This window comes from Rhinopithecus roxellana, chromosome 19 (assembly GCF_007565055.1).
Source record: "Rhinopithecus roxellana isolate Shanxi Qingling chromosome 19, ASM756505v1, whole genome shotgun sequence".
In the NCBI taxonomy this organism is placed as follows: domain Eukaryota; kingdom Metazoa; phylum Chordata; class Mammalia; order Primates; family Cercopithecidae; genus Rhinopithecus; species Rhinopithecus roxellana.
In genome coordinates this window covers 27,561,827-27,633,915 of record NC_044567.1, presented here as the reverse complement: position 1 = coordinate 27,633,915, position 72,089 = coordinate 27,561,827, and the positions used below count along the sequence as shown (strand labels likewise).

General features: G+C 41.5%; 2 protein-coding genes and 1 non-coding gene across 7 annotated transcripts in view; 2 read left to right on the top strand and 1 right to left on the bottom strand.

The window, feature by feature from the left end:
• C19H17orf67 (chromosome 19 C17orf67 homolog) overlaps window positions 1-14,695 on the bottom strand; it is a 25,630-nt gene extending 10,935 nt beyond the window's left edge. The window contains exons 1-2 of the mRNA XM_010380649.2: window positions 14,559-14,695; window positions 13,688-13,788 (exon numbers count right to left, since the gene is read on the bottom strand). Coding sequence (XP_010378951.1) covers window positions 13,688-13,788; window positions 14,559-14,613 — 156 coding nt within the window. The 5' untranslated portion in view covers window positions 14,614-14,695. The remainder of the gene's footprint in view (window positions 1-13,687; window positions 13,789-14,558) is intronic.
• Window positions 14,696-33,740: 19,045 nt separating this feature from the next.
• On the top strand, window positions 33,741-64,448 carry DGKE (diacylglycerol kinase epsilon). 5 transcript variants are annotated; one of them, XM_030923880.1, is made up of 13 exons: window positions 33,995-34,141; window positions 34,420-34,901; window positions 44,062-44,221; window positions 46,041-46,160; window positions 48,309-48,452; window positions 49,063-49,220; window positions 49,547-49,598; window positions 56,467-56,580; window positions 58,567-58,638; window positions 61,561-61,688; window positions 61,907-62,018; window positions 62,379-62,606; window positions 62,755-64,448. In XM_030923880.1, exons 1-12 carry the CDS (start codon window positions 34,088-34,090, stop codon window positions 62,556-62,558), a joined length of 1,776 nt encoding a protein of 591 aa, XP_030779740.1. In that variant the 5' UTR covers window positions 33,995-34,087; the 3' UTR covers window positions 62,559-62,606; window positions 62,755-64,448. The 5 variants fall into 5 exon arrangements, 4 of the variants coding, with proteins under 4 accessions (XP_030779741.1, XP_030779742.1, XP_030779740.1 ...); XM_030923881.1 differs by lacking the exon at window positions 33,995-34,141 and adding an exon at window positions 33,741-33,898 and having other exon boundaries at window positions 62,379-64,448; XM_030923879.1 differs by having other exon boundaries at window positions 62,379-64,448.
• A 6,945-nt stretch (window positions 64,449-71,393) lies between these two features.
• Window positions 71,394-71,500, top strand: LOC115895096. Its single transcript, XR_004055287.1, has one exon. It is a non-coding gene; the product is annotated as a U6 spliceosomal RNA (small nuclear RNA).
• Window positions 71,501-72,089: the final 589 nt, after the last annotated feature.

Sequence of the window (72,089 nt, the reverse complement as noted above, 5' to 3'; positions counted from 1 at the left end):
CCCTGGCTGCTTTCTGAACATGTTTGCAGATTTGGGGCTGAGTTCCTTCCCTATCCAGGGAGTCTTTGGCCAGAAGAATAGTAATTGGGAGGAACAGGAAGGCCATGTGCAGTCTTGTAAATAAGGAACAACAAGTTCCCAGCACATAACTTTACTTGCTCAACTATTCTGTGGAAGCAGCACACTGCAGGAACCCCTGCTGCCTGCTTCTTGCTGGCCTGTTGGCCAGACAGGGAGGCATAGAGGCTAAGAGTCTCAGTCTCCTTCAAACCTGGACTCTGTCATTATTGCTTTACCTCTCCAGCCTCAATTTGTTCATCTGCAAGACGGGGATTGCACTAGCACTTGCTTCCTTAAGTTAGTTAACTTGCTTCCTTGGGTTAGATATTAAATGAAATGGTGCAAATAAAGTTTTGTGCCAAATAGTAGCCTGCATTTGTCCCTCCAGATCCATTCTCTCCCCCTTTTCACCTGGCCATGGGACCCAGATTAATTGTCGCCATAGACTCCCTTGGCCTGTGGCTTCTGGTTGGGTTTCATCAGTAGGATGTACCAGAACAGATTAGAGGGTAGGAGGAGGGAGAGGTCCGAGTATTCAATCCCCTAGTTCCTCCCCAATGAGTCACAACCACACCAAGCATAAATACAATCACAAAAGAAATCATTTAAGGTTGAATGTCATCTTTTTAAAGAATTTCCACAGTTCACCCCAGCAATTGGCTATCCCTCTCCTGAAGGCCACAGCTCCTAGGAGGCTGTCCTCTCCAGCTCTGGGAACCATCTGCCTCCCTTATTCCTTCATGGTCTAGAGACTGTTAACCCTGATCCTTTATCATTTCTTGTTGATTAACCTTAATCCTGCCCATGCCTTTGTAAAAAGTCTCTTTATTAAACACTCTTCAGGTACCCCATCTCCTGCTGGGACCCCAATACTCCAGGGGCTTGGCACACCATTCCTAGAATGTAGTAGGAATGCATTAAACGCTAGCTGTTAACTTTGGTTACTATTAGATAACAAAGATCTGAGTACACACCAAGGTTGTGAAGGAGAGCATCCTTCCCAGGAACTGGTACACAGGAAACTTTCCGTAAAGGCTTGTTGAAGAAAAGACTACAGCATCATTCTTCAAAGCGTGATCTGTGCTCCCCTCAGGGGCCCATAAGGCCAAATTATTTTTAGAATAACACTCAGACATTATTTGTCTTCTTGCTGTATTGGCATTTTCACTGACGTGCCAAGGCAGTGGTAGGTAAAATGACCGGCGCATTAGCAGGAATCCAGGCAGTGGTACCCAATTCTATTAGCGGTCATCGTATCCTTCCCCACCACACACTCACAGTATGAAAATAAAAATAAAACATTCTTAAAATGCCAGTTGCCCTGAAGAATGCCCTGGTGAAACAGTATAGAGCAACCCAAACGGGCATATGCAGGCAGTACTTCTGCTGTATGACAAAGTGCAATGATTTTCACAAGGAAAAGCATGTGTGCAATTGCTGGTGTTGAACTGGCTATGCATGTTTTATGTGCATGTTGGGCAGACATCTTGACAATGAATGAAGTAAGCCTGTCACCTCAAGGAAAACAATTTACAGTATGTATTAAATTGAGCTTCCCAGAGGAAACCGGATTTTTGAAAACTTGCGTCTGCTACAGGAGGCTGGCAACTTCCCAATACTTAAAGACATTTATAATGAGATCACTGGTAATATTAACAAATGTCACTATTGATACACAACACCTTTTATAATTATATACTCATTTGCATCTTTACTCATTTAATCTCTGTCCCTCTCAGCCAAATATCCAACCAGTTTTTTTATGGCAGTGACCAAAGTATATCTGGTCTATGACTTAGTGCTTGGCACACAGTAGGACCACAACAAAGCTCACTGGAAAAATGTATAAAGAAGCAAATGAATAAATAAAATAACTGTTCTTTCCCCATAATCTTGCTAAATCCTCCTTGAAAATTTTCTTGACATCTGTGTCAATCTGCTCATTATAACAGCCTAGGCCAAATGTACATTAAAAGCATCAAAAAGTAATATATATTTCACACTCCTAAACACCAACTGAAATCATCATTGAAGAAAAACAACCAAAACAGACACACATTGAGAACAAGAAAGAAATCAGCACTGGTTTCCATGACATTTCACAATTTACTTAAAATGTTAGGAAAATGAATATGCCACAAAGGCCTAAAAAGCAATCATTAGTCAAATCAAAAGGCAAATTGCAAATCTGCTGAAAACCACAAATTCAACAATTGCACTGGCTGAGTTAGAAATGACCCGACGTTAGGGATAATCTCAAATGTTCCTGGAGCAAGGAAGAAGAGGTATATGGAAAATAAGTTTTAATTTCTTCAGATTCCTTTCTCCAAGTGTGGGGGGGGTATAAATTAAAGCAAAACAAAACCAATATCTGTGTTCCATGTCAAATGCCAACTGTAATGATTTAAGTATTTCTCAGTAACTAGAGCAGAAATTAAAAGTAGTCCTTTATTATGGCTCTGGACTGGTGTGATAACGAACTTGTCTTCTTGCTGTATTGGCGTTTTCACTGACGTGCCAAGGCAGTGGTAGATAAAACGGCGCCTTAGCAGAAATCCAGGCAGTGGTACCCAATTCTATTAGCAGTCATCGTATCCTTCCCCACCACACACTCACAGTATGAAAATAAAAATAAAACATTCTTTTACATGTTTATAAATAAAACATTCTTTAATGCCCACCAGAACTTGACCTATGCTGAGAATCATAAAGTGGACAGTTACTCTACCAAGGCAGGGCCTTTTTCCAAGAAGGCAAAATCCTTCCTGTGACATTTTTGCAGAATTAAAGATCCATCAGCATTTGGAAAAATTATTTTGCTCATTAGTACAAGCAAGGTAATCCCATAGATAGAATGGTGGCTCAGAACTTAACTGCACTGGAACACTGAAGGCTCAGCCCTGAAGGAAGGCAGAACAGTGCTGTGGGCAATTTACACCTCGGTCACTCCAAACTGGCCTTTGAGGTAATGGGGAACAGAAGGGTAATGGAGTTACTACACACATTTGTCAAAGAGCTAAACATGAAAGTATCTTTTACAAAGTCTACTTATAATAAAGCTAATATGATTTATGCTTGCCAAACAAGAACATTCCTTAAAGGATCACAGGCCAAAATGGAACACTTCCTAGGAAAGTGTATTCCCAGGTTTCACAAGCACTTACAAATATAATCACAAAAGAAATAATTTAAGCCTGAATGTCATCTTTTTAAAGAATTTCCACAGGTCAATCGAGAAATTGGCAAACAATCTCTTCCCTAAAATTTGAGTAGATTAAGAGAAATGTAATGAGCCTAAGTGAGGCAATAGAAAGTTTTTTTTGGAATAACCTCCGGGTTTTACAGCAGAGCTATATCCCACAAAATTTCTACCCTGGAGAGAAGCAAAGAAGGGAATGGAAAGAAGTAACAATCATTTAGTAAATGCCAATACTGTACTGTGCTTGGTGGTGGGGACCCAGAAGTAAAACAACTAGTCCATCTCCTCAAGTAATTTAGGCCAGTCTAGTAGAGAGACACTAAAGAGTCAAAAATAGCAACCTTGCGCTGCAAGTGCTATGCTAGCGGGATGTTCTGATTTACTAGGGGGAGGCACCAGGAAGGCCTCTCAAAAACAACATCATTTAAGGTGAGTTTCTGGGGATGAATAAGAGTTAACCAGGTAAACAAGAGCAGAAGATACAACTACAAAAGCAGATGCCATGGGAGGAGAACTTGCAACACACCATCATCCCACATACATTGTTTCTACTCATGGATTTCCAATGCCAATGAATGGCACTAAGTTGCCTATACAAAACCCTACAGGTTATTTTTTATCCCTACTCCTCCCTGCCTGCACCCACTCCTCCTGCCCCAGCAACAGCCCACTGGTCTCCAATTCAAGATACCATAATCATGTTCCCATCATATCTTTACCTTAAAACCTCTACTAGAATACTCTCTCAGAAGATAGTTACATTGAATACTAAACATAACATGAATTGTTTAAAGTCTTTTGGAAAACAATTCAATAATATATACTAAAAGTTTTAAAAAATATTCTGATTCTTAGACCTAGTAATTCATTTTCTGGGAATATACCCATAGAAAATAATTTCAAATATTAAAAGTATGCACAAAAACGTCCTGAGTGTTGTTTATAACAGAAAAATACTGGAAATGATCCAACTATGTAACAAAAGAGGATAATTCAGTAACATTATGGTTACAAATAGCTTATAATAGTACGAGGACATGTGTATGTTAATATCAAGGGAAAAAACAGGATAGAAAATTGTAGATACTTTTTTTTAATATATAGGAAGACTAAAAAGAAGCACATTTTTTACATGCCTGTCTTTGGGGAGAAGGGGCAGGACTACAGTTGATTTTCCTTTTTTTTTTTTTTTTTTTTTTTGAGAGGGAGTCTTGCTCTGTCGCCCAGGCTGGAGTGCAGTGGTGCGATCTCGGTTCACTGCAAGCTCCACCTCCCGGGTTCATGCCATTCTCCTGCCTCAGCCTCCCAAGTAGCTGGGACTACAGGTACCCACCACCACGCCCAGCTAGTTTTTTGTATTTTTAGTAGAGATGGGGTTTCACTGTGTTAGCCGGGATGGTCTCGATCTCCTGACCTCGTGATCTGGCTGCCTCGGTCTCCCAAAGTGCTGGGATTACAGGTGTGAGCCACTACACCCGGCCTGCAATTGATTTTCTTTTATTCTTTTGACTCTTTCTTGGTTTCCAATTTTTCAATAGAACATGTGAAAGGTTTAAATATTTTTAATTATACAAGTAATTACTCTAGTATACAATTCAAACATCAAATCATTACCTTTAATCCTAGTCTCCTAAATGAGATGATACAGTTAAAAGTCAACTGATTACCTCTCTAGACCTTCTTTTAGAAATTTACATGCATATCGATGTATCTATATAAATATTGCATCATATAATATTGTTTTGGGTGTGAGTCCCAGGAAGGCAGAATTTTGCTCTGTTACCCAGGTTGGAGTGCAGCAATCATAGCTCACTTCAGCCTTGAACTCCTGGGCTCGATCGATCTCCCACCTCAGCTTCTCCTGAGTAGCTGGAACTACAGGTGCATGCCACCCCACCTGACCAGGACTGTGAATTTTATTCAGAGTAAGACAGGAAGTCATTGGCAGGTTTTGTGCAGGAGAGGGTCATGATCTTGTTTACACTTTAAGAAATGACTCTGACTGCTCCATTGAGAGCAAGACGGGAAGTAGGGAGACAATGACGAGATTATTGCTTAGTCCACTCTACAGATAATTGTGGTGGAGGTGGCGGTGGAGGGTGAGAAGTAGTCAGGTTCTGGATTTGGAGGTGGTCCCATTAGCCCAATGTGGAACGCTAAGGCAGCAGTCATTATGAGGGTAAAACAGGGAATTTTGTTTGGGGCTGTTAGATCTGAAATGCTTGTTAAATATTCCAGTACAAACAGTGGTATGGAGTGGACAGTCATGTAAATGACCAGGAAGAAGCCAGGCTAGAGATAGAAGTGTGCACCATCAGCAAGGAAGTGAGCTTTAAAGCCACATGGAGGGCAGAGCCCTGGGACCCCCTGACATTCAAACAACTGTCAGAGGCCAAGAATCCAGTAAAGGAAACCTAGCAGCAGGAGCCACCAAGTGGAATGAGAATCTTGGGCGAGGCATGCTGGAAAAGTGGAAACCAAGTGAGCAGAGTGCCCAAAAGGAAGAAAGAGAGATCAATTGTGTCAAAAACTAACATGTACTTGTTCCCAGTCCCAGGACGCCAGGAGCAGAGATGGACCACCTTTGCAGTTCTCCAAGGTGAACAGGGATCACCTGGGGGTTAGCAAGGCACAGATTTGCCTTCAGGAAGTGTGGAGAGGAGCCTGGGTCTGCATGTCTGACGGGATCCCAGATAAGGCCCGTGCAGCCCACCTGGGGATCATATCTTGAACAGCAAGAGTTTAGACTACAATCCTGAAAATCAACATAAGCACATTCATCACTAAGGAAACCTTCAAGGAAAGCTCAGAATATTTTTCCACCTTCTTCCCTCTAAACCCAAACCTAGCCCTTCTTTTCACACAGCCTGATCTTCATCAATTTCTCCCCAAGCAGATGTTTTTTCTCTGTCAGGATCTTGAGCCTTCATTATACCATGAGCTCTCTAACATGATGGGGCCACTTCGTCTAAAGTAGAAAGTCAAGAGGATCGCTTGAGCCCAGGAGGCCGAGACTGCAGTGAGCCATGATCGCACCACTGCTCTCCAGCCTGGGCAACACAGTGAGACCCTGTCTCAAAAATAAATAAATAAATAGTAGCAAGTCAATTCAGCCGAAACCTACGTGCCTCCAAAAGGGATGTCACCAAGCAAATTAGTTCCAGCCTTTGGAGAGTGTTCATTCCATTCCTGTGAAGTCTAGAACCCTACTCTCCAAAATCTCTGAAAATGTGGGGTCAAGTTTATTCTGAATTATTCTCATAACCAATTTCTCTACCCCTGCAACTTCCACATTCTAGACAGTTCCTTGCTCTCATCAGCCCCCACCACCCCATACAATACACCCCTGCCATCCACCATTCCCTCAAGGAACCACTAACACAAAGTTTCTGTGTGTAGCAGACTTGTCCTAAGGTTTGGGGGTAGCAGTGGGTAATAACAGCACAGAGCAGAAAGCAACTTTAGGCCGGGCGCGGTGGCTCAAGCCTGTAATCCCAGCACTTTGGGAGGCCGAGACGGGCGGATCACGAGGTCAGGAGATCAAGACCATCCTGGCTAACATGGTGAAACCCCGTCTCTACTAAAAATACAAAAAACTAGCCGGGCGACCTGGCGGGCGCCTGTAGTCCCAGCTACTCGGGAGGCTGAGGCAGGAGAATGGCGTGAACCCGGGAGGCGGAGCTTGCAGTGAGCTGAGATCCGGCCACTGCACTCCAGCCTGGGCTACAGAGCGAGACTCCGTCTCAAAAAAAAAAAAAAAAAAAAAAAAAGAAAGCAACTTTAAACTCAGTGTCGAGAGTTACCATAAAATAAATATATCAGTTATTCCTGCTGCTGGGAATTTCAGTGGTTTGCCCTCCTTGGGTTCTACCTTCCCACCTTCTACTTCATATGCTACCTCCATTCGCTGCCTCCATGCACTCAAAATCCCTCCTTCTCTCTTACCCAGAGCCATCTGTCTCCCTCTGATCTCCCTCTCCATCCCCTCTGGGCCTTGTCTTCCTCCATCTAGGGTCCCCACAAGGTGTCCGTGCTCCTCTGAATTGAATACTGGCCCTCCCTACAGTACAGGGTTACCCAGCAATCTTCTCAAAAGCACTTTGTCCTTCCCACCACCAAGTCGGAAAAGAACAGCTTGTTGCAGTGAATCAGCAGGATCTATGTCAAACAGTCTAGCCCTTTGTGTGCACGGGCACAGCTTGTCTCAACCTGTTTCCAAAATGCCTATAAATCCACAGAAGCCAACCTCTGCCAATATTTAAGCCAAGTGTTAAGTTTATAAACATGGCTCAGTAGATCTTCATGGGGAGAGACTTCTGCAAATCTTCATACTTGTTTTCATTTTGAATTCTTAACACCTCCCCTAAAGCACCATTTGTTTACCCTCATCAGTGGCCTCTTCCCTCTCTGGAAGTGTTTTCTTTTGCACAGTCCCTTAACACGGAGAAGCAACATAAAATAATCTGACCAGTCATCTCTTGGTAATTTAGAGTGTGGAGGGTTGTGTGTGAGGGTGTGTGGGTCTGTTCTCAAGGGCACATGCATTCTCCAACGATCACTAACTCTACTCATTTGCCCAAATTCACTTGTGTGTCTCCTGGGTACCATGGCAAGAAGGTGCAATAGTGCATCCAAAATGTCACTTCCTATTTCCCAGGTATGACAGCATCTAAAGGCAAGCATTTAAGAGGCTGTGTCCTGAACTTCTAAAGGGCTCCTGGAAACAAGATCTAATCATATCATTCCCCTGCTTGAAATCTCTGCACAGTTCTCCACTGTGTACAGAAACCCAACTCTGCTGTGGCATCCAAGGACCTTCCAACCCAGCCTCACAACACCACCTGGTGATGCCATCTGCCATCACTCCACACAACCGAGGTCCTCAATCCAAGGTGAAAGTAGAAGAGGGGGCTGGAACTCAGACCTTCTGAAAAAATGCTCAGCAAGGCCTTTTCAAAACACACAAACACAAACCCTCACACACCCCTCACACATACACCCTCACACACACCCCTCACACACACCATCACACATACACAGCCTCATACACACCCCTCACACACACCCTTCACACACAATCTCACACACACACTCCTCATACACACCCTCACCCACAGATCCCTCACACACACTCCTCACACACAACCTCACACCCACACCCCTTATACACACCCTCTCCCACAGACCTCTCACACACACCCCTCACACACAACCCTCACACACAACCCTCACACACACACACCCTCACACACAGACCGCTCACACATATACCCTCACATACACCCTTACACACAGACTCCTCACACACACCCCTCATATACACCCTCACACATACACCCTCACACACACCCTTCTACACACATACACCTCACACAGACCCCCACACACTCACACACTCCTTACACATACACCCTCACACTCACATCCCTTACACATACTCTCACACACACCTGCACCCTCACACACCTCTCACACAGACCCCTCACACACACCCCTTACACACACTCTCTCACACACCCTCACACACCCCTCACACATACTCCTCACTCACACCCTCACACACACTCCTTGCACAGACCCCTCACACACACCCCGCAGACATCCCTCATACACCCTTACGCACACATCCTTCACACACCCCTCACACACAACCTCACACTCCTTGCACAGACCCCTCACGCACACCCCTCACACACCCCTACCTCACACACACTCCTTGCACACACACCCTCACACACACCGCCGCACCCCTCACATACATGCTCACACACATGCATCCCTCTCCCACACCCCTCATGCACCCTCCCACACCTTCACATACTCCTGACACACATACCCCTCATACAGTTCTCACATTTGAATACACACACCCTCACACACACACCCCTCACACATCCCTCACACACACAAACCCCTCACACGCACAAACCTCTCACACACACCCCTCACACATATACACACCCCTCACACATCCCTCACACACACCTCTCACACACATTCACACGCACATACACACACACACATAATACTGGCAGCCAAATTCACAGCATGGTGCATCCATCCCACCCTCTTCCCGAGCAAAGGGACATCTGTGTGCAGCTGTTCTTGGCCTACACTCAGAAACAGGGAGGGTGAGGAGGTCTTGGCAAAAGGCAAAGAGCCAGAAGGGCTGGCTCCCAGAAGGCAAAGGCCTGAGCCTCTGAACTCCCTCCTTCCCAGGCTATGAAGATGTGGGCCCGTACGGCAGCTCTAGTGCCAGCCTCTGACCTCCCCTGGCCGGAGGTCCAGCCTCATCGGCTCCTCACCATCCAAGGACAAACCTGAGGCCACTGCCTCTTACGCTCCAACTGGGAGTGCAGGGCCAGGATCATTTTTACAGTCACAGTTAAATGCAGTAAATTACCTCTTTTTACGTGCCAGTGACTGGTATTATTAATTTTGCTTTCAGTAAATCCATAAAAGAAGAAGTCAACAAGGAGACCCAAGAGGCATGAATGGGTCAAATAGTAAGTCGAGGATGTGGAATACTCCCGGCAGCAGGGCCAGCATGAGGTGAGGAGGCCTGTGGTTTCTAGGGACACCCCTCCAGGGGCCTCAAAATAAACTGCCTGACTCCTCACTCGGGTTGGTATCCTGCTGCCTCTGGCTCTTCTGCCACATTGCAGACTGGCACCAAGAAACCTGTGTCAGCCCCAAGGTTCTATCCAGAGCCCTACAATATGAGACCTGAAATTAGACATTCTGGAATCTAGGCCAGATTCCAGCCAAACTCTGCATTTTACAGATGAAAAAACTAGGCTTCCAAAAGAGAAAGTGACTTACCCAAAGTCCACAACTAGTTAGCGGCAGAATATGGCCTGGAAGTGCACTAGGTGGAATGTTCTTCCTGCCTCATCCCTGCCCCCTGCACTGCCTAAGAACTCCTAGTCATCCTTTAAGCCACAGCTGGGGGTCACCTCCTCTGGGAAGGCTTCCCAGCCTCCCCTTTCCTTCCAGTTAGAGCTCGAGACTCTGCTTGCAGAGCCACAGTTCATTGTACCACATAACCTCGTTAGTGAGCCTAAATCAGGCTGGAGCACACTGGCTCCACCTCCACACAGTGGGCACCTTGCATAAGGAAGAATGTCTGGTTTATCTTGCATCCTCAGTCCCTGGTGCTTAGTAGGGCACAGTCAATATAAAATCTAATTAAGTGCACATCTTGATCAGCACCCACCACTTGACCCTCTCACTCTCTCTTTTTGTCTAAACAACTAAGATACTCTCCATACCGCTCCCTTCAACTTTAACAGCTTTCTAAATGCTTTTACGTTCCCAACTAGACCACAGGAGCTGGTACGCACGTGGCCAATTTCTCCCAGATGGCCTAGCCCAGTGGTTCTCAGTCTCAACTGCAGGTTGGCATCACTGGGGCTTTGGCCCCATCCCCCATACCTAGGTTCCACCCCAGGCCACCCTTCTGGGAGTGGGACCCAGGCATCAGAATTTAAATTCCCCAGGTGGTTCCAGAATGTAACCAAAGTTAAGAAACACATTTCTAGAAAAAATACGATACCAGAAACTATTTGTTGATTCAGCCAGTTCTGTGTGTGTTCAAGTGAGTGCAATTATAGAGAAAGACAGAGACACACACAACGTGACAGAGAGTAAACAAGAAAAAGTTTACTTGGCAGTGTGTAGACTTGGTTCCTCTCCTTTGGCACTATTGACATTTTGGGCCAGATCATTCCGGGTTGTGGAGGCTGCCCTGTGCCCTGTGTACAGTGTTTAGCAGCATCTTTGGCCTGTACCCACTGGGTGCCAAAAGCAATGCTCCACACAGGTGTAACAACCACAAATGTCTTCAGATATTGTCAAGTGTCCCTGGGGATGAGGAGGCATAATTACCGATGGATGAGAACTACTGGTGTAGACTAGCCACCCAATAATTGACAGCATGTTTGTTTCACATTTCAACTGTAAAACATATGACCACTTTTCCAAACTGGACTGAGTGCCTGAGGATTCTGGATATTGGATCAAGTGTCTCTGGGAGGAACATGGAGGACGGGATGGTGGCTCAGCAACAGGTTCTGCGGCAAGAAGGAGTTACATGGGAAGTAATCAGGTAGGTTCAAGGCAGTTAAAAGGAGCAGGTGGTAGTCAAGCCCATAAAAGATGAGCAAAACAAACCAGAAAAAGTCAGATATTCAGTAAAATTGCAAAGTTGGAAGCAAGCAGAGGGCTGTCAAGGATTAAGGGAGGTGATGACCACAAGTGGGAAAAGGCAAACAGAAAAGGAGCTTTCAGAAGTTTTTGAGCAGGGGAGGGACCACACAAAATAGGGTTTTAGGGCCAGAGTCTAGCCTGGCATGTAGGCTGGCATATGGACAGGATGCAGGAAGGGCAGGGGCAGGGAGCTGGGCTGCAACAGTTCAAACCCACCTGTTCACCCACACCTACAATGCCTCAGTTAGGACAAAGACTGTTATTCCACAGACAGAGTTCAAAAGAGCCAGGTGCAGATGCTGGCATAGAAAATGTCAGGGGGCAGATGTGGGAGTCATTAGAGCTGCCTCTCAAGCACCTTGAGCAGGAGCCACTGCTTTGAGGACCCTTCAACCAGCTGCCCCAGCCCCTGCCAGGTCTCTGAGGAAGAGCTGCAGAATGGCCGCTCCAGGCATCTTGCCAAAGCACAGGGGGCCAGCCAGAGCTCCCCCACAGGATCCCTCCCTCCAGGCATCCTCCTCCCCATCACAGTTGTGTACACGCTACCCCTCCTTCACCCCACTCCCTCCTATGCCTCCCCCACCTTGCTCTGCCACCCCCACTCTCTTGGGTTCTCTATATCTCTGCATTCCTTCTCAGCCCTTTCAGGGTTCCTCTTCCCCTGCCCACCTCTGAGTGTTGGTGACCCCAGACTTTAATTATGGGCCTCTTCTCTCACTGTCTCAAACTCTCTAACACCCAGACCTGTACTTCCCCACTTGAAAAATCCTTCAGTTGTTCTCTACCAGACACAAGATAAAACCGAAGGTACTCAAACCTGTCTCGATCTTGCCCTGCCCACCTCCCAGTCCCCTCCAACCCTGCACTTAAATATTCTGAGCTACCTCTTATCCTACAAAAAAATTTTAAAAAATTATTAAAATTAAAATTAAAAAAAAATTAAAAGTCACATCTATCCCTAACAGCCTGAAGTCATCTGTTCTTAAATCATACTGCATAGCAGCCATTTGCTTACTTCTGTCTCCACCACAGACTTTGAGCAGAAACCTACAGCCCCAGAACCTAGCAGGTACCTGGTACTTAATACTCAGAGGAGTACTTACCATTTGCTGAGCACTTTCTAAGTGCTTTCCTAAGAAGTACTTTGTTTTACCATCATAAAATATTTTACATTATTATTTATAATAATATTATAGTAATATCAGCAATTGTATTTATTATCCCCATTTTACAGATGAGAGTACTGAGTTGCAAAAATATGAAGAAATGTCCCCAAACTTACCCTGTTAGAAAACAGGGAGATTCAAACTCACTCTGACCCCAGAGTCAGCACTCTTCATCACTGTGCAATACTATATCTTAATAAGAGCCTTTAAATGAAATAATCAAATTATGCATGAGATTTTGCAGTGAATGAAGGCAAATGCTACTGCAGCTCTTTCTGAGCCTCAATATGGAGATTCAGGGAAGACAGGATAAGCATCGTGCCCAGATGAAGGGGCCAGGATGGGAGACCAGCCTGACAGACATGGCTTCCCAGACATTCTAACTTTGCTGGGTCACTGCTACTTCCCTTCATTGCGTGGGGCTAAAATGCCACCAAAGTCACTATCATTTTAGCAACAGGAGGAACCAAGTCAGGCCTGAATTGGGTCTGGGGCCAGCTAGCAGGGTCTAGTAACATCTAGTCACAGAGAGCCTGGTTCAGAAAGACTAGGCAGGTGGATATCATGATCCCACAGGGCAGAAGTAAAGCCAGAGACCAAAATCAGAGGGATGAGATCAGAGCAGAACTCCTCGGGCAGCTGGGGCAGAGATTCTCCTTGCCTGGACAGACCATCATTGACCAAGGATGCTGGTCCAGCCTGCCCCGGGGCCTAAGGGAAGAGGCAGGAGACGGGGTTAGCATTGGCTAAAGGGAACAGCTCCCCAGCAAGCAGGACAGGGGTGACATTCAGCAGCCCTCTCCAGATTCTGGAACTCCCACCGTTGGCCCCATTATTTCTATTTTAAGTTACCCTGTTCACAACAGGTGAGTCAGGCTGGCACCTCCAGAGGAAAAAATGCATAAGTAAAAGATTGAGATTGCATGTATCTTATACCTGAAACTCTAACAGAACCTCCAATTAGCAGCCCATGCTGGGACCAACACCTAGTTTCATAATGAATCGCATTCAAATGATCACATTTTCTTTAAAACCGCCAGAGCCAAGCACTCACCCGCATTGGCTCGTCAGGGAATCCAGGTTTGCTTGGTCTATCCTGTCGCCGAGATCTTAGGAGCTGTTTGGCCTGCTTCTCCGTCAAAATCGGGGAGGTCTCTGGAAAAGTTGGGAAGGTGCCTTAAGGACGCTCAGGTTCAGGAGTTCATGAGCCATCTCAGCAGTCCAAGGCAAAAGATTTGCAAGTTCAATTTTGGTTAACACACGAAAGTTCCTTCCCGGGGACCTGTCCCAAAGGACGCAGCATTCCAGAGGGCTCAGGAAGCAATTTTGAATTGTTTCAAACATGGTTAACTCAGAGCAAAAGTTGCACAACCTAAACATATTTACTGATTGGTCCATCTCTTTAAAAGTGAGTTATTATTTTAATGGATCTTCAGTTCACTGGTCTGTGTCTCTTAGGCTTGCTTTCATGGAAGTTTTTTTAATCCTCAATACACTAAATCAAGTTTAAAGTCATTACTGGAAGATGCCCAGTGATAAGAAGATTATGTTAAACTTGGTCATCACAACCCCTCAAAGGAGATAGTACAAAAGTGCTTTGATAATTACTTGCAAATTCTAAAAGACATTATCATAATAAAAATACATCAAATTTTGGTGATCTCACATAAACTCTAAAATAAGCTATCAGAAGCTGAAGATTTATCAGCATTTTTGAGAATTAGTGGTCAAATACATTTCAAGATTTTTTAAAAAATATATAACATAACTTGGAAGCTGGCTCTTGTGGAAAAAAAAGAAAAGAAAAAGCATTGAAATATCTATATGCCCTATATATTATTTAAAATTTTAAAAATTAAATATTAAATACACTATTATTTATCATGTCAGCATAGAAATAGGCTGTTTTTGGAGCCAGTGCTTACCTGAGAAGACAGTCAGTAAGGTAAGAGACAGCACGAGCATAGGCAATGTCTTCATCCTGCCTTGGTTCCTCTGCCTCTTGCTGAGTGAATCCTCCCAGATGGACTCAACCAACTTGAAGGAAGCCCCGCCAGGTTCTGCACTTGTTTATGCTTTGACTAATGGGACTTAACAGTATGATGCTGAATGTATCTGACTCTGAGCGTTTTAGTAATGACCACTGAAATATTTTCCTCTGAATTCCTGTAAATTTTTATCCTGAGGAAGGAAATGGTTACTCTGTAATACGACTTTCAGAGTTTGAATTTGAAAAAGCAACATGTGATATTCACTTCATTTAAACAGACAGATAAGCACCAGACAGACGTTTGTGAGTGTTTCTCTGGAGTTTCCGTTTATACTCCTGTTTCATTGAGAATTCATGATCTATTATACATTTGTATCTTTTATGACATTTTTCCAAAGCCCATTCACCAGTCTAATTTGATCTTCCCAATAATCTCAGAGGTAGGCAGGAAATTAGCAAGGGGCATGATGAGCGGGGGAAAACAAGTTTCAGCTGACTTTGGAGACAGAAAAACAGAGTTCAAATCCTAGCTTCAATTTTTTCTAGCAATGTAACCTTAGGTAAGTGACTTACCCTTTCTGAACTTGTTTCCTCCCCTGTCAAAAGGAGATAAGAGCACCTACCTTGTGGGGTGTGATAAAGGATGAGGGGAAAGCTATGACCTTTGTGGCAGCTAGTACTGTTCATCATCCATTTCCATTTTACAAATAAGAAAAGTGAGATTCAGAGATGTTAAATCAAGTTCAAGTTCACACATTATGGATGCCAAAGTAGAGCCTAAGTCTTCTGTCTTCAAACCTAGCACGTGTGTTCTTCCCAGGAAGCCCCATAACCTCAGGGACAACTCCTCATGTTTTACAGGGCCTCACGCAACATGCTGTTATAAGACTGGAACCAGCTAGATTCAAGGGTATTTTTTAAAAGACAACAAAAGTTTAAGAAGCTGAAGTCATTTCAAATTCAAATCATCTATAAATACCACATGAAGAAAGTTTCTTGTTTTGATTTGCTTTGGTTTGGTTTGGTTTTGAGATAGGGGTCTCACTTTGGGTCTCACTCCAGGCTGGAGTGTAGAGGTTCACTGCAGCTTCTAACTCCCAGACTCAAGCGATCCTCCCACCTCAGCCTCCCGAGTAGGTGGGACTACAGGCACACACCACGACACTCAACTAACTTTTTTATTTTTTTTATTTTGTGGAGACAGAGTCTTACTATGTTGACCAGGTTGGTTTCAAACTCCTAGGCTCAAGTGATCCTCCTGCCTCAGCCTCCCAAAGTGCTGGAATTATAGGCACTGCTCTCAGCCTAAAAAATTAAATACGTGATTAAAATATGTCTGGAAAGCATGTGACATTTATTTGGATAAAATTCGGTATTCAGAGAGATGACCTGATGTTTCTGTGGTCACTTTGCCAGCTAAAAAGAAAACAATACCCTATGTGTATTTCTCCAAATTTATGCTAATGTGTAACTGATACTAAACCTGAATGTGCTGCCCACACAGTTGGCATAAAGATATTTTGAGCAGACTGTAAACAAGAAAAAAAAATTATGCAATGTTAGCAAAGTTGTCTCACATGTTCATTTGCTCAAAAAAAAAATTTTTTTTTTTTCTTTTGAGACAGGGTCTCATTCTATTGCCCAGGCAGAAGTGCGATGATGCATTCACAGCCCACTACAGCCTCAACCTCCTGAGCTCACGATCTCACATCTCTGTCTCCTGAGGAGCTGGGACTACAAGTGTGCATCTCCATGCTCAGCTGATGTTTTTTCTTTTTTGCAGATAGGGGCTCACTATGTTAGCCAGGCTGGTCTCAAACTCGCAGGCTCAAGTGATCCTCCTGCTTCAGTCTCCCAAAGTGCTGGAATTATAGGCAAGAAAGAACTGCACCTGACCCATTTGCTCAAAATTTGATACTTGATTTCATGCACTCTGTTGCTATTAACATCCTTCTGTTTTCACATAATTTTCAATAACTAAGGAATTTTAGAAGCTTTTTTTTTTTTTTTTTTTTTTTTTTTTGAGACAGGGTCTCCCTCTGTCACCTAGGCTGGAGTGCACGAACTTAGCTCAGTACAGCCTCAACCTCCCAGGCTCAAAAGATTTTCCTACCTCAGCCTCACTAGTAGCTGGGACTATAGGCATGTGCCACCATGCCCAGCTAATTTTTGTATATGTTCATAGAGATGAGTTTTGCCATGTTGCCCAGGCTGGTCTCAAACTCTTGAGCTCAAGCGATTCTCCTACCTTGGCCTCCACAAATGCTTGAATTACAGACATGAGCCAACACACGCAGCTAGTAGCATTATTTAAAAAAAAAAAAAAAATTGTCACATTAAACAGCTTAAGTTTTGTATGTGTATATTCAAATTTTTCACTCCTTTTACTCTTTGTGGTTGGATAGAACACTATTTTGTTTTATTATATCAAATAAATATCTTCTGTAGACCAGAAAAAAAATCTATACTTCGCTATAAATTTCTAAGGTATCCAATGTAAATTTACAATATAAGTATTTTTTTGGCCAGGCATAGTGGCTCACACCTGTAATCTTAACACTTTGGGATTCCAAGGCCAGAGGATCACTCGAGCCCAGGAGTTCAAGCTTCCAGTGAGCTATGATTATGCCACTATACTCAAGTCTGGACAACAGAACAAGACCTTGTCTCCAAAAAAAAGTATTTTTTTAAATTTTGCAACTTTTGTCTGTATCAGCACTGGCCAATAAAAACATAAAGAGAGCCACAGATGCAAACAACATATGCAATTTAAATTTTTTCAGTAGCCACTTTTTTTAACTAAAAAGGTTAAATATTTTCATATTATATTTTAACATGATGAAATATCCAAAATATTATTATTTTAACACATAATCAATATAAATAAGTTATCAATGACAGATTCCATATCCTTTTTTTTGTACTAAACCTCCAAGATCTGGTGTAGATTTTACACTTAGACATTTCAAGCGCTCGGTAGCCACATGTGGCTAGTGCTACCATATTAGACAACATGCGTCTAGATCCTTCCGTCTCTGTTGCCACTACCGAAGTCTAGGCCACTGTTTCCCTCACCCAGCTTCTGGCACCAGGCTCCCAAATGGGATTCTAGTTTCCATCCCGGTTCACTTCAATCCATTCTCCAGGCAGCAGCAAGGATGAAATAGAAAGTATCAGTCAGACCTCGTCGCTTCCCTGCATAAGAATCTTTCCTCATCTTCCCACGAAAGTCAGAATAAAATTAAAATCCGTACCAAGCACGACAGGACCCTGTGTTATTTGTGCCTACCGCCTTTTCCAACCTTACTCCAACCACTCCCCTCCTGCTCACTGCCATCTGGCCACACTCACTCACTTTCAGCTTAACAAGCCCACTACCACCTCAGGACCTTTGCATGTGCTTTTTCTCTCTCTTTTAATGACTGGATCCATCTCATCCTTCAGGTTTCAATTTGAAATTTCTCCTACTCAAGAAAGCCTGCCCTTGCCAGCCTTCTTAATAAAAAGTTTCCTGCCCCCACCACCACCACTACTCTCCATCTCACAGCATTCACCATAATGTATACATATTGCATTTATTTGTTTACTTTTTAAAATCTGTCTCCTTCACTGGTAAGCTCTAAGCAAGCTTGTATTATTTTTATAAGTTTTAAAGCATAAGGAAACCTCTGGTGGACTGGGGTGGTGAGACTGGAGAGTCGGGGCCTGTATCACACCCTGGGAGGCTGCTGCAAGGTCTCAGGTGGGGAGGGCCGTTCAGGGGTGATACTGGCAAGGCCATCAAATGCCCTTCAACTTGGCCTCTGGATATTGTCCCAAAAGAAGCGAGAGGGGGAAGAATATAGAAAGATCGAAAGAGCAAAGTGTCTTATTGTTGAGTGTCACTCCAGCGATGAGAATTCTCTTCTAAACCCCATCCCCCACTCAGGAAAGGCCCCAGCGGGATTACTAGGTGAGTCGGCAAGGCTCTCAGTAGAAGACGCAATTCCCAATAAATCCACAAGGTGGCAGAGCAGAGAGTGGAACCAGGGACAACTAAGACGGGGAAAGAGCTCAAGGCCACCAAGGTCATTCAACAAGTTGCCAGAGGTTCCACAGAATCTACTGGAGGTGGAGAGAGAGGGTGCTGCTGCACCTAAAACTATTTCCCTATTTTTATTTTAATTAATGTACTACTTGAAGGCATTCATCAGATGTTGTGGCCTAGGAAAGTGGTACAGTAAATCCTCACATCATTGCTGATAAATTCTTGGAAACTGCGACTTTAAGCCAAATGGTCCAGAATAAACCATTTTTACCATAAGCTAATTGATATGCACAAGAGGTGAGTTCCTATGGCATACTTCTGGTCACAAAACATCACCAAACTTCTAAATAAGGACCCAAAACATTTCTAATATCAAACAATGAAGGCTATACATGTATTTAAGAAAGATTAATAAAAACGAGTAAGATAGTTATTAATATTTACCCACTTATCAAACTCCACACAGTCAGGCCTGAGGCTGGAATTAATTTTTTTTCTCATCAACACTGTAATGAAACAACGTTGAAGGAAACAATGTTATTTGAGGACCTGCTGTATTACCTACTTGACAACATTTAAAAGCCTGTAAAGGAAGAATGCTACCACCCATATTCACAACATGCAAACACAACTTTTTGTTTGGGTGAGTTTCCCTTTTTTTTTTTTTAGAAGGAACTGTCCCATTACACGGATGTTTAAGGGTCATTGACAAATGACAAACCCAACATTCTAGAGTTCTACATGTCATCACACTGAACTAAGGAAACTTTAGAGACAAGAGAACTTTGTTTTGTTTTTGTTTTTTGAGAGAGGATCTCGCTCTGTCGCCCAGGCTAGAGTGCAGTGGCACAAGCATAGCTCACTGCAGCCTCACCCTTCTGGGTTCCAATGATCCTCCTGCCTCAGCTTCTCAAATAGCTGGAACTACAGGTGTACACTACCATGCCCAGCTAATTATTTTGATTTATTTATTTATTTATTTTTGTAGAAACAGGGTCTTGCTATGTTGCCCAGGCTGGTCTTGAACTCCTGGGCTCAAGTAATCCTACCACCTTGGCCTCCCAAAGGAACATTTTTTTAAGTATAGAAAAATGACAAATCCGTGCCCATCAAGAAAATTATAATGTGTCCACATCCTTTAGGCCCAGGGTCAATTAAATAAATTCTAACAGTCCTTTCCATAGTTGCTTTCATCTTTTTTACTGTCTACCTCACATATACATTGTAAAGAATTATATGTACATTGTAAAAATATGGAATTTATAGTCTAGTTGGTAAACTAGACTCCAGTATTTTTTAAATAGCGATAGTAACTTTAAAGCAATGATATAACTCCATAAGCTGTGTGTGGTGCTTATAGGTCTAGATCCTCCCATCTCTATTGTCACCACGCACATCTAGGCCACTGTTATCTCTCACCTAGCACCAGGCTCCCAACTGGCATCTCAGCTTCCCTCCCTGTTCCTTCAATTCATTCTCTATGCAGCAGCAATGATGATCTTCATGAAATAGACATAGAAAATATGTTAGACCTCGTCACTTTGCTTCCCTGTAAACATCTATTTACGGGCTGGGCAGCCGTGGAAGGTTGAATTATTAACATCCACTCTTCACCACCACCCCAAATTTATGCTGTCTGACACGACTTTGCAGCCCGTGCCTTGCCTTTGGACTCAACCAAATGACGTTTTGGGCAGTGGGATGGTGGCAGACATGACACTAACAAGGGTGTGAAATGGTTTGTGCAGTTAAGTGTGCCCTCTGGCATGTCTGCCATTTCTACAAAAAGACCTTCCCAGTTAGCTACCGCCCCTTCAAGCTGAGTCTCAGAATTAGCTTACATGCAAAGTAGCTAAGAAAGGAGCCAAGTTTATGAAGATCTGTAGCTTAAAAGATACCCATTCAACCAGCCCAGCCTAGTTCAGCTGACTTCCAGCTACCACAGCCTGAAGCAGAGCCACATCACCTGCAGATCCCTGAGAATAAATAATGGTTATTTTAAGCCACTGAGAATAGGAGTGGTTTGTTACATAGCATTACTCTGACAATAGCTAACTGATACAGGGGATTCTAGTGGGATGGTTGGTGTGTCCAAATCTGGGTGCTATTGCATCTAAGTCAAAAATAGGGTCCTGCCAGAACATTCATTCAAAAGTGACTGAGAGTCTATGGTGTAGGCAGTGTGGTATAATGGTTATGACTGTGGGCAGCAGAGTCATCAACAGACCTGGCCTTGAATGCTGATTCTCAAACTTATTACCTGTGTTACATTGGAGTTGGGTGACATTGTGGAAATTTCTTAACTTTCCAAATCACTGTTTTCTCACTTATATTAAAAAAAAGAATTATAATAAAATTCACCTCATAAAGTTAATATTTAAAAGAGATATGTGTAAAGTTCATGACACACAGTAAAAGTCTACTACTTGGAAATCATTGTTTTTATTTCTCATCCTTCTCTATGCCAAATCTCTTTGCATATGCACCCTATTTTGTAAAAATGTTTTGAATGACTAAAGATAGATTAATCACACGTATTAAGATACACAACTTTATATATTGTTGAAATAAAAATATATATTTAGGCCGGGCACGGTGGCTCAAGCCTGTAATCCCAGCACTTTGGGAGGCCGAGATGGGCGGATCACGAGGTCAGGAGATCGAGACCATCCTGGCTAACACGGTGAAACCCCGTCTCTACCAAAAATACAAAAAAACTAGCCGGGCGAAGTGGTGGGCGCCTGTAGTCCCAGCTGCTCCGGAGGCTGAGGCAGGAGAATGGCTTAAACCCGGGAGGCGGAGCTTGCAGTGAGCTGAGAACCGGCCACTGCACTCCAGCCTGGGGGACAGAGTGAGACTCTGCCTCAAAAAAAAAAAAAAAAAAAAATATATATATATATATATTTATTTATTAGAAAAGAAAATATGGTTCATTTCTAATGTGAGTTGACTTGCCCCCTGTGCCAACACCACAGGCCCTGGCTTCCCTTTACATATCCTCAGCACTTCTACAGGCAAACACCCCTTCCTGTTTGCAGCAGCAATACAATGGTGAGATGTTTTGGTCTTGGACAGGGCCTTTCCGGCCTGCTGCATGCCTCCACAAGTGGACTATAATTTCTACTCTGGGTCCAGGATGTTGGCCTCAACTATGTCTGCCCAGCAGGTGAGGACAGCCAAGGTCAGCATCATGTTCCCGATGGCCAGTGTCAGGCTTCTCTCCAACCTAAACAGGGACAAAGGAGCATTGGCACAGGCAGAAGAACGTAAGATGGGTACGAATAAACATACTAGGCGAATGAACCATGCACAAAATAATTTATAAAACCACTTCTAAGGCTACTGTCATACGACATTTCATTCAGGAAAAGTGCTAGGCCTCTAATTGGAAGAGAAAAGCTCTAGTTCTGGGGGAAAATACTGAACTGTGTCATTTTTCTTGGGATCTCTGTTGGGATGATTAAGCTTCAGAGATGTTAGGAGACTCTAGCAGTGCTTCTCAGACCATTACGTGCATTAGAATCACCTGAGGTTCAAGAGACATCTAGAAAGCCTCTGACATGAAAGGTAAAGACAAAAAAAGATAAGAGAAAGAGCAACTTGGGGCAATCAGACACCATGCAATTGGAGAAAATAAATAAATAACATAATATCCTCTAAGAGACCAAAGTTTTGCTTGTGTGGAACGTGAACAAGATGCTGTAAAAAAGGAATGTTCAGAAAACAAATTAACCAAAATACTTCTTAGAAATGAAAAACCATAATAGCAGAAATTTAAAACTCAGTAGAGTCAAGAAAAAAGCTAAGGAAATCTTTTAGAAAAACAGAGCAAAAATGAGGAGGAAAGTTTTAAAAAAACAAGAGAGAAAAACATATTTTTAAAAGACAGGACATTTACCCAAATGAGTTGAAAACTCATGTCCACACAAAAACCTGCACACAGATGTTTATAACAGTTTTATTCATAGTTGGCAAAACTTAGAAGCAACCAAGATGTTCTTTTGGAGGTGAATGGATAAATAAACTGTGACACACCCAGACAATGGAATATTATTCAGCACTTAAAAAAAAAAAAAAAAAAGGCCGGGCGCGGTGGCTCAAGCCTGTAATCCCAGCACTTTGGGAGGCCGAGACGGGCGGATCACGAGGTCAGGAGATCGAGACCATCCTGGCTAACACGGTGAAACCCCGTCTCTACTAAAAATACAAAAAACTAGCCGGGCGAGGTGGCGGGCGCCTGTAGTCCCGGCTACTAGGGAGGCTGAGGCAGGAGAATGGCGTAAACCCGGGAGGCAGAGCTTGCAGTGAGCTGAGATCTGGCCACTGCACTCCAGTCCGGGCGATAGAGCGAGACTCCGCCTCAAAAAAAAAAAAAAAAAAAAAGAGCTATCAGGCCATGAAAAGACATGGAGGAAACTTAAATGCATATTACTCAGTGAAAGAAGGCAGTCTAAGGACAGGCTGCCTGTTGAGCCTGATACGGAAGCTTATTTGTACTTTATCTTAATGACTGCTATGATCTGAGTGTCCCTGCCAAAACTCATGTCGAAATTTTATTGCCACTGATGGTATTGGGAGCTGGGGCCTTTAAGAGGTGACTAGGTCATGGGAGCACCACCCTCCTGAATGGATACGGCTGTCATTTGCGGAGTGAGTTTGTTCTCTTGAGAGTGAATTAGTTCTTACAGGAGTGAGTTAGTTCTCCTGAAAGCGGGTTGTTATAAAATTGAGCTTGGCTCACTCTTGTGGTCTCTTTTGCACACACTGGCTTGCCCTTCAGCTTTTTGTTCATGTTATGACACAGAGCAAAAGCCCTCACCAGAGGCTGCCACCATGCCCTTAGACTTCCCAGCCTCCACAGCTATAAGCCAGATGAACCACTTTTCTTTCTAAATGTTCAAATCTCAGGTATTCTGCTATAGCAACAGAAAACAGATTAAGACAAGAACCAGGAGCTGATGGGCTCCCTGTTCTCCCATGTCCCCATTCCCATGCCCCATTGCATGGATTAGCTGAAGATACTCATGTCTCCCTGAGAGGCATTCTTTGTTAATCTTCTTCTGAGAACTCGAGGGAGGTCCTAGTGAGCTGAGCTGCAAAGGTAAAAAGCAGCTTCCTTCCCCTTCAACCATATTTTTGCCAGCTGTTCAAACCATAGCCCTGCTCAGATGCCCTCACTGTGATTAACAATCTTTCCAAGACCTTGCCCACTGACTTCCCCAGGTGGAATCTTCTCAAGGAAGCTGAATCCATACTCTGTCCCAAAGAAATTGCTCAGCTTACCTCCTGCTGGGAACCTTCACATATTAATGATTTACTGCTATTTCCCAAAAGTGCCAGGTTTGGGCTTTTCAGTCTTTCAAACAAAACTGTATCATTCAGGGATATCCTCAGGGATCTATAAAGAAAAGCAAAGAAATGAAGGCCACAAAAGTTACAAGAGTAGTTCCCTCTGATGGGGGAGGAGGTGTATCAAACAAGTGAGCACACAAGAGCTCTCAAATCTTCAATATGTTAACCTGGGTAGTGGATTTTACTATTACTTTTGAAACTGTGTATATGTGTGTTATAAACTCTTCTGCATGTGTGGCACATTTCAAAATATAAACAAAAAACGTTTGAATAAAGAATAACCTAGGGAACTTGTTAAGAAGGTAGATTCCTAGCTCCACTTCATATTCTGACTTCAAAGACCTGGTCAGCACCACAAAATCCATATTTTTAAATGATGCTGATGCAGGTGATTCAAAATCCATACTCTGAGGTACCCTAAATAGTTGAAAAGCATCATAAACTTTGGCATCAGATAAACCTATGTTCAAAGCCCCAACTCGGTTGACTCCCGACTGTATGATATCAAGCAGGTTTTCTTCATCTGTAAAATAAGGATGATAAACTTAGCACAGTGCCTCAGACCTACTAACTCATCAACACAGGTTGGCCACAAATATTATTATTATTGCTTTTAGTGAATTAAGAGTGTATCTCCTCAGGTGTGGTAATTTCTATTAATCTGTCCCTACACAGGTAAATTTTCCAGATAAAAACTTACTTAGCAAAGAGAGACTATTACTCTTAAAAGCTTTCCCATAAGCCTTAAACTTTTCAAATTCTTTAACTAAATGTGAGAATCTAAGGAAATAACCCTAAACAGAGGAATTATTTATAATAGCAAAATATTAGAAATAGCTACAACAAAAGTAAGGCTATACACACTGTACGCTATATTCATAGAATGGAGTATAATGTGGCCATTAAATAAGACTTTTTAATAACATGTAAAAGTTACTTTGTAATGCTAAATAACAGCCACACAGAAACTATATCTATCACGTCATCAAAAGTGTGCATACAAAAAAGTAAATCAGTTTCCACAGAAAATAATGGAATAGACCAAAATGTTCAAACACAGGGTGACTTTGGAGTGAGAGATGGTGATTCTTTTCTTCCTTTTTACTTTCCTTTTTACTTTTTCAAGTACTCTATAATGGGGATGGGGGAAAACCTGTCAGAGTGTGCGTGTGTGTGTGTGTGTGATGGAGTCTCACTCTGTCACCCAGGCTGGAGTGCAGTAGAACAATCTCGGCTCACTGCAACCTCCACCTCCTGGACTCATGCGATTCTCCTGCCTCAGGTTCTCGAGTAGCTGGGATTACAGGCACGCACCACCACGCCCAGCTAATTTTTTATTTTTAATGGAGATGGGGTTTCACCATGTTGGCCAGGCTGGTCTTGAACTCCCGGCCTCAAGGGATCCACCTGCCTCAGTCTCCCAAAGTACTGGGATTGCAGGTGTGAGCCACCGTGCCCAGTCTGTCACTTTTTTAAAGTATATTATTTTGTTATATCTTCAAATCTAAACTAATTTAAGGGTTCTGCATCAGCTAGGATTCATAGAAGACGATACTTTCACACACTGTGCAGGCTACCAAAGCAGAAGTTATACTTTAGAGATCTCATCTAACATGAGTCCAAGGAAGTGAAGTGACAAGCATAAGGGGACACAGATGTCTGAGGTCCAGGTTCTGTTCCCAGGCCTCACAATCCCATCTAACACTCCTCTCACTTCATTACACTGCCCCTCCATTTTCACAATACAGACTCTTAAATACCTCAGCCTCCAAATTCAAAAGTGTGGTCCTGGAACTAGCAGCAACACCTTGGAGCTTCTTAGAAACACAGGTTATTCAGGCTCTTCCCTGAGAAAGGAAATTAGAATCTGCATTTTACCAAGATTCCCAGGGCAAGGTTCTCAGATAAGTAGCAGAATAAGAGAAAGTCTCTCTTTAATGATTTCAGTTGAAGCTGACTTGGTTGACCAAGTTAAAACAATGATCTCAGTCCCACCATTGGCTGTGTGACATGAAGCATGTTTCTCACCCTCTCTGTGCCTGGGTTTTTTCATCTGTAAAATGGGGATGATAAACCTACATGGTGCATAGCAAGTACAGAGATGGAAGCTGGGTGCAGTATCTGTAAACAGTGCCTGTAAATAATGCTTCTTGTTGGGTATGTTTTGACAGGCCTGGCACGCTGCACGAGCTGTGCAATGCTTGGCACATAGTAAGTGCTCAGCCAGTACGTGTTTAATAAATAACCAGCAAGAGCACAGGTTATCATTTATCAATTTTTGACTTGAACTGTCCCATTCTTTAGTATATAACATTCTCAAAACTGCCGGTTTTCTACATCCCAACATTCAAAACTGTGCCAGCTCTCACCAGATGGTGAGAAAGTGGGGAGGCTGAAGGTCATAGATAAGCTTAACTCATACTGTAAATCATTCCTACTGGATTTTTTTTTTTTTTTTTGAGATTTCATTTACAAATTTCTCCCTCTAACTGATCATAAAATTAACCAATCCAGGATGCCCACTGCTGATTGGGTGCAGGCAGAATGATGGGATGTTCTCTGGTGTCTGTTGGGTCTGTGGAATCCATGGTTACTAGGCAGAGCCCTGTGGCAGCACCTTGGAGCTTCTTAGAAATGCAGGTTATCAGGCCTCTTTCCTGAGAAAGGAAATCAGAATCTGAATTTTAACATGATTTCCAGGACAAGGTTCTCAGAGAAGTAACAGAATAAGAGAAAGTCTCTCTTTAATGGTTTAATTTCAGTTGAAGCTGACTTGGTTGACTAAGTTAAAACACAGTGATCTCAGTCCCACCACTGGCTGTGCAGGACTGCAGTGTCATGGAGGGGCTGCAATCCTCTGTGGAGCTGTACTCTGGACTGAACCCTGGGAAGCTGGATGAGGAGATAGATGGTGGGGCTGCCACCCCATGACCCAAGTCCTCAAGTCACTTTCTACAGCCTCCATGGGAAGACACTGCTGTATCCACACCTCACAGGCTGTGATGGGTCTCTTAGTTTTATTTAGACTTAGTCAATGTGCTAGGAATGGATCCGTGTAACGTGGGCATGGAGTACATGACACACCTCAGACTACATTAGCATCATTTAAAAATGTGGATGCTGGGTCGGGCGCGGTGGCTCACGCCTGTAATCCCAGCACTTTGGGAGGCCAAGGCGGGAAGATCGCAAGGTCAGGAGTTATAGATCACCCCGGCCAATACGGTGAAACCCCATCTCTACTAAAAATACAAAAATTAGCTGGGTGTACCTGCACTCCAGCCTAGGAATGGAGCAAGACTCCGTCTCAAAAAATAAAAAAAGCCAGACACAGTGGCTCACGCATCTAATCCCTGCACTTTGGGAGGCCAAGGTGGGCAGATCACCTGAGGTTGGGAGTTCTAGACCAGCCTGACCAACATGGAAAAACCCCATCTCTGCTAAAAATACAAAATTAGCTGGACATGGTAGCGCATGCATGTAATCCCAGCTACTCGGGAGGCTGAGGTAGGAGAATCGCTTGAACCCGGGAGGTGGAGGTTGTGGTGAGCCAAGATCACACCACTGCACTCCAGCCTGGGCCACAAGAGCAAAACTCCATCTCAAAAAAACAAAAAATAAAAATGTGGATTCTGTGGTCCTGACCAGGTCTCTGGAATCAGAATATGAAATGGAGCTAGGAATCTGCCTTCTTAACAAGATCCCTAGGTAATTCTTTATTCAAACTTTTTAATGTTTATATTTTGAAATCTGTCACACATACAGAAGAGTTTGTAAAACATATACACACAGTTTTTAAAACAACAATAAAACAAACACCTGTGTACCCACCACCCATGTTAACATATTGAAGATTGGGAGCTCTGGTGTGCCCAGTTGTTTAGTAAGTACACCTTCTCCCCCATCAGAGGGAACTACTATCCTAACTTTCGTGGCTTTCATTTCCTTAGTCAACCTGTTAGGAATCGACTCCATGTAACATATGAAAAGCAGTATGAAAAGCAGCTTGCAGAAACACTGGATTCACACATTGAGGAGAAACGCCAACTCACAGGCAAGCATGGTGATGCCAAAAAAAAAAAAAAAAAAAACACTGCAGAGATTGAGGGATATTTAGAGGATATTGGGTACAAAAAAGTATTTAAACATCCCCAGTTTTGTAGATGCTTACAAGGTGAACAGCACCAACACAATACTGATACAGAAATGCACATCCTAGCAGGGCAGAGCTGCTCATGCCTGCGATCTCAACAGTTTGGGAGGCCGAGGTGGACAGATCACCTGAGTCAGGAGTTCGAGACTAGACTGGCCAGCATGGTGAAACCCATCTCTACTAAAAATACAAAAATTAGCCAGGCATGGTGGCAGGTGCCTGTAATCCCAGCTACTCAGCAGGCTGAGGCAGGAGAATTGCTTGAACCTAGGAGGTGGAAGTTGCAGTGAGCTGAGATCGCACCATTACACTCCAGCCTGGGCGACAAGGGCAAGACTCCAACTCAAAAAATAAAATAAAATAAAATAAAAATAAAAATAAATCACATCCCTGGTTCAAGAACTGAAAGAAGAGAGGTTTAAAGAAGAAGAAAAGAAAAAAGAAGAGCGATCCAGACTCTCCAAGCAACAAGAAGGGCTGGCAGAGATGTTATCAATGCTGGAGTCCCTGGAAGAGGCCATGGGAGTCACCCCGTTATTAGGAGCTTTTCCACACCAGCCAGGCAGCCTAAGAGCCAAGCCCTGCTGCTCCCTTCCCCAGGAGGGCCTGGGTCTCAGGGCAGCACTGTTCTCCCCCTTCCACTCAGGCCTCCAGAGCTGCCAGGCTAGGTTCTCCCACGTTAACTCCATCCAAGGGTCCGAGGCCAGTGGATCCAGGGGAGTCCCTTCCTGCGTTGAAGTTTCCACCTTCCCCTCCTAACGCTGCAGCCAGCTCCTTCATGGTCAATTCCTCCAAATCTAAACAATACAGGAGATCGTGGAGCACATCAGCAAAGTCTGGATTCTCTCTCATTAGCAGCAAAAGAAATGCCATACTTGAGAGCCTCATCTTTTGCTCAAACTGAAACATCATCAAACTGCATTTCTCAAGACTGCTCTGTAAATATTATTTATTTATTAATCTCCTATGTGAACAATTTCTATTTTATCCTCTACAAAATTATTGTATTATACTTTGAAAATAGATTTCATTTATCAATAAAGACTTTCAGTACTCAACTGCAATATTTTTTCTAGAGTTATAGTCCCAACAGTTTTAATTCATAAGTTAAAGCATCATTTTTTGGCGTATGTATTTGTTGAAATATTTGGCCGGGCATGGTGGCTCACACCGCAAACCCAGCACTTTGGGAGGCCAAGGCGGGCAGATCATGAGGTCAGGTGATCAGGACCATCCTGGCTAACACAGCGAAACCCCGTCTCTACTAAAAATACAAAAAAAAAATCAGCCGGGCGTGGGTGGTGGGCGCCTGTAGTTCCAGCTATTCGGGAGGCTGAGGCAGGAGATTGGCATGAACCTGGGAGGTGGAGCTTGCATTGAGCCGAGACAGTACCACTGCACTCCAGCCTGGGCAACAGAGTGAGACTCTGTCTTGAAAAATAAAAAAAGAAAAATTTTATGCAAAGGGAAATTTATTTTGGGATAAAGTAAAAGGGAATGTTTAAAGAGAAATTTCTATAATATTTAGATTCAAATAGCAGGTATTTTTCAAAAAACAAAATTGATAAATTGCATGGAAATGGTTTTATTTCACTACAAGAGTGATGTAGGGAGAAATTTCTAAGAAGAAATCCCCTTGGACAACATTGGGGAACCCCACATCACTTTTCCCCATCTCCTCTAAAAATCACCAAAAACACTTCTCAGTGGAAAACTGAGGAGGCTGTAAGGGACTTCTCTCTCACAAAATTAAACCAAGGTTCCCACAGTTAATGTACTGAGACACCAGTGATGTCCCCTCATTAGGCAGTGAGCACAGATGGGTGTTATCCTGGTGGAAGGGAAGCAGCAAGACATTCTGAATAACTGTGGTAGAGGGGAAGTCACATAGATCAATGACAGGGACAGCAGCAGCAGACGTGCTTTGGTTCGGCCGGGTGCAGTGGCTCACACCTTTAATCCCAGCACTTTGGGAAGCTGAAGTAGGTGGATCACCTGAGGTCAGCAGTTCAAGAGCAGCATGGCAAACATGGTGAAACCCTGTTTCTACTAAAAATACAAAAATTAGCTCGGTGTGGTGGCAGGCACCTGTAATCCCAGCTACTTGAGAGGCTGAGGCAAGAGAATTGCTTCAACCCCAGCAGCAGAGGTTTCAGTGAGCCTAGATCGTGCCACTGCACTCCAGCCTGGTAGACAAAGCGAGACTCCATCTCAAAAAACAAACAAACAAAAAAACAAGTGCTTTGGTTGGAGATAGCAATGAAGATTAGAAAGTCCCTGTCTTCATGTTGCTCTCGTTTAAGGAAGGCAGATATAATTAAACAATATAATTAAACACACAACACAGCATGTAAGGAGGTGCCAGTTTTATAGAGAAAAATCAAGAGGGCAGGGAGGGGAGTGACACGTGGGAGGGTGGAGGCCTCTGTCAGGAGGCAGCACCTGAAGAATGAAGACATGGAAAACTTTGTAGGAAAAGGGGGTGGAACTGACAATAGCCCTGAAGGGGGCATGAGTCTGGTGGGCGTGGGGACCATGCAGAGGCCAGAGTGGCCTGAACTCAGTGAATGATGGCCAGAGTGGGAAGTGAGTAAAAGGTACCAGGGGTCTGAGGATGGAGGGTTTCTCCCCACAGTAAGAGTTTCATTTCAATATAAAAGTTCAGAGGCAGCCTGCAGGGAACATGGTAAAGCAGGGAGACAAGCTGGGAGGCTGTGACAGTGATTCGAGGGTGAGAATGGTGACAGTTGGACCAGGGGAGTAGCGGAGGTGGGGATGGAGAGATGCGCTCAAGTCCAGGACCTGTGCTGCAGCCAGAGACCGAGAGACTCACTGAGGCCTGTGAGTGCCAAAGAAAAGGGGAGTCAGGATGAGGACAAGGAGTCCACTGTGAGGATCTACCTGAGGGGTAGTGTTCTTTGCTGGAACAAAGAGGGATGGCAAAGGAGGGGCATCTGGATGATCAATTGGAATAAATGTTTAGGAGGAGACTTGGGACCAGGACCTTCTTACACTAGAGTAGAAATACCAAGTGCTCAGATGGACATAGGTAGAGAACTTGGAGGAGCAATCACAGCATCAGCAAGGAACATGGAGGATCACTGTGGGGTGAAGTTACTATTATACGGAAGTCCAAGGCCTGAGCAGATTCCAAGGGGTGAATGAAATGAGTCTGCTAGTGGCCAGAACCCTCCTCAGGTCTCCCAGTTGCCACAATACCACAAAAAGCCTCAAGAGTGACCTCCCCAAGTCTGTTCCCATTAGGGGACTTGAGTTGTGCAGAATCCTCGTAAGACAGCCTCCACCATACATATGTGTCTATGCATGTCCACATGCCGTGTATATACATACGGACTGATGAAGATCCCCTCCTTGACCAAGCTCTAGCCAGGCTTCCGAGCCCCCTTTTCAACTAGGCCTCCACCTTGGCCTATGAAACCTGCAGACTTCAGCAAAAAAGGATATGGTCCATCCTTTGCCCATATTAAAAGGCTTAAACACATAGTTTGTTTCCTTTTCTTTTTTTTTTTTTTTTTTTTGAGATGCAGTTTCGCTCTGTCGCCCAGGCTGGAGTACAGTGGTGTGATCTCAGCTCACTGCAACCTCCGCCTCCTGGGTTAAGCAATTCTCTGCCCTCAGCCTCCGGAGTAGCCAGAATTACAGGTGCCCACCACCACGCCCAGCTAATTTTTTCTATTTTTGGTAGAGACGGGGTTTCACCATCTTAGCCAGGCTGATCTTGAATTCCTGACCTCGTGATCCACCTGCTTCGGCCTCCCAAAGTGTTGGGATTACAGGCGTGAGCCACCGCACCCGACCTAAACACACAATTTTTAACTACTCAAAGCTGCATCCATAGGATGACCCCAGACCCCCCAAAGAGTCTGCCTTGGAAAGCTGCCAAAAGAACTCACTGTTGGCTATTGGCAACACCTTACAAGTAGCCCGATGTCCCTTTCTTAGAGAGTTAACAACAACAACAAAAAACAATTGTGAATCCTTCCTCTCTCTGGGATGTAATGTCTCCTACACATCAGGAGTGTCCTCAAGAACCTGAAAGCCATTCCTCCAACATGCAATCACCAGGAAGCAAAGGGCCTATCTCCCAGTTCCCGTGGGAGGATAGGACCCTGACTCCCATAACAGTCATCTAATAGGCACTGTCGCCTAACCGTACTTACATTGACCCATCCTTCACAAGTTTCACTTTCCTGACTACTGAGTTCCTGCTCATCCCTTTCATACTCCCTCTCTCCCCCTCTGAAACAACCAGTCACTTCTGCACAAAGTTCAGTCCTGTTCACAAGGTACCTTCTTCCCTATTGCAATAGTACATTGTAAACCTGCTCTTACTTTTACTAGTGTCTACCTTTATCTTCTACAGTTAATACACATATACGCACACACATATGCATATATATACACCCATATACGTATATATGCACATCTCTATGTGCATTCTTAATGAATGTTATGTCTTCTCTAATCCTTTGGAAGATATTTTCAGGTATTTATTCGCAGTTTTCCTATGATCTCTGTTTCTCTTCTGTTCCTTTGGTCCCTTGCTTCGGTGTGTGTTTTCTTTCCATCTTTTATGCTAGAGGAAGTCCTCAAGCATCAAGTCCTCGGCTCCCATTCCTACGTGTGTGGTAGGAAGGAAGCCGCTGAGTGGAGCTGTGGGCGCTGGGGCGGTGCCTGTGCCTCTCTGGACTCCGTGTTTCTTCGGGAGTGCTGAGCGGCGGCGCTTTCGCGTCCGCGTTCTCCGGGTCCCTGATGTGTTGCAGGCTGCAGCCCGCGTGGTCGCGGCTCAGGTCCGTGTGGGGCCGGTAGGACTCCAGCCGGGAGCGGGCATTCCTCCGGAACCTGCGGCTAGACTACAGCAGCACGCGGCGTGCTCCCATCTCCGGTGGTCTCCGGCTCCCGCTGCTCCCCTTTCTCCCCGGCCTCGGGCGCTGGCGGGCGCGGGCGGCGGGGTGGTGGATGGAAGGCCCGCCCGCCACCGGAGGGAGCGGAAACCGCGGCCGGGCTCCGGGTCAGCGGCGATGAGCGGGCGACTACCCCGCTCGCCCTAGGCCTCCGCGCCTGCCCGCCGGTCCTCAACGGAGGAGCGCTCGGGTCTGCGCGACTGCGGCCGCCGCACCTCCCTCAGCCCGCCGCGGCCATGGCGGGTGGCGGTGCCGCGCAGGCCTCATTAGGCCTCATTCCGCCTCAGGCCGCCTCGCTTCCCAGTCGGCGTAAGCTTCCGCGGCGGCGGCGGCAGTATAGGCTAGAGGTTCGGCTCATGCCGGGGGCACTGGTGTCCGCGCCAGGCGCGGCTCTCCCCCGCCGCGGCACTCCAGAATTTTCTATGATTACGAGTTTTTGGCGTTCAACTCTCCATCATCTCAAAAGCCCCACTGTTACTCCACTCCCTTCCCCTAGGCCCCGCCCCCAGCCGCAGTGCCCTGCCCCTTCCATCCATCTCCAGCCTCCCCCACGGCCCCGCCCCCTCAGGCCGGTCCGTCTCCCCTCCCACCTCACACCTCCGCCCCGCCCGTCAGCCCTGGCTCCGCCCAACCAGGGGCTCGCAGCCGCAGGCCCCGCCTCCAGCTCGCGGCCCCGCGCGCCCGGTCGGCGTGCGTGCGGCTGGAGCCTCAAGCGTTTCCCCCCCGCCCCGGCTTCATCGCCGCCGGCGGCCCAGCGTCGCACTCCTCTTGGGCGAGGGCTGCCAAGGCCTGGCCAGGAGCCGCGCCTCCGCTCGCGCGAGGTAGGCCTCGAGGACCAGCGCGGCGCAGGTCTCCGGAAGCCTCCCGAGAGGGGCGAGGGCGCCGGGCCGTGCGTGGGGGCGGGTGGGGCCCGGGAGGAGACTGCGCCCCGGAGGGGAGTGCGAGGCCTGGGCCGACGGTTACGGGCGCCGACCGGCGTCGCGTGGCCTGAACGCCCGGCCTTTCGGTGGATGGCAGCTTGCCCCTGTGTGTTGCGCCCTTTCTTGGATCAGACCGGCGGGGAGGTGAGGCGGCGGCGGCGACGACAGCAGCAGCCACCTTCGGCTCCTGGACGCGCTCCCGAAGTGGGGAGGGTTGGGGAGTGGGGACTAGAGCGTGACGGCTGGACGTCGCCTTCTCGGCGCGGCAGGTCCCAGGCGACTGGGGTACGAGGCACAGTGCCGCCCTCGGGAGAGCGGAGCCACCTGGACCGAGGGCGCCCGGGTTGGCCCCAGAAAGGCAGGAGGGGAGCGGGAAAGGGATGGCGAGCCCGGGGTGCACCTCCTGTTTCTTTCCTCGTTAGGTATCGTCCTTGGAGAAGATGGAAGCGGAGAGGCGGCCGGCGCCGGGCTCGCCCTCCGAGGGCCTGTTTGCGGACGGGCACCTGATCTTGTGGACGCTCTGCTCGGTCTTGCTGCCGGTGTTCATCACCTTCTGGTGTAGCCTCCAGCGGTCGCGCCGGCTGCTGCACCGCAGAGACATCTTCCGCAAGAGCAAGCATGGGTGGCGCGACACGGACCTGTTCAGCCAGCCCACTTACTGCTGCGTGTGTGCGCAGCACATTCTGCAGGGCGCTTTCTGCGACTGCTGCGGGCTCCGGGTGGACGAGGGCTGCCTCAAGAAGGCCGACAAGCGCTTCCAGTGCAAGGAGATTATGCTCAAGAATGACACCAAGGTCCTGGACGCCATGCCCCACCACTGGATCAGGGGCAACGTGCCCCTGTGCAGTTACTGTATGGTTTGCAAGCAGCAGTGTGGCTGTCAACCCAAGCTTTGCGATTACAGGTATGGTCTTCGTGGACACTCACTGTCCCAGAATGCGCCGTGGGAGTCAGGATTTCATAGAGTGGTGTAGAGGCCTGCTTTAGTCTCTGCTGATGACCTAAACTCGTTTTGAGGAAGCAAGCTAATAAATAAACATCCCTGAGTTTGTGCAAGCGTGGCAGCTTTGCAGTAGTCATTTGCTGAGATGATGCGTCCAGCCTCCACTCCTCAGCCAGCCTGCCCTTTTGGGTGATAAAACTTGGCTCCTAACGTTAATACAGAGGTTTCTAAGTGGTGCTTGCTTCATGGCCACTGTAGATTTTAGCGTTTGTCCCTATTGATTATTTCCTTATTTTAAATAAGGAAAAATGAAATATGGACAAATTAACTTTTCCCTTCAGCCGCAAAACTGGTGGGTCACAGGTTTTGTTCTATGAACGTGCAGTGAAAACAAGTGTCATTCCAAGGCAGCACTTTTATATCTTTTGCTAATATAGTTGTTGGTATCATAGCGAAATATACTCAAAAAGAACACTGAAAGGAATATTCCTTTTGACGTTTGGTCTTTCAGGACATGTTGAATCTTAGATAAGTGACCTTGATTAAGCCAAGAATATTTTAATGTATTTTATATACACACTGGACAACACATTTTTGTCCTTAAATATTGCATGAAAATAGGTGAAGATGTCCTTTGCTGATGTTGGAAATTAGTAAAAGAGAATGCTGCTTTGCAAATGATCTCTTCTAACTCAGTTCACAGTTGAGAAAATTAAAGCCCGTTAGGTCCACTCTGGTAAAATAGGACTGGCCTCCAGGATTTCCAGCTCCGAACTAGCACCTAGCCTCCTTTGAGCCTTAAGTCTGGACATCATCATTGTAATGGGTTTTATTTCTGACAAGTAGAAAGGCCCATAAACATGCTTAAGAAATGAAATAGGCAGTAAATAGGAAGCTGCTTTTTAATTTTTTTAATTTTTTTTTGCAGAAATTATTTGATTAGCATGAACGCTTTTATAATGTCAGTACCTGTTTTTAAGTCTTATTTTAAATAATTTTACAGATTATCAAAGAGGCTTAATAATAAATTTTCAAAATAATATATTCTAGCCAACTACAAAGTTTTGTAACCATGCATTTTTATTTGGTATTTTTAAAAATTAAATGCTATCCTTCTGGCATCAGTGAGAGCCAAGTTAGCAGGGACCTTAAATAAATTTCATAGTGAATTGAGTATTGTTCTATTTCCTTCCCTTCTCTGGCGTAGCCTCCAGCAGTCTGTGTCTGTGCAGAATTGTATTAAAAATAGTTTCCATAAATAACGGTATTTCAAATACTCGTGAACACATAATCATAGTGCTTCTGATCCTCCACCCAAATGAGCTTTCTAAAAATGCAAATCTGATCAAGTCCCTGCTCTGCCTAAAACCCTTTAAATTGCTCCCCATCATGTAAGCTGATTGTTTTACAGTGTAAACCCCCAAGTGCTTATTCACAGGGTACATTAGGTCCTAGTACTCTCTGGCCTCTGTCCTTCCAGTTTTATCTAACACCACCTGCATTAAACTTTATGCACCAGCAACACCAAGCTTCTTGTAATTTCCTTAAAATATCAGGCATTTTCTGACATTTCTGCTCCTTTGCTCAAAGCTTTCCTCTCTTAATATTCTTCTGGCTAGCTTCTAGGCACCCTTAAAGACCCGTCCCTGTCCTTGTCCTTTCCTCCAGGAACTCTTGCCTGATCTACTCACCTTCCCTCCTCCCCCAATTTTTCCTTTTTGGTGATAACATAATATCCTATATCTCAGTGGTTCTCAAAGTAAGGTCCCTAGACCAGCAGCATCAGCATCTCGTCAAAATCTGTTAGAAATGCAAATTCTAGGGTTGCTAGATTTAGCAAATAAAAATAAAATATTTCAGTATTTGGAGCATAAAAAGCATATGTTGTTTCTCTGAAATTCAAATTTAACTAGGCATTGTCTTTTTTTGTTTGTTTGTTTTTTGTTTTTTTTTTTCCTGGCAATCCTAGCCCAACCCCAGAGCTACTAAATCAGAAACTTGGGCTGGACATCAGCGGTCTTGGTTTTAACAGGCCCTACAGGTCCTTCTAAAGATGGAGAACCACTGCTATATTTACATATCTTTAAAAACATGCACCTCTGTGTCTTAATTTAGTGTCCTCCCATTGAGCACACTGAATCTTTGTGATAATAAATTTTCTTTTCCTCATTAGTGCATTTTTACAGAGTACCCCTTACCCCATAATAGAAATTGTCTCTGTGTAATTTAGGAGATATTTATTATTCCCAGGAGAAGAGACCACAGTGGCCTAAAGTTGTACATATTCTACAATGTTCTGAACTGATTTATGTTGGCCAGTAATTTTATATAGCATTACAGTCTCCTGTGACCTTCTGTAGGAATGAGATACTTTGGAACGAGAAACAAAATAAATAGTTACTTAGAACCTTTAAACACAGACCAGACAGTCCTTTGGTGAATTTTATCTAGCCCTGAGGAGGGCTCCTTCCCTGTCTGCATCTCATTCTTAGGGAAATGAGTGAACTCTGCAGACAAGTTAGCATTTCAAAGGACACTAATGAGAGATGATGACTGAGTTTAAAGCCTGCCGAATAAGTGAGAAAGGCCCTTTAATTTATACTCATTCAGTCATTATACTTATTGAGCATCTATTTTTGTACTAGACACTAGTAGTAGTAGATTTTTTCTTTTTGTGTGTTCCTGTTTCTACCTCCAACCACTACAATGTATTTCTGCACCTGGTATCTTATTTCCCTATTCTTCTTTTTCTTTTTCTTGTCTCTCCTCTGACTAAAATAGGGAATTAGGTTATATTTTTACATATTCAATATATTTATTAAATGAACCTTTGTTTCTTGTAGCGTTCTCTCTCATTAAGAGAAAAATAAATTGCTTTTTAACTTATAGGACTTTTTATTCATTACATCTACCCCACACCCCACACACAATTACTGTGATTAGTAAAACAAAGCTGCCAACTCGCAGAAGGCAGTTACATTGGCTTCAATGTAATTAGTCTCAGCTTTGATCATAAATTTTGTTTCTATATTCTATTGGTGTATTCATTTCATTAATTATCTGAAACAGTGAAAGATATCAAATCATCTTCTAGAGCAGAGGTGGGCAAACTTACTGTAAAGAGCCAAAATAATTTTCAGCTTTCCCAACCGTTTTGTCTGTCATAATTACTTAACTCTGCCATAGTTGCAGTCCAAAACCAGCCATGGACAATACATACATGAATGAGCTTACCTGTGTTCCAGTAAAACTTCATTCACAAAATCAGATGGCAGACATATTTGCAGTTTGCAGAACCCTGTTCTAGTGAATCTCATAAATGACCATCTCAACTTTATGTATAATTCAGCTGCCTCCTTCAGCACACTAAAGAAAAGAGGTATTGTGGACAGGTAATTTTTTAGAGAAAATAAGCCTTGTTAAACCTTTTTTTTTTTTCCAATAAAGCAGTCATACTCTTGCACAAGAGCGGCATATAAATTCATGAGCCATTCTGTATTTTCATATGAAGGAACTTTCTCGAGTAATGTTCTGTATCTTGATAAGGGTTTTAGTCACATATGTTCATTTATCAAAACTCAGGAAGTATATACATACATTTCATTGTATGTAAAGTTTACATCAAAAGGAAAAAACAAATCATGAATTGTAGGTAGTGATAAGCCTATTTGCTGATGTATTTAGGAAGTATTCTGATGTCTTCAGGTTACTTGGAAATGTACTAAAAATAAGATGGATTAATGGATGGATAGAAATGTGACAAAGCAATTACAGAAAGATGTTAATGGTAGAATGTAGGTGGTAGGCATACCTGTAAAAAATATTTTTAAGTAAAATATTTTAAAAAGTAAACTATTCTTCTAGAATATATTTGCTGAAATATTGAAGGGTGAGATCTCATACTGTCTGCAGTTTACTTTCAAATGATTCAGCAAAATATGAGTTTATATGGAAAGAGAATATTGCGGGAGAAAATGTTCATTAAGAATCAGCGTGGGCCGGGCGCGGTGGCTCAAGCCTGTAATCCCAGCACTTTGGGAGGCCGAGACGGGCGGATCACGAGGTCAGGAGATCGAAACCATCCTGGCTAACACGGTGAAACCCGGTCTCTACTAAAAATACAAAAAACTAGCCGGGCGAGGTGGCGGCGCCTGTAGTCCCAGCTACTCGGGAGGCTGAGGCAGGAGAATGGCGTGAACCCGGGAGGCGGAGCTTGCAGTGAGCTGAGATCTGGCCACTGCGCTCCAGTCTGGGTGACAGAGCGAGACTCCGTCTCAAAAAAAAAAAAAAAAAAAAAAAAGAATCAGCGTGAAGGATGGGCTTAGGGTATTCATTTTGCTATCCTCTTGACTTCTCTGAAAGTTTGAAATTTTTCAAAAGAAAAAGAAAAAAGATAAGCTGTTACCCAGTGACATGATGCTAAAGCTGAAATATCAACACATGTTAGTAATGTCTTATCTTCCCAGTGAGTTTGAAATCTAGGTTGTTAAATACTAATTACAACATATGTAAAGACAATAGGCTTCAGGTTTGAATATGGTATTTCTAAAGAAGAATGTAATACTGAGTAGTAAGTGTTTTATTTTATTTTGTTTTTTGAGACAGGGTCTTGTTGTATATTGCCCAGGCTAGAAGACAGTGGCATGATTATGGCTCACTGCAGCTTCAGCCTCCCAGGTTCAAGCAATCCTCCCACCTCAGCCTTCCAAGTACCACACCATGCCTGACAATTTTTTTTTTCTTTTTTGTAAAGATGGGAATATCACCCTGTTGCCCAGGCTGGTCTCAAATTCCTGGGCTCAAGCAATCCTCCCATGTTGGCCTCCCAAAGTGCTGGGATTACAGGCATAAGCCACCATGCCTGGCCCTATTAAGCATTTTAGCTGTACCTTTATGGAGCAAAGGCTTATAATAGCTATTATATTGGTTAAAATAATCTTTTCTGGGCTGGACGAAGTGGCTCATGCCCATAATCCCAGCACTTTGGGAGGCCGAGGCGGGCGGAGTTCAAGACCAGCCTGACCAATACGGAGAAACCCCATCTCTACTAAAAATACAAAATTAGCCAAGCGTGGTGGCGCATGCCTGTAATCCCAGCTACTCGGGAGGCTGAGGCAGGAGAATCTCTTGAACCCAGGAGGCGGAGGTTGCCGTGAGCCGAGATCACAGCATTGCACTCCAGCCTGGGCAACAAGAATGAAACTCCATCTCAAAAAAATATAATAATTATTATTGTTTCTGAAATTTGTGAGAATTTAGTAAATGATAAATGTTCTGTCACAAATTATTGGGGATAGAAAAGATGGTTTTATGAATCATGTTAGGACAAGTGCTTTTTGGGGGAGGGGAGAAGGTTAATCCTTCATAATATACCAGATTAATTATGGGTAGATTAATGCAGTGGTTTATTTTTTGGTTTTGTTTTTTTTTTTGAGACAGTCTCACTCTATTGCTCAGGTTGGAGTGCAGTGACACTATCTTGGCTCACGGCTACCTCTACCTCCCAGGCTCAAGTGATTCACCCACCTCAGCCTCCCAAGTAGCTGGGATTACAGGTGTGCACCACCATGCCTGGCTAATTTTTTTAATATTTTCAGTAGAGACAGGGTTTCACCACGTTACTCAGGCTGGTCTAAAACTTCTGACCTTAAGTGATCCACCCGCCTCGGCCTCCCAAATCCTGGGATTACAGGCATGAGCCACTGTGTCCAGCCAATACAGGAGTTATTAACATGGTAGTTCATAAAGTTCTGGAAAAGCCTGACACTTTCATGAGATTCAGAATGTAATCTATAGCCCCAGAAGGTTAAGAAGCACTGAATTAAAGGTGTAACTATGAAAACTGAAGTGTGGGGGTAAAAAATAACTATCGGTGAATATCTAGGAAATGGTAAAGGACTTCAAAGCATAACAGCATTTAACTAGGTGCCTGTAGCCTAGCTACTCAGGAGACTAAGGCAGGATCACTTGAACCCAGGAGTTCAGGCCAGTGTGAGCAACATAGTGAGACACTGTCTCTTGAAAAAAATTTTTTGGCCAGACTCGGTGGCTCACGCCTATAATCCTAGCACTCTGGGAGGCAGACTGATGAGGTCAGGAGTTTTTGACACCAGCCTGACCGATATGGTAAAACCCCATTTCTACTAAAAATACAAAAATTAGCTGGGCATGGTGGCACGCACCTGTAGTCCCAGCTGCTCGGGAGGCTGAGGCAGGAGAATCACTTGAACCCGGTAGGTGGAGGTTGCAGTGAACTGAGATCGCACCACTGCACTCCAGGCCTGGGCGACAGAGTGAGACTCCATCTCAAAAAAAAAAATTGTTTTTCAGTGAAACACCACTTAAGCCAACTACAAACGGAAATATATATGTGTATATATGTATTTTAAAAACTTAAGTATTGATTAAAAAGAAAATTTTAAAGAAAACTGAAGCATGTTTGCAATAAATATGCCAGAAAAGAGGTTGATATTCTAGATAAATAAAAGTACATGCAATTATTAAAACCTAGTGAAAAATGAATATAGAACATGAATGAATTCACAAAAGGGGACTGAAAAACTCAGTTTTACCTAGTAATCAAAGACTTCCAGATTAAAACAATAGGATACCTTTTTCTATCAAATTATCAAAGAAAAATTAAGTACTAATGAGCAGTATTAGTAAGTGTTACATATGATGGGCACTTTCATGCAGTCGTAACAAGCATATTGGACGAACATCCAGAACCTTAGGAAAATGCATGCCCTTTGATTCAGTAACTTCCAAGATTGCAAGGAAATCATCTCATTCATTTACCCATGTTATTTATATTTTCAAATAGAAACTAAATATCTTTTTTTAAAGAACAGAAAAGGGGTCAGGTTTTTTTTGTTTTGTTTTGTTTTGTTTTGTTTTGTTTTGTTTTTTGCGATGGAATCTCACTCTGATGCCCAGGCTGGAGTGCAGTAGCACAGTCTCAGCTCACTGCAACCTCCCTTTCCCAGGTTCAAGTGATCCTCCTACCTCCGCCTCCCTAGTAGCTGGGACTACAGGCACACGTTACCACGCCAAGCTAATTTTTGTTTATTTTTCTTGTTTTTTGAGACGGGGTCAAATAAATTATACTATATTCACATGATACAATAATATACATTTTTTACAAACCATGTTTTTTAAAAAAAATGCTATACAAAAAAGTTTCATGATACAATGTAGAAATACATTATCCAGATATATATACATCATACTTCTAACTGAAAAACAAACGTATACACTATAAAACTGAGAATACATAAGTCAAAAAGTTAAGAGTGACTCTGGATGATTTTTATTTTATGCCTTTTTGTATTTCTAAGTTTTTATAAACTAATATTATTTAAAATAATTTTTAAAATTTATACAAGTAGTTCATGTATATATTCTGGTTTTTAGGATCTCAAGCAATACATACAAACAAAAATGTAGGCGAAAAAGTTAATATTTTTCCCATTCCTCAATCCTACTTTTCTTCCCAGAGGCAACCATTATGAAATAATTCAGTGGTTATCCTTTCTGATTGCTTTTGATGGTGACATACTATTTTTAAGTTATGGTAGACCAATAAATAGAGATATTATGCTTCAGCCACATAACCAGTCTACTATAGTTTCTCAAGTTGAGTTTAAAATTAACAAATGTGATAATGCAAATTATTTTCATTTTCTCTGTAACAGATTATACAGAGAACTCTTTCTTTTAGCAGTAAATAGGACTCCAGTAAACAGCGCTTGGTACTTGACAAATCTGAATATCCAAAAGGAAAAAATAGCTTAAAATAGAAGGTCAACAGTGGACCTCTGGGTGAAAGAATGTTTATCCTCTTTTTTTTTTTATTCATTTAATTATAACCATTCTTTTCTGGTGGCCTGCTTTATCTCTTCAGTCAGATCTGCCTTACCTGTGAGTGGATTAAATACTTAACAAATTAATAATAGAAACCCCAAACCCAGGACCTTTACCAGCTCTGTTCTCTGCTTGTTTTACCAATTGGGTCCAAACATAGTTGCAAATCTGAATGCACATGTTCTTATGTCTATTTCAAAAGCAAGCATATGAATTATTTTCGTATTGACTGACAAAAAGAAATGCACTGTTGTACTTACATTTACAAGGTTAAGAGATTTTCAAGTTGGTCCCTGAGGAACTCTTCAAGGGTCCATGTCAGTGGGGCATTTAAACAGCAAGGACTTTAGGTCTCATGAACCTACATTTCAGCCAAAGCACAAATATATACAAAACTATCATTTTAGATCAGCTTTTGTTTATGTGGATCATATCTATTGATATTTACCATGTCATAAATTAAAACTGATAAATTTAAAAAATATTTTTAAAATAATAGTAACATTATTTTTATGAAAATTTAGTGAGGAGAGTTACATTGTTTTAAATTTTTGTACGTTCTTTCACTTATAATTCAGCTAGATTATATTTGCTTCTGTTGTCATAGCACATGTCATAAAGCTTCTGGAAAACTCCACTGTACACTTTTGAGAGGATGAGGGTGAAATAACTCTTTGGTGTTATTATTAAAACTTTAACCTCACAGATGCCCTGAATGGATCTTGGGGCCCCCAAGCCGCATTTTAAGAAATGCTGTTAGGCCAGGCACAGTGGCTCACGCCAGCAATCCCAGCACTTTGGGACGTCGAGGTGGGTGAATCATTTGAGGTCTGGAGTTCGAGACCAGCCTGGTCAACATAGTGAAACCCCATCTCTACTAAGGATACAAAAATTACCCGGGCAGTAGTGGCACACATCTGTAATCCCACCTACTTGGGAGACTGAGACAGAAGAATCACTTGAGCCTGGGAGACGGAGGTTGCGGTGAGCCGAGATCACACCACTGCACTCCAGGCTGGGCGACAGAGTGAGACCCTTTCTCAAAAAAAAAAAATGCTATTAGATTAAACTGCCAAATATGTTCAAACCTTATTGCTCCATTTCACTGTGCAAATAGATCTCTCTTATTTGCCAAATGTTATGGTAAGTAAGAGTGATAAAATTACTGTTTTATTTTTTAACAAAAATGGTGGTTTTGTGGGTTATCATTGAGATTATGGTTTAAAATTAGTTAACGCTTGTTTCTTCCTTCCCTCAGGTGCATTTGGTGCCAGAAAACAGTACATGATGAGTGCATGAAAAATAGTTTAAAGAATGAAAAGTGTGATTTTGGAGAATTCAAAAACCTAATCATTCCACCAAGTTATTTAACCTCCATTAATCAGATGCGTAAAGACAAAAAAACAGATTATGAAGTGGTAATTAGAGTTTTTTCTCTTATGTGATTGATTTTTAAAAAGCTGCTTAAGTCATTGTTTGAGATGGTTAAGACAGTATGTAAGAAGAATTGGGGCCGGGCGCGGTGGCTCAAACCTGTAATCCCAGCACTTTGGGAGGCCGAGACGGGCGGATCACAAGGTCAGGAGATCGAGACCATCCTGGCTAACACGGTGAAACCCCGTCTCTACTAAAAATACAAAAACTAGCCGGGCGAGGTGGCGGGCGCCTGTAGTCCCAGCTACTCGGGAGGCTGAGGCAGGAGAATGGCGTAAACCCGGGAGGCGGAGCTTGCAGTGAGCTGAGATCTGGCCACTGCACTCCAGTCCGGGCAACAGAGCGAGACTCCGCCTCAAAAAAAAAATAAAGAAAGAAAGAAGAATTGGTGCCAGGAATAAAATAAATTTAAATAACAGATCAAGACCAAGGAGGGAAATAAAATGCCATTATGGTAAGCCATAAAACCCTACCTAGTTCCTAGAGATGGGTCAAAAATTTTGGTCCTTGAGTTATTTCATGTCTAAAAGGAAGTTGGAAATGTTATATTGGTTTCTAAATCACTGCCTGCATCTGAATGACTTAGGGAGCTTTTTAAAAACACAGATTTCTGAGTAGTACTTTCATTACCATATTTGATTTAGTAGGTATAGGGTAAGTCCAGGAATTCTTTTTTTTTTTTAATGTCCTCAGAAGATTCTGATGAACAGTTTTGGGATTCATGATTATTGTCAGTGAAAAGAAAATAGATTTTCCTCACACCTTGTTCTAAAAATATTTTTCTATTTTGAACTTTATACAGGGTCCCTAGAGATAAGTTTACATTGCACATTAAGTGCTCCCACAAGTAATGGTGAACATTAAACCTGTTGACAACAGTTTATAGTATGTAGATATGTGTATGAAATTGATGTAGCTTACTGAATCAGTCTTTATGTAGCTCTTAAGGAAACATTATAAAAATTTATAGATTTATTTTCTAATTGGATATACCAGAATAATTAGACTATTTTATTTTAAAATCGTACCTTTTTCAAATTAAGATTTTATGTCTTACATGTCACCTTTATCAATATTTCTGCAAGGAAAAGGACATTTTAAATTTTTCAAACAATATTGTTTTGACACTTTTTTTAAATGTACAATCTCTTATTTATCTGAGTTCAACCTGAGATCACAAGAGAGGAGAATCTCTAAGTCAAACCACAGAATAACTTCATTAATAGTTACATCTACAAGAAAAGGGGAAGAAGAAATGGTTACATTGTGAAAAGTATTAATTTCATTGGACTTCGAGCTATTAGAAGTCCAGATTTTTTAATCTGAGTGCCCCATTTTAAAAAAAGAAATAAAACCTTGCAAAATACACTAGCATACATCCAGTAAAGGAAAATCAAGGTAAAAGATCAGAGAAAAAAATCAGTGTCTATTCTGTGAATGGTTGAAAGTTATAGAAGGACAGATTTTCAACTCAGTTTAAGTCCAAACTTTCTAATAATTTGATGTAGCAGTGTAATGGGCTGCATTATTAGTGAGTTCCTTATATGAGTGTCTGAGCATATGCTGGTTAACTTATCTAGAATAATGTAGAAGAGAATTAAACATTGAATGGGAGTTTAAATTAGTTAATTTCTGAGGTTCCCTTCCATTCTTAGAATTCTTTGATTTTTATATTGAATTGAGAGAACTGGTATAGTTGTTTTTATTTCAGCAAATTATAGCACCATTGTTCTCAAGGCATGGAAAATGTGTTTTTCATCTTTCAGATTCTAAACCCTTTTCACTCATGGCAATTTCTTTTAGGTAGCCTCTAAGCTTGGAAAGCAATGGACGCCATTAATAATCCTGGCCAACTCTCGTAGTGGAACTAATATGGGAGAAGGACTGTTGGGAGAATTTAGGATCTTGTTGAATCCAGTCCAGGTAACTAAAGAAAAAAACTTCCTTTATTAATGTTTTAATTTTCCCTAAAATGGAATGGTTATTAATGCTTTAAGTCACTAATCACCTGATCATAGGAAAGAATAATAATTACGAAAAGATCAGCCATTTAAATATGTGGAGAAACAGGAACTCTTGTGGTGGGAATATAAAATGGTACAACCTCTTTAGAAGACATCTTGGCTGTTTCTTAAAAAATTAAACATAAATTTATTATATCTAATAGCAATTCCTCTACTAGGAATCTACCCAAGTTAAGTGAAAACATATTTCTCACAAAGATTTGCGTGAAAATGTTCACAGCAGCATTATTCATGATAGCCAAAAACCATGAACAGCCCAGCTGTTCATGAGCTGATGAGCTGATAAACAAAATGTAATGAGGCCATATAGTGGAATACCATGAAATGACAAAAAGGAACAAACTACTGATATGTACATATTACAATAAATGAACCTCAAAAACATACTAAGTGAGAGAAGGCAGATACAAGGGACCTTATATTGTATGACTCTGTTTATCTGACTTGTCTAGAAAAGGCAAGTCTGTAGAGGTAGAGAATAGATTATTGGTTGCCTGAGGCTAGGGCTGGAAATGGAGAGTGACTGTGAATGGACATTGAGGGATCTCATTAAAGCAACAAAAATGTTCTAAACTGGATGATGGTGGTGGTTGTGCAATTCAGTGAACTTAATAAAAATTATTGGCTTGTTCACTTCCAATGGGTGAATCTTATATGTAAATTATACCTCAGTTTTAAAAATAAAAGGGATCATTAAAATTGAATGTACAACTAGCAACCTTTACTTTGAAAAATTAACCAAAAAACAAAAAAAATTTTAAAAAAGGAAAATTAAATAACCTATTGTGTAACAATTAGAAATGCAATGATTTTGTCCTTCCAATTTGTATTTTTTACACTTTCAATATTGCACAGCTTAAGAAAATTATAAAAAATACAGAGAAAATCATTTGCAATTTCTCCATACGAATACATCAGTTTTCTTTTTTCTTGTTCTTTCCATTAATTATCTATGCATTTACTTTACATGTTAACAGTACTATAACAATAATCTAGATACAAATTTGCATTCTGACTTTTTTAACTTTAATGGTATAAATATTTTTCCTTGTTTCAATGTTGTCCTCATAATTACATATTTAATGACTAAAATAATTGAATGGAAATAGCATTATTTATCCACTCTACTACTGTTGAAGGCTAATACTGTCTCTATGATTGTATTATAAATAATGCCACAGTGAATATTTTTATACATATTTTTAGGCATTTTTGTCTTTCGAAATATTTTTCTAGGGTCATTGGCAGAGTTATGGATTATCAAAGTTACTTGCATTTTTATGTCATTTTCTATGTATTGCAAAATTGCTTTCCAGAAATTTGTACTAACTTGCACTGGTGATTTTTTTTTTTAAGCCAGTATAAGATATGAAATACTAGTTAAAGGTGAACTTAGCACATTGTGGTTTATGTGAACAGGAAGGAGGCAATGTGGTGTAATAGATAAACTATAACTTTGATTTTTTTTTTTTTTTTTGAGACAGAGTCTTGCTCTGTCGCCCAAGCTGGAGTGCAGGCACATGATCTTGGCTCACTACAACCTCTGCCTCCCAGGTTCAAGTGATTTTCCTACCTCAGCCTCCCAAGTAGCTAGGATCACAAGCACGCAGCACCACACTGGCTAATTTTTGTATTTTTTAATAGAGACAGGATTTCGCCTTGTTGGCCAGGCTGGTCTCCAACTCCTGACGTCAAGTGATCCAGCTGCCTTGCCCTTCCAAAGTGCTGGGATTATGGGCGTGAGTTACCACGCCTAGCCTTGTATTTCAGCACTTAATTACCTGGAGAGTCACAGGCAAGGAATTTAACCTTCCTGCACCTCAGTTTCCAGCCCAATAGGATGAGGCTAACTCTTGCTTTGTAGAGTCAGTGTGGGGATGAGCTACAATGAATATAAAGAGTCTGGCACAGTGCCTGGCATATTGTTAAGTACATAGTAGCCAGTAATGTTATTTAATTATATCTCTACTCATCTAGAGAAAAATCATCCTTACAGATGAAGGAAAATGTTGGATAAAAATAATTTTTATTTTTCTTTTGTTTCTAGGTTTTTGATGTAACTAAAACTCCTCCTATCAAAGCCCTACAACTCTGTACTCTTCTTCCATATTATTCAGCTCGAGTACTTGTTTGTGGAGGGGATGGGACTGTAGGGTGGGTCCTGGATGCAGTTGATGACATGAAAATTAAGGTATTAGTCTTTAAGAACTACTACAGAAGGACTTCTGAGATAAATATACTATGCATATATATATGGGTTTTTTGTTTGTTTGTTTGTTTGAGATACAGTCTCGCACTGTCACCCAGGCTGGAGTGCAGTGGCGCAAACACAGCTAACTGCAACCTCCATCTCTCAGGTTCAAGCCATCCTCCCACCTCAGCCTACAAAGTTGCTGGGACTATACGTGTGCGCTACCATGCCTGGCTACTTTTTGTGTTTTTTGTAGGGACAGGGTTTCACCATGTTGCCTGGGCTGCTGTCAAACTCCTGGGCTCAAGCAATCCTCCCACCTTGGCCTCCCAAAGTGCTGGGATTACAGGAGTGAGCCACCATGCCCAACCTAATACAGAATATTTTTACTTTATATTTTTTATTATGCAGATAAATGTTAGACATTGCCAGCTCCAAATAGTTAAAAATGAGATGTTTTGATTAAGCAATTAGCACAAACTTTAGCAAAACAACATACAGTTGTTATATTTGTATTCTTACTGTTTTGGTCTTAATAAATTTTGTAAAGTATTATTACCCAGCAAATAGTCTGCAGAGAAAAATCTAAAACATGTCTTCCATATTCTAGGGACAAGAAAAGTACATTCCACAAGTTGCAGTCTTGCCTCTGGGAACAGGCAACGATCTATCCAATACATTGGGTTGGGGTACAGGTTATGCTGGAGAAATTCCAGTTGCACAGGTTTTGCGAAATGTAATGGAAGCAGATGGAATTAAACTAGATCGGTAAGTTACATTTCCCCAAAAAGTAGATTTCTTGAGATTTAGCCATCATTGTTTGGTTTACAAATGAAGACTTGTGTAGGTGAAATGTGCCATGTAATTTAAATATGAAAGACGATACTCGTTGTACTTATACATAGATACTGGTGTTTTATTATGTAAGAGCCAAAGTAATAAGTTACACTGAGTACTTATCCCTAAATTTGCATGCTTATATACATGTGGTTACTTTTTTAGATGGTATTTTAATAGAAAACCTTCATTTATCCAAACATCCAGAGTACAGGGTTTATTGTAAAAAGCGTTTTTTTTTAACTTCTGTTTTTTAGATGGAAAGTTCAAGTAACAAATAAAGGATACTACAACTTAAGAAAACCCAAGGTATGTTGTTAGTGCCTCAGTTGCAAGTAGTTTCAGCTTCATTGCACAAGATACGGCACTCTGTGGTGGGATACAGAGACCTGGTGCTTATCTCAAGGGAGCTGGCTGTGGAGCAGAACAGAAACTTATATGCTTACCTCACAAGCTGGACTGTAAATGTGTTACGGGAGTGCACCTGTTCTGCCTAGCTGATGTGGCTGAGAAGATTCAGAGGAAGTGATATGGGAGTTGGTCCTTAAAAAAGCGAAGGACTTTCCAGGCAGAGAGTGCAAAGCATGGTTAGCAAGTAGCAAATAATACAGAGAGAGCAGATCTGTATTTTTAAAAGATACTCTGGAGATAATGTGAAAATAGCTTAGAAGCCTGTACTAGGTAGAATCAGGATGGGAACAATGCAAAGACAGTTTAGAGGTAGAATTAATCAGTACTTAACAACTGATTAGTATAAAGGGAAGAGAGAAAATACATATTACTACTAGATTTCTAGTTTTTATAACTGGATATATGGAAATGACTATAAGAAAAATACCAAAAATACCAAGTTTCAGGTTTGGGTAGGAAGAAAATGAGATAGAATTGAGCGTATCAATCTAAAAATCTTTGAAGTGTTGAACAAGAAGTTGGAAGTTTAGGCTTATTGCTCAGGAATAAAGACAGAGCTAGAGATGCAGATTGAGGAATCTAGACTGGGTTAGAAAGTAAAATAAACTGGGATGGGGGTGGGGGAGTAGCCCAAGTTGTGGGATTCACGCCCCTAGTTATCTACCTTTGAACTGAAACTTTATTTCTTATAATTGTTTAAATGCTGAGAATATGGGGAGTGAGAAGGGAAAAGAGGGTCAAGAACTGCATCTTTTTTTTTTTCTTTCTTTTGTTTTGGAGACAAGGTCTCGGTCTGTCACTCAAGCTGGAGTGTGGTATTGTGATGACAGCTCACTACAGCCTCAACCTCTGGGACCAAGCGATCCTCCCACCTCAGCCTCCCAAGTAGCTGGGACCACCAGCATGTGCCACCATGCCCAGATGGTTTTTGTTTTTGTTTCTGTTTTGTAGAGAGAGGGTCCCCCTATATTGTCCAGGCTGATCTCGAACTCCTAGGCTCAAGCAGTCCTCCCTCCTCAGCCTTCCGAAGTATTGGAATCAGGCATGAGCCACTGTGTCCAGCCACAAACTACATCTTGAAAATAGATACATTTAGGTGACACAGATTAAGAGAGGCCACTAAGGGAAACTAAAGAGTGTAGTGAGTAAATAAGGAGAAAACAGAGAAAGAGGATTACAGTAGGTGGGTGATAAATAGCAAAATTAAAGCAGTCTTTAAAGAAGAGCATTTGGGGAACTCATGCATGTTTCTTTGCTTCTCTGGCTCATTGCCACAAAAATCCCTCTAAAATGGGGATACAGATCTTGTATAGATCTTTGAGAAGGCACAAAACCTTAAGGAGAAAGAGGTCACAGCAGTCTTCAGAAGCCAAAACTAGGAAGGTTCGCATAATTGAAAAAAGCTCAAAAGTGCCTACACTGCAGAAAATGAAGAAAGAAACCAGTTTATTGAGCAGAACCAAGCAAAGGCTTAGGAATTCAAGTCACTACATCACTCAGAGAGCAGTAGTATAGAGTGGGTCTGAAAATAGAAGGAGTGAGCCAAAGAAGCTGTTTGTCCCCTTTCCCCAGCTTCACGTGGTCATTTACTACCCTCCTTAACTCAGGTAGTAGATTGGAGGTTTACTCTGGAAAGATTAAACTAGAGAGACTCTAGCCAGCTAACGCCATACTGAAAACAGATTTAGTGCAAAGTGAGATCACTGGCCCTTTTCATCCACTCAACTTCAAGAATAGTGGCAGAGAGTATTTCTCTCTGGGAAGCTAACTTGCCCAAGGAAAAAATTAACAGGTACCAATATTTGGGTGTCTCCTAGCAAAAGGACCGGATTTTTGCACTGTAGTCCTATAATGAAGCTTATACCCTAGCAAGACCTGCTTTTGGATGCAAAGTTCACAGTTTGCCTTGCCTTTTATGCCTTACTCTTAAAACATGAACATACACAGCCAAGGATTGGAGGCACAAGCAGGCATTTAAGGAAAGCCTCTATCATGAGAGAGCCCCAAATAAGAAGAATTGTAGGAAACACAGTCCAGGAAGCTGAAGGAAGTCAGGGAGTGGGACTAATGTTCTCAGAGAAAAATGAAAATATTTATAGAACAGGGTTCTATAAAAGGAACATTCAGAAACACACACCTCAAAAAAGACTCTGACAAACTAAAATTCAGTATCAGATTGGAAAGTACAATTAAAGACACCACTCAGAAAATACAACAAAAAGCAAAGGAACTGGACATGGGGGCACACGCCTGTAGTCCCAACAACTCAGGAGGCTGAAGCCAGAAGATTGCTTGAGTCCAAGAGTTCAAGGCTGCAGTGAGCTATCATCATGCCACTGCACTCCAGCCTGGGTGACAGAGTGCAGATGAGACCCCATCTCTTAAAAAAAGAGAAAAAGAATAAGTAATATTTAAAATTTTAAAATCACGAATTGGCCAGGTGCGGTGGCTCATGCCTGTAATCGCAGCACTCTGGGAGACTGAGGCGGGCAGATCATGAGGTCAGGAGTTTGAGACCAGTCTGGCCAACATGGTGAAACCCCGTCTTTACTAAAAATACAAAAATTAGCCGGGCGTGGTCATGGGTGCCTGTAATCCCAGCTACTCGGGAGGCTGAGGCAGGAGAACTGCTTGAACCCGGGAGGCAGAGGGTGCAACGAGCCAAGATCGCGCCACTCTACTCCAGCCTGGGCAGCAGAGTAAGACTCCGTCTCAGAAAAAAAAAAAAAAAAAACACAAAATCAAGAAATAATCTGATTATGTTATTTAGAAATATAGAGAGAAATACCAGAAGAAAGAACTATGGAAAGAGCTGTGGGAACAGGAATTATAAATGAGGAGTAGACAGAAAACTGCAGTGTTTCCTTTGAAGCCTTGTAGAACTATATAGCTTATTAAAGTGGATTGCTTTGATTTATTAAAAAAAAAAAAAACATAAAAAAAGAGAGAAAGTATTGGAGATCCTTTAAAATGGTTCCTGTGCTCAGAAGTATTTGTCAGTTATCATAGTGCCTGAAATGCCAACATTAAAGATGTTTCTCTTTTTGATAGAAGCCAATCTAATAGGTACGAGGTGATAGCTCATTGTGGTTTCCATTTGCAATTCTCTGATGATTAGAAATGTTCAGCATTTTTCCATATGCAGGTTGAATATCCCTTATCCAAAAAAAGGTTGTGACCAGAAGTATTTCAGATTTCTGTTTTTTTTTGGATTTTGGAATATGTGCAGAATATGTACCCGTTGAGCATTTCTAATCTGAAAAGCTGAAATCCAAAATGCTCCCATGAGCATTTCCTCTGAGTGTCACGTCAGTGTTCAAAAAGTTTCAGATTTGGGGACATTTCAGATTTCAGATGTTTGTATTAGGGATGCTGAACCTGTATCTGTTGGCCATTTTTATGTATTTTGAGAAATGTCTCTTCAAGTCCTTTTGCCCATTTTTTAATAAGATTATTGGTTGTTACTGAGTAGATTGAGTTCCTTCTACATTTTGGAGATTAGTTCCTAATCGAGTGTATGATTTACAGATATTTTCTCCCAAGCTGTGGGTTGCCTCTTCACTCTTGTTTTCCTTTGCTGTGTAGAATCTTTTTAGTGTGATGCAATCCCTTTTGTCTATGTTTACTTTTATTGCCTGTGCTTTTGAGGTCATATCAAACCAAATGACTGCCCGGGCCAATGTCATGAAGCTTTTTTCTTACATTTTCTTTTAGTACTTTTATAGTTTCAGGTTGTACATTTAAGTCTTTAATCCATTTTGAGTTGATTCTTTATAATGGGCAAGATAAGGGTTGATTTTCATTGTTCTGCATGTGGATATCCAGCTTTCCCAGTACCATTTATTGATGAGACTCTCCTTTCCCTATTGTATGTTCTCGGCACATTTGTCAGAAATCAATTGGCCATCGATATGTGTATTTATTTTGGGCTTTCCTATCTCATTGGTCAGTAATAACAAATGTTGGCAAGGATGTGGAGAAGAGAGAATCCTTGTACACTATTGGTATTGCAAATTTGTACAACCATTTTGGGAAACAATATGGAGGTTTCTCAAAAAACTAAAACTAGAATTACCATTTGTTCCAGCAATCCCATTTATAGATACATACCCAAAGGAATTGAAATCAGTATATCAAACAGATGTCCATGCTGCCATGTTCATTGCAGCGTTATGTACAATAGCCAAGATGCAGAAATAACCTAAGTGCCTATCAGTGAATGAATGGTTTTTTTAAATATGCCATATATACACAATGGAAAACTATTCAGACTTTAAAAAAAAAGAAAAGGAAAATCTGTCATTCTCGGCAACATAGCTGAACCTAGGGGACATTATGTTAAATAAATAAACGAGGCCCAGAAAGACAAATATTGTATGATGTCACTTATATGTGGAATCTGAAAAATCAAACTCAAAGTCGAGAGTAGAGTGATGGTTACCAGAGGCTGTAGAGGGTAGGAGAGTAGATGGAGAAAGGGGAGACATTGGTTAACAGGTAAAAAGTTTTAGTTAGATAGGAAGAATAAGTTCTGCTGTTGCACAGCTTGGTGACTATAGTTAATGTATATTTTCAAATTGCTAAAAGAGAGGTTTTTTGTTTTTTTTGGTTTTTTGGGGTTTTTTGAGACGGTCTCACTCCATTGACCAAGTTAGAGTGCAGTGGCGTGATCACAGCTCACTGCAGCTTAGACCTTTTGGGCTCAAGTGATCTTCCCATCTTAGCCTCATTAGTAACTGGGACTACAGGCACATGCCACCACACCCGGCCAATTTTATTTTTATTATTTTCAATAGAGACAAGATTTGTCTGCGTTGCCTGGGCTGGTCTCAAACTTGTGAGCTCAAGGAGTCCACCCACCCCAGCCTCCCCGAGTGCTGGGATTATAAGTGTGAGCCTAAAAGAGAGGATTTTAAATGTTCTCACCACAAATAAATGATAAATATTTGAGGTGATGGATATGCAAAAAAAAAAAAAGATGTATTTCTCATTCATACCAGGATGTATTACTATTCAGTAATAAAGCAGAGCTGAGTATTTAGAAATATTTATCAGAGATCATTCCTCCAAAGAAAGATGGACAAAGTGTCACACCAGTTAGATGATTCAAATAAAAAGACATGTTTTTCAGCCATTTGCTGTCAAAAATAAATACACTACAATCAAGTAGGGTCTGCTTACCTCTATAGAAGAACATCCAAACAATCAAATACAAGAAGGAACTTCATTTATCTATACATTCAGGCAAGTATTTTGTGCCCATCTGGTGCCAGGCACTGTCCTAGGTGCTGGAGTTTCAGTGATGAAGGCCTTGCCCTCATGAAGCTTATATTACCCCACTCTTAGTTTCTGAATAAAGGACGCCTAGAAAACTAGAAAAAAAAATTCAGTTAAAAAATAAAGGCACATTAATGTACATTGACGTATTTTATTTAAAATAAGATGTTTATGGGTTTTGTTTAAAAGAACAACTAGGATTGAAAATTATATTTTGGCAGTGAAGGGACAGACATTTAGTTCCATAAGAGATGAATGGGAAAAGGATAAAAAGAACAAACGACCAAATTTAGACTTAACCATCAAAAGGAGGAAGAGCATCTTTGATTTGGAGGAGAAAGGTACACTTGAGTAAAGTCAGAATGTTTAGATGGCAGAAAGAGAGTTTGAGAATTCATACCTTTCGTACCTGAGGATCTCATTTTTTTCAGTGAGGCAAGAATCAAGATCATCTGAACATAACAAAGGCAAGGGAGCTAGTTATCAGGGACTTGAAGAGAGTTGTAGATTTTGAAATAAACCACTAGGGAATACAAGAAAGGGGTCATCGAAAGGGTTACTGTGTCCTATTAGCGATTGTGTCTAGCCATCCTTAGAAATAACTTTGTAACAGGATCATAATTATAAGATTCTTACCATTAATGTCCAGAAACCTGGAAATAGAGCAGAGAAAACAGTTTGATTTAGAGATGATTAACAAGTAAGGCTGGCCGGGCGCGGTGGCTCACACCTGTAATCCCAGCACTATGGGAGGCTGAGGTGGGCGAATCATGAGGTCAGGAGCTTGAGACCAGCTGGCCAACATGGTGAAACCCCATCTCTACTAAAAATGCAAAAAAATTAGCCGGGCATGGTGGCGGGCACCTGTAATTCCAGCTACTTGGGAGGCTGAGGCAGGAGAATTGCTTGAACCCGGGAGGCAGAGGTTGCAGAGAGCTGAGGTCGCGCCACTGCGTTCCAGCCCGGCGACAGTCCGAGACTCTGTCTCAAAAAAAACAAAGCTAAATTGAGAAGAGGTCAAGAGAGTGTTGGAACGAAGGATGGTGTTGAGTACAGTTATTGAAATGATTGACTTTGGAATCCAGGCCACGTTGGGAAGTAAGATAAATTAAGGTGAGACCAGTAGCCTGGGTTGGGACTAATAGAAGCTGAGAGCTTGGAGGCTATGATAAATGTAAAGAGCAAATGTAATGGGAACACAGGCATGAAAAGCCTGGAAGCATCAAGTAGAGCCATTCTAGATGGTAAGGTCTGAGGTGTAGCATATAAAACAGAAATGGAAGATGAGATTCACATCTGTAGTTATCAGCCTTAAATGAAAGCTTTATTTCTGGTAACGTCACCGGACAGTATAAAATAGCCATGTGAAAAGTAAATGCAGAAAGCATCTCCCTTTTCAAAAGAACACAAAGACTAAGATTGACATTTAATTATGATTCAGGCTTAGGTGGAATCATAGTCTGTTGCTTATTCTTACCCTTTCCCACAGGAATTCACAATGAACAACTATTTTTCTGTTGGACCTGATGCTCTCATGGCTCTCAATTTTCATGCTCATCGTGAGAAGGCACCATCTCTGTTTTCTAGCAGAATTCTTAATAAGGTGTGTTGGATAAAATAACATTTCCTGCTTATCACCGAAGGTACAGTAAAAATCAATAGTTCAATTATATTTAGCACTCCTAGATTCAGATTTAACTAACTTTTTAGTTAACTAACTAACTGCTCTGTTTTGTGTAGGATTGTCAAATTAGATCTTTTTTTTAAATTGGATATTTAAATGTACTTTAGCAGGCCGGGCACAGTGGCTCACGCCTGTAATCTTAGCACTTTGGGAGGCGGAGGCAGGTAGATCACTTGAGGTCAGGAGTTCAAGACCTGCCTGGCCAACGTGATAAAACCCTGTCTCTATTAAAAATACAAATTTAGCTGGGCGTGGTGGCAGGTGTCTGTAATCCCAGCCACTCGGGAGGCTGAGGTAGGAGAATCTCTTGAAACCAGGAGGCAAAGGTTGCAGTGAACTGAGATCATACCACTGCACTCCAGCCTGGGCAATAGAATGAAGCTCTATCTCAAAAAACAAAACAAAACAACTCTATCAAAGTATAACATAATTCTAACAATTTTTTTAAATTCAATTTTTTAATTAACAATTTTTTAAATTTTTTAAAAGTTTTTTTAAATTGGGGTGTTTTATAGCATATTTTGCTTAGATGGCAACTAAATGGAATATATGATAGTTTATCTTAAACGGCAGCTAAAATTGGCAGGAAATTTTAGGCAGACTAAATTTTTGGTGAGGTCATTGATGGAACAGTAGATTTCATTGGTTTGAAAAACCTCCAGAAGGCAGATGAGATAAAGAAAAGAGCAGCTTATTTGCCGCAGCTTTGAACTAAGGTCATATCTGGTTTCTAGTACAGTTGATTCCTTTGATGGAGTTTTGCTTAGGAATTTTTTAAATAACGTTTGGTGATTGACCAACAGGATATCAAAAATAAATGCAAAGCAATTGTATTCCTGGTTCTGTTTTACAAATATTTCAAGTTTTGAAATAGTTCCCTTTTATTAATATAGTTACTAAGGTAATATGTATTACTATTTATACAATTGATAATTATCTCAGTCCTTACATCAACCTTTCTGTATTCGAAAGTGATTAGAAAATGTTTATTAGATTAATATGCATTACTATTCTTAAGTAATCTGAGGTACTAGGAAAAAGTGGAATTTTCTAACTCGAATATTTTTCTTTATAAAATACAACTTTTTTGATAAATTGGGAGAAAACACCATTTAGAAACAAATCACTTGTAGGTTGGGCATGGTGGCTCACGCCTGTAATCCCAGCACTTTGAGAGTCCAAGGTGGGCAGATCACGAGGTCAGGAGATCAAGACCATCCTGGCCAACATGGTGAAACCCCGTCTCTACTAAAAATACAAAAATTAGCCAAATGTGGTGGTGCACGCCTGTAGTCCCAGCTCTTTGGGAGACTGAGGCAGGAGAATCGCTTGAACTTGGGAGGCAGAGGTTGCAGTGGACCAAGATCGCACAACTGCACTCCAGCCTGGTGACAGAGCAAGACTCCATCTCAAAAAAAAAAGAAAAGAAAAAAATTCACTTCTATCCCACATTTCCCCTGAGAAAGAGGCTAATTAAACTTAAATGAAATGGCCTGTATTTTGTCATCTTCCAAAAAAGAAGGATGAGTAACCACAGTTCACCTAGAACTTTTAAATTATTAATAGCTTAAGAGAATAAAACGTAAAATAACAAATGATGCCAAAAGTATCTGTAATATATTAAAGGCATTTTTACATTGTGTTTTAATTATAGATTTCCATTGCTGCTCCTAGTGGATTCCAATTTTACCCTTTGAAATTACTAGAATGGAGGTGTTGGATAGGGCCAGAGGGTGCACACCAAAAGTATCCCTTGTGGTTGCCCTTCTTTTCATCAGCATCTAGTCTTCCATAAGGAAAGTGCGCTTCTACATTCTTGAAGGGAACTTTGATACAGTGTATTTTTTCTTAATGTTTACGGGGTTAGACTGTTTTAATATTATGTTTTCTGTCCATTTTTCATAGGCGGTTTACTTATTCTATGGAACCAAAGATTGTTTAGTGCAAGAATGTAAAGATTTGAATAAAAAAGTTGAGGTAAGCTATTAACACTTTTTATTTTTTAAAGTTTTAGGTCATCTCTGGATTATGAAGACGTTTTAAACAGAAATGCTAAACTTTCTGTTAATATATTTTGTCAGCATACATAGAGTATTTATTTGTGTGCCAGGCACTTTGCTACATGCTTTATACACATTGTCCCTCTAAATTCTCTCCACAATTCTATAAGGCATGTATTATATATTTACATTATACAGAAAAGAAAACTATTTTGAATGAAGTAATTTGCCCAAATTCTCTCATTTAATGCCTAAATACACATGTAATCAAGATGTGAACCCAGATTTATGTAAATCCAGAATCTGTTTATTAGGATGAATGGCCTCCATTCATACATGATAAATAATTTACAGTTATCTAATACAGTGCCTGACTCAACATAAAGGCACAGAGGAAGTTTAAATGGAAAGTTTAATTCAGATTACTTCTGTGGGGTATCTCTCTTACATACCAAAACGAAAATGTGTAAATAGTAAAAATAGAATATTAATGATTGCTTATTGAGAGAGCATCTCTGACATTATGATATGGCAGTCTTATATATATTCCTTGCTTGATTCCAAAAAGAATCTGTAATGGTTAATAGCAACAACAAAGACATTAATTCAGAGCAATCTAGAACTGATAAAATAAATAAAAAGAGATCATAAACAGCTTGGGAAAGGAGACAATGAGCAGGGAGTAAGGAGGCTGGTTATACATTAGTCAAGGAAACATGTTGCCGTTAGGCATAATGTTTAGCTCAAAGTCTCTAGGCAGCCTTGACGTAGAAGCAAGAACAACATTTTCTGTTAAAAAGAGTGTTACAGCCGGGCGCAGTGGCTTGCACCTGTAATCCCAGCACTTTGGGAGGCCAAGGCAGGCGGATCACAAGGTCAGGAGATCGAAACCATCTTGGCTAACATAGTGAAACCCCATCTGTACTAAAAATACAAACAAAAATTAGCCGGGCGTGGTGGTGGGCGCCTGTAGTCCCAGCTACTCTGGAGGCTGAGGCAGGAGAATGGCGTGAACCCAGGAGGCAGAGCTTGCAGTGAGCAGAGATCGCGCCACTGCACTCCAGCCTTGGTGACAGAGCGAGACTCCATCTCAAAAAAAAAAAAAAAGAGTGTTATGTTACTTTATCATATTTTATTTTTCTTGGCTTTGATAGTATTGGTAGAGTAAAGCATACAAGCACATAAAATAAAGACCTTTATTTTATTGTCTGACATTTTATTTATATAAAAATACAAATTTTAATTATACAGAAATAAAATAAACTGTATTTAGTATTTACATACCTACAAAATAGTCATTGTCCTCGATACTGGAGGTACAGTGATAAATCCCTTGCTCTACATTTACAGTCTAGAGTGAAGAAAGGTATTTAAACCAGTCTGGGCACAGTGGCTCATGCCTGTAATCCCAGCACTTTGAGAGGCCAAGGTGGGAGGATTGCTTGAGGCAAGGAGACTAGCCTGGGCAACATAGTGATACTCCACTTTTACAAAAAATAAAAATAGCTGAGCATAGTGGCATGTACCTGTGGTCCTAGCTGATCAGGAGGCTGAGGCAGAAGGATCACTTGAACCCAGCAGGCGGAGGCTACAGTAAGCCGTGATTGTACCACTGCACTCCAGCCTGGGTGACAGATTGAGACCCTGTCTCCAAGAAAAAACCAAAAAGATATTTAACACATTGCAATGCAGTATGAGAAGTTATGTAAGAAAAGCATGTGGTCTTACAGGAATAAATAACTGCAATACGTAACCTAGGAGCTACAGAGACTAGGGAAAGTGGCAGTCTTTCTGGAAGAAGTGACAAGATGGAATCTGAAAATAAGTAAGAGTTAGCTAAGAGAAGGAGGAGGGTAAGATTGCTGTAGGCTAAAAACAGCATGTGCAAAAGACCCAGAGGCGCACATGGCATATTTGAGTGAGTTCAGGCTGGAGCATAGCTTTCAGGAAGGAAAGTGACAAGAGCTGAGGCTAGAGAGATGGACAGAAGTCAAATCACAGAGTGTCATATTTGCCTGGTATTGGAGCTTGGATTTCATCATGGGCATTGCAGGGTTGAAGTGAAGCCATTGAAGGGTTGTAATTAGAGGATGACATACTTGCATTTTTAAAGTGTCGATCCAATTGCTCTGCGAGGGATGCATAAGAAAGTAAAGCTAGAGGCAGATAGGCTAGATAGGAACATTTTAGGGAAGAAATGGTGCAGAGAGAGAAAGACATAGAAATAGCATCAACTGTTTTTAGTGATTAAGGGGATGTGGAGGGTAAAAAGTCAAAGAAATCAAAGATAACTGCCAGGTTCCTGGCATAAACAGCTGGATTGGGGGTGAGTTAACCTACTTACTAGGAAAGAGTAAGTAAGAGTTAGCTAAGAGAAGGAGGAGGGGAAGATTGTTACTCTTTCCTGGTAAGTACATTGGGGAACAGGGAGCAGATTGCAGAAAAATTGCTTCTTTAATTTTTTACATAGGAGTTTTTGGTGCCAGTTCATGGACATGTTTTGTAGGCAGTGGATAGATAGATCTGGCCCAGTTTACTTTCCTGAAAAGGAACATCCAGGGAAGTAGAGTCTGTGGTTCCCAGGAAACAAAGGGAAAGAAGATTTTAGGAAAAGAGAAAGGGGGTCAGCAAGTGTCAGGTGCTACTGAAACAGCAATTTAGATAAGGCCTGAAAAAAATCACAGGGCTCAACAAGAAGGACATTATTGATGATGTTGCAAGCAGTTCCACTGAAGAGATAGAAAAGGCCAGATGAGAGGCCCTGAGTGAGAGGTAGGGAGCATCTTCTGCATGTGCGTCTCTCACATATAAGCACATTTATGAAAATAGATGTGAATTCTAAATGGATGTGTATGGAAATCGTACCCTGTAGTCACTATCTATTTGTATTTCTTTAAAGCTAGAATTGGATGGTGAGCGAGTAGCACTGCCCAGCTTGGAAGGTATTATAGTTCTGAACATTGGTTACTGGGGCGGTGGCTGCAGACTATGGGAAGGGATGGGAGACGAGACTTACCCTCTAGCCAGGTATGTACATTTGTGGTCTGCTTTTTTATGTCACTATTTTATTTAAAGCAATCTCTTGTTTATAGACTAACATTTTTCCTTAAATTTTCTTTTTTGTATATCTCATTAGTTATATTTTTAAAGTTGATGGTCCAACTGTGTTAAAAAGTAATTGCTCTAGCATAACTGATTTTGTTTTATTGCATCATATAATCCATATTTTCTTTTTCCAATTTTAGGCATGACGATGGTCTACTGGAAGTCGTTGGAGTATATGGGTCTTTCCACTGTGCTCAGATTCAAGTAAAACTGGCGAATCCTTTTCGAATAGGACAGGCACATACAGTGAGGGTAGGTGAAATATGGCTGTAACAGGCTAATTTGTCCCAATCCACTTCTAAGCTGTTGATATGTAAAGTATACATGCTATACCTTTCTTTAAACAGTGGTTTATGGCTCATGCAGCTGGTCACTGTACACCAGGGGCTAGAGTGGGATGAGGAAGAAACACAAACATGGCTCAAGCTCCATAAGATAAAACATTCACTTGAAAAAAGAATTCCTTAATCAATGAATAAAAACATATTCAGATTAATATTTTCTAAAAATGAAATACATAAGGGTTAAGGGATTGTGGATGGTGTTATTAAGGAAGACCCTTCTAAATTTTGCGGGACTGACTTTTAAACGTTATTTGTTCCCTAATATCAGCTGATTTTGAAGTGCTCCATGATGCCAATGCAGGTGGATGGGGAGCCTTGGGCCCAAGGGCCTTGCACTGTCACCATAACTCACAAGACACATGCAATGATGTTATATTTCTCTGGAGAACAAACAGATGATGACATCTCTAGTACTTCGGATCAAGAAGATATAAAGGAGACTGAATAGATGGATGAGGGAGTGAAAACTTTGCATAGAATCCTCACGCAAGTAGATGTATGTTCATCCAAAAGTATTAATAGAAATTCTCTATCAGCTATTCAGTCTTAATTTCACTAGTAGTATTATGGGTATACATTTTTGTAAATAGCATCCCCAAACCAGCCAGCCTTCAGTTATTTACAAACGTTTGTTCTTTTTTCAGCAAAGTACTTCAAATGAATAATATTAACTTACGAAAAGTCACAAAAACTTACATGAGAGTGAAAATTTATTATGATTGTTTTGAGAGTGGGACTCGCTCTGAAGTATGTGCTGTCTCATTTCTTATTTTTGAACCATGCATATGATGGACGCACAATGGATGGACACATTATATCTCCAACAAGGTGTGGGTGGAAAGATCATTTCCATCTTTATTTTTAATATGGTGACAGCATAGCGTTTTAAAAATTAACCTGCTTTTTTGAAAGGAAATGATTACTGTCAAACCACCATGGTTAATTGTGGGCATCCTCCTGCAGCATGCCTCTTAAAATTTTCTGCAACCCAAACCAAGTGTATGTATTGATTTCTAGGAACCCCCAAAAGGAGAATAGTAAAAAACGATCATACTTAAAACTTGTATTATAATTTTTATTTTAGGAACTTATTCAGACACGTAAATGTTGTTTAACTCTGTAGGTAACCATTTGAGCTGAAATTCAGGATCTTTTTTATGACACCAGTGTAGCCAAAAGAGAAGCAGATAAGTGAATTGGTAAGAAATAAGATTCAGAGCACTTTGGATTTTAAGTTATAGGTTCTGAGCTGAACAGTTTATCAACCTCTCTTTTTATTAAAAGACAGTGTCAACACTTCAAAAATTGTGCTTAAAGGAAACTTAATGGTGAGATTAATTGCTTAGGAAAAGCTCAAGGCCGACTGATAAGTTTTAAAACTTCAGTGGTCTAGTAGCATTTTGAAATACAGTAGTCTTTTAACAGAATTTCCCCTTAGGGAGGTAAGTGGACAGCAATCTTTGCTAAAATGTTTATATCATATTTATTTTAAAATGAGAGATATTTTTAAATTATTTATTATTTACCTTGTGGTATGATACCTGTGTTTAGTGTTTACATTCTGTAACTTTATTTAATAAGTTAAATTGATCACATAAATTCTGCTAGTCACAATCAGATAGAAATTTAGTCTGTTAAGTAATTAAAATTCTAATTTAATTCTCCTGACAGATATCTAGACATTCTTATTCTTCACAAATATTCCTCATTGTATTGAAAAAAGAAGGAGAGCATGAAAAGCACTAGGGAACTACTTTTGGATAACTGAAAGCTTTGTTTCATTGTTTTATTTGCCCCTCAATTGCCACAAACTTACTGAAGGGCCAGTTTCATGGTTCCCATTAGAGGGTGCTTGTTCTCTGCTGTTGACCAGCCTAACCCTTCATGACCCACAGGTAGGCTGACCCAATGGGCATCTAGCCTGGTGTTTTTCTGACAAATGGCTCGTTTGTAGGCTTTGTGCTCTTTCATGACATTAATCTCTGAAAGATCAGAATGTTTCCCCCAAAATACCATTAGCTATCTTTGAGGGTCTATTATGAATCTGTCATCCGTGAATTGCCGTAAACCTGAGTTTGCCTCACCTCAGGCCCAGACCATGTTTTTGAAGAGCAACTTAGTAATGTATACAGTAGTCAGTACATTTTATGAAGTACTTTATTTTGCTAAATTAACCTCTTCCAGATATGCTTGGGTGATCTTAAATTCTAGTCTTGAGAAACTTTTTGAGCAGATCTGTTTTCATCTTACTTATACACCTTTCATGGTAGGTAACCATGGCAGTAAGGATGGCAGAGTTTTGTTTTTTTAATGGGCCAATCATGTTCTGAGTATTATGAAGTTTGTATCCTTTCATTCATGATCAAAATTGTTAAAGATAGCACATTTTAAAAATACACTGTTAAATTCACTTTGCTGTAGGTTATAGTTTACCTGTTATAAAATTCATAGTGCTAATTGTAGTAGAAGCAAAGTAAATCAATTTAGGATGTCGGAATTAAAATAATCACAATAACTAATATAGTTTTTTAATTATGAAAACTACAATTAAAAATTGGAATTTTAATACCAACCATAATATTACATTATATTTAGAACAGGCTTATGTAAAATGCCCTCATTTATCTAAACAAGTTGATTTTTTTGGTTATTGTAATCTAGTAAGGTTTTTGCATCACTACTGATCTGTCATGAAGTTTTTCTGCTGGCTTATTCACTCATTTAGACTTCATTTAGGGAAGCGATTTCAGAATACCATATCATAAAACGTATCATCTTGTTTTTGCAAAATTCACTTACTTTTTTGGGCACATTTACCCAGCATTTCAAATGTATAGGCATGTGTCTTGTTTAAATAAGTACAATTTATAAGACTTCATGTTTGCAAGTTACATATTAGGGTAGTGATTGTTTATATTACCAGGGATTCTACACTTTACCAAAAAAATTGCCATAAGATTTTCCTGTTCCATTTTAAATTGTCTTGATATTTAAAAAAGTAACTTCAACATTCTCAGGAAGAAATACATGAAGTAAATCATAGCTCCATGTCTGTGTCCAGATTTCTCTCATCTTTTTACTATCCCAATACATTCCTTACTCCTATAAACGTAGTGGCTTAAATACTGAATACCTGGCAGCTCTTATAGATCCCGTAGGCAGATGATGATAATTTTTAGTGTTTTGTCATGTTTAATAGAAATCAAACTGACTTGTGTTTTAAAATACAAGTTGTCTACTAGTAAGGTTACATGATTTAAGTGTGTTTTAGGTTTTCTGCAACAATTAACTGTGAACCCCTAATGTAGCTAATGTTTATACAAATTTTATAGTCAAAATTATTTATTTTTATTTTTTTAGAGTGTTTCAAAAACATAGTGTTTGCTTTGTGAAATATATTTGCTTAGAGTTATAGTCTACTGTGACTCAGAAATTGTAAAGTCAATTTGCGTTGTAAAAATGAATACTACCGGCCGGGCGCGGTGGCTCAAGCCTGTAATCCCAGCACTTTGGGAGGCCGAGACGGGCGGATCACAAGGTCAGGAGATCGAGACCACCCTGGCTAATACGGTGAAACCCCGTCTCTACTAAAGAATACAAAAAACTAGCCGGGCGACTAGGCGGGCGCCTGTAGTCCTAGCTACTTGGGAGGCTGAGGCAGGAGAATGGCGTAAACCCGGGAGGCGGAGCTTGCAGTGAGCTGAGATCCGGCTACTGCACTCCAGCCTGGACGACAGAGCCAGACTCCGTCTCAAAAAAAAAAAAAAAAAAATGAATACTACCAGCATGTCAAAAGAAAAATAATTTGCATTTGTAATATAAAGTAAAATTGTATTTAATATATTTATTGAATTTTAAATTTGCACTAACTTGAAAACTTTAAAGGTTATACTAATTTAAAGATTAATGTGGACCCAAATACATGATTTGTTTGGCCAAAAAGGTCATTAGAATGGGTAATGGTTTTGTGTGGTTTTCCTTCAAAATGATAATATTGAAGCAAGAACTAATGTTTTATATTGATAATTTTTTTAATATTTCCACCCAGTTGAGGACAGTGGAATATAAGTAGATTTATTTAAAATATCTAGATATTTAAAAAGAAAAAAAAGGTTGTTTATCCCAATCTGAATTCATTCTCAGCAACAAGACAGAAAAGGTGGGGTTTGGGTTTTGCTTTTAAATAGTGTCCCCCTGTCTTTTTAAATTTTTCCCTTGAAGCCTTTCTCCTGTTCCTCAGAGTATGCTCTGCAGGCTATCTGCAGCATCAGAATGCCTGGGCAGGCTGTTGAAAATATGGATTCCTGAGCCCAACCCTTAACCTAATGATTCCCTGTCTCTGGAGATGCAACATAGAAATCTGTTTTTATTAACAAGCACCTCAGGCGATTCTTAAGCATACTGAAATTTGAAAGCTTCTGGTCTGAACCTCTTGTATTCACCTAGGGCTTTTGCTAGGTGGGATACTATGCCGAAAAATTGAATTAATTGTATGTTCTTAAAATTGTTTTTCTTCTACTTCACTGTCCTCTTCCCTCAAAATCACTTTTCTAAAAGAACTCTATGAAAAACTTGTTTGTATCATACCCAGATTGATATATTTGTCTGAACTCTGTTACATAAAAATTGGTATGATTCATACGTGGAGTCAGTTTTTGGACTGTGACCCATGCAGTGTCGGGGGACAAGGAGTTGCTTCAAGAGTTAGTTATAGTGTGTCTCCAAGGGGCAGCGAGCCATGGAGGCTCCTGCCTTCTCACTTCAATCAATGCAGCCACACTTGTGTATACTGAGTGCTGCTTCAGATCTCAATAGATAAAATACTTCCACATTTAAAATGATTCTACTATTTTTTATAAAGGGTTTGAAAGCCACTACTATAATGACTTTGTCACCTAATTGATTTTCTACTAATTTTTACATATTCAGAAACTTCATGTGTTTTTGGTGGACAGAATACTTTGGAGGTCTCTGTTGCTGCTTAGAATGTGGCCACTTGGCTATTTCACAGTTTTTAAAGCTATTTTATTGAATAGTAAAACAGTGAACTTAGCCTTCGTTCCTCGTGTTTCTAATTTAAATATGTAGTCTGTATTTAATTTTAGATATGTAAATACACATCAGTACATTTACCCATATGGCCCTGTGTAACCAGTGCATGAGGCTTGCATAGCCTACCTAGCCCAAAAAGGTATATTCCAGCGTTCTGGAGAAAGAATTTTAAAATGCCATCCTCTAATACAGACGTTTATGAAACCTAAATGAAATGATTGAGCTTAACCATCTGCAAGAATGTCTGCAGAAAATAAATCACCTAGAAACTATAAATAGAAATGTGTTGCTGAGGCTGGGCGCAGTGGCTTACCCCTGTAATCCCAGCACTTGGGGAGGCCAAGGCAGGTGTATCACCTGAGGTCAGGAGTTCAAGACAAGCCTGGACAACATGGTGAAACCCCATCTGTACTAAAAATACCAAAAAAAAAAAAATTAGCCAGGCACAGTGGCACATGCCTTTAGTCCCAGCTAAACAGGAGGCTGAGGCACGAGAATTGCTGGAACCCAGGCGGCGGAGCTTGCAGTGAACCGAGATCACACCACTGCACTCGAGCCTGGGCAACAGAGCAAGATTCAGTCTCAATAAAAAAAAAAATTGTGTTGCTGGTATCAGATGTCAGACCAAGAACACTTCAGGCTCTCTAAGGATGCCCTGAGCTACCTCACTATTAAAGGACGACATCAATACAGAATGCACTAAACAGGAAATAAGCTGTAATCTAGGGAATTTCCATTATGTGTTACTTTTTGGTGACTAACATGGAATGTTGAAAAGGAAGAGCTGGAAAGCTCAGTTGTTTTCTTTATTCCTCTGACATTATCCAGGCAAGGGGGCCTCCTGATCAAATGAGTAGATTTGGCTGAGAAAAACCCTAGAGTAAGGCAGGCACGTTGTGGAGTTGGATGATCCACAATGGCTCATAAAAACGTTTGTTCTCAATCCAGTTGAGAGCTCTGCCAGCAGTTCCGATTTGAACTGCTTAAACGAACCCTACAGATAAATTGGCACTCTCATTTGTAATCCTGTTTGTACAAGTTTAGAGCAGCCTAGCTCGAGTTCTCAACCCCAGTCCTCTTAGAAGTGAACTGATTGCACTGGATCCCTAAACCCACAATGTTAAGGACACGTGTGATGACTCCACTTCCGCAGCCAGCTGGCCTCTTGCACTTTCCCCTGCCCACCACAGTCCTATGTACCTAACCACTTAATTACCCTGTGTTAATTGCTTTTGTTTTGTTGGGTCTGTATTTTTGTGGTCAGTGCCTGCAGGCAGAAATGTGAATTAAAGCATTTGATATGTTGAAGATACCTGCTTGTTTTTTAATAAAATTAAAAGTGTAGCACTTAAGTATGATACTGTGGTGTTTTTTGACACAACCATGAGATAAAATAAGCAGCTTTGACTTAGTGTCCCAAAAAATGGTTCTTGGTCTACAGCAGGACAAACAAACTATGTGGCAAGTTCTGAATCACATACTTTTAGATGGAGAGATTTAAAAATTCACATTGCATTGCTTTTGTACCCTAAGAGCACAGAATAATACACGTGTTAGGAGCAACATTCATTCTCACGCATATAAACTGGCTCCTGGCAGAGCAGAGCAGTAAGTGGGATTAAATGGGTGAATGAATTCACCTTATTTTCAGTTGGTAGAGTATGGAAAAGTAGATCATTTATTTGAAATGTCTGAATGGAAACCCAGCTCCACCGCTGTAATTTAACACTGGGCAGTTACTTGTTCTTCCTGAGCCTCAAATTTTCTTTCTCTATAAGAATGGGAATTAATGCCCACCTAGGGATTGCAAGTGCTTACAGGAGCTGGGCAAGCAATGAAGGTAAGAGTTGTAGAGACTTTGGTAAACTAGAGCACATGATTCCTGGGAAGGAGGCCTAGTGTGAACAGAATTTATTTTTCTAGAAAAAATAGCAATTTAGAGTATATGAAATCTAATTTTTTTTTTTTTTTTTTTTTTTTTTTTGAGACGGAGTCTCACTCTGTCGCCCAGGCTGGAGTGCAGTGGCCGGTTCTCAGCTCACTGCAAGCTCCGCCTCCCGAGTTTACGCCATTCTCCTGCCTCAGCCTCCGAGTAGCTGGGACTACAGGCGCCCGCCACCTCGCCCGGCTAGTTTTTGTATTTTTAGTAGAGACGGTTTCACCGTGTTAGCCAGGATGGTCTCGATCTCCTGACCTCGTGATCCGCCCGTCTCGGCCTCCCAAAGTGCTGGGATTACAGGCTTGAGCCACCGCGCCCGGCCTATAAAATTTTTATAATAAAAATCACTTGATCACTTGCCTGCTTTCTTTTAGACAGTGCCAAGCATAATGCCCCTTCATAATTTACATGCATGTGAATGTGGCTGTGATAGCTGCTGACATTCACAAGGCAGGCTGTCTTACATGTAATGATTCCATGTTTGGACTTCTTTTTTTTTTTTTTTTTTTTTTTTTGAGACAGAGTCTCACTCTGTCGCCCAGGCTGGAATGCAGTGGCCGGATCTCAGCTCACTGCAAGCTCCGCCTCCTGGGTTTCTGCCATTCTCCTGCCTCAGCCTCCCGAGTAGCTAGGATTACAGGCGCCCGCCACCTTGCCCGGCTAGTTTTTTTTTTTTTTGTTTTGTTTTTTTTTTAGTAGAGACAGGGTTTCACCGTGTTAGCCAGGATGGTCTCGATCTCCTGACCTCGTGATCCGCCCGTCTCGGCCTCCCAAAGTGCTGGGATTACAGGCTTGAGCCACCGCGCCGGCCCATGTTTGGACTTCTTAAACAGCTTCACACATTTATTGTACACTTAGGTGTCACATGCTTTTACTTTTTATTTTGTAATCTGTGTTTCTGTGAGGTAGACATTATTGGCTCCAGGTTATACATTGATAGCTCGGAGCTAGAGATTGAACCCAGGCCGTCCTCCCCACTGCCTTTCGTCATCAACACAACCACTACCAACAGTATTTTAAAAGCGTTAAATATTGACAGACCTGTCATCATTCTGAGCACTAGGACTACGGCTTATGCGGATGTCTGAGGGATTCCCTGTATGAGGAAACTTCGCACACCAAAAAATTACTCATGCAAGGGGATTGGAGATCTCGAGCTAAAAGTGTTACACATGGACTATTGTGAAAGGGGAAAAAAAGGCACAATAAAATTTTAGAATGTACTTAAGAAGCAATTTGTCACTTGGGAAACCCCAAACCCAGTGAGAATTTAATGTTTCAATGACACAACATCAGAAGCAAATATCCATAGGGTGGATACAGAAGCAAAATTAAGAAATGATTTGATTGGTTGCCTTTTTTGGCTTACTGTCTTGGAAAGTTCCCAGTCTCGTGATCATGTTAGTTGGCTGTTTATGATTGGCTCAGATTAAGTTTTGTTTCTAACATAAGCATTTATCAAAAATGACCCAAGTTAAGTTTCATTTCTGTTTACAGTTTAAGTAGGTTAGGGCTATTTTTAAGGCCTAGTTGTTTTGTTTGCGCAGGAACATTTCAAGCCTAGTTTCCATTTTAATTTTGCTTTGACAGTTCCCCACTTTTAGTCACCCTGTCAGCAAGCTGAGAGTGTGACCAAATGGCATGGCATTACTCTCAGTTACCACTATTGACATAGTCTAGGAAGAAGAGTCAGATGTTTATCAGTAGCTGCCCTAGGGCTCAGAGTCACCCTCGGAAATGACATAGTCCACGCTGGTTTCCTCCAGTTGTCTGATCCTTATGGCAATCTTTTGACATATGAGTGACTGCTGGAAAGCATTTAAAAATCCTTGAAAGGACCAGGCTCTGTGGATAACACCTGTAACCTCAGAACTCTGGACGCCAGAGTAGGGCAATTACTTGAGCAGGAGTTCAAGACCAGCTAGACAACGTAACAAGACCCCATGTCTACAAAAATAAAAATAAGTTTGTTTTAAGTAGCTGGGCAGGGCTGGGCATGGAGGCTCACACCTGTAATCCCAGAATTGTGGGAGGCCAAGGCGGGTGGATTGCTAGAGCTCAGGAGTTCGAGACCAGCCTAAGCAATATAATGAAACCCGTCTCTACCAAAAATACAAAAAATTAGCCAGGCATGGTGGCACACACCTCTGGTCCCAGCTACTCGGGAGGCTGATGTAGGAGGATTGCTTAAGCCTGGGGCAGAGGTTGCAGTGAGCTGAGATTGTGCCACAGCACTCCATCCTGGTTGACAGACTGAGACCTCATCTCAAAAAAATACAAATTAGCTGGGCAGTGCTCACTACAGCAGCACATATACTAAAATTGGAACAATACAGAGAAGATTAGCATGGCCCCTGGACAAGGATGACATGCAAATTCATGAAATGTTCCATATTCTTATGTATAAAAGCAAGGTAAACCCTGATCACCTTGAGTACATGTCATCAGGAGCTCCTGAGGCTGTGTCTTGTGCCGGTGCACGTCCTTAATCTTGGCAAAATAAACTTTCTAAACTGGAAAAAAAAAAAAATTAGCTGAGTGTGGTGATGCACACCTGTAGTCCAAGCTACTCAGGAGACCGAGGTGGGAGGATCACTTTAGTCCAGGAGTTCCAGGCTACAGTGAGCTACGATTGCACCACTGCACTCCTGCTCCTGCCTGGGTCAAAGAGCACGACACTGTCGCTAAAAAAAATAATAATAAATTTGTAAAATTATTGAGAGAATACAATGCACTGTGTTGTATAAGCCATTGTGTATGGGTACCCACTGTGTACGGGTAAACACAATAACTATAATAGCAAAGGACTGAAAAATAACCCCTAGTAAAGATTCCCAGGAGCCAAGATTTAACCAACTGAATAAATCAAGAGAGGCAGTGCTAATGAGATGAAAACCTTGTGTTCTTTAGGAACGTTTACATTTTGGACAACAATATCAAATATAACAAAACATTTAAATGTTTTGTTAACAAAAAAACACCACTTCT

What these genes read in the sequence shown, in the direction of transcription:
- DGKE (XM_030923880.1), top strand. Translation starts at nt 34,088, where the DNA reads ATGGCAGCTTGCCCCTGTGTGTTGCGCCCTTTCTTGGATCAGACCGGC. An exon ending in ACAACTTAAGAAAACCCAAG is followed by an intron (nt 49,599 to 56,466) that starts GTATGTTGTTAG and finishes CCTTTCCCACAG; the next exon opens with GAATTCACAATGAACAACTA. An exon ending in ATTTGAATAAAAAAGTTGAG is followed by an intron (nt 58,639 to 61,560) that starts GTAAGCTATTAA and finishes ATTTCTTTAAAG; the next exon opens with CTAGAATTGGATGGTGAGCG.